The sequence below is a fragment of the Pelobates fuscus genome, chromosome 2 (assembly GCF_036172605.1).
Source record: "Pelobates fuscus isolate aPelFus1 chromosome 2, aPelFus1.pri, whole genome shotgun sequence".
NCBI lineage: Eukaryota > Metazoa > Chordata > Amphibia > Anura > Pelobatidae > Pelobates > Pelobates fuscus.
The window spans coordinates 395,298,373-395,370,461 of NC_086318.1; the positions used below are offsets into that span (position 1 = coordinate 395,298,373).

General features: G+C 39.6%; 1 protein-coding gene across 1 annotated transcript; it reads right to left on the reverse strand.

Annotated features, from left to right (window-relative positions):
• Nucleotides 1-23,077: 23,077 nt before the first annotated feature.
• ATF3 (activating transcription factor 3) lies at nucleotides 23,078-38,661 on the reverse strand. Its single transcript, XM_063441444.1, has 4 exons — nucleotides 38,460-38,661; nucleotides 28,775-29,017; nucleotides 26,357-26,464; nucleotides 23,078-25,210 (listed from the first exon to the last, which is right to left on the reverse strand). Exons 2-4 carry the CDS (start codon nucleotides 29,012-29,014, stop codon nucleotides 25,013-25,015), a joined length of 546 nt encoding a protein of 181 aa, XP_063297514.1. The 5' UTR covers nucleotides 29,015-29,017; nucleotides 38,460-38,661; the 3' UTR covers nucleotides 23,078-25,012.
• Between the last annotated feature and the right edge of the window lie 33,428 nt (nucleotides 38,662-72,089).

The window sequence follows — 72,089 nt, forward strand, 5'->3', positions numbered from 1 at the left end:
GACCATAGCATGCATAAGAAATAGCTTGATCCTTATTCTCATAGAGAGAACCGCAATTATGGAACAATCTCCCAGACACAATTAAATCTTCTTCCTTTCAAAAATCCCCAAATTCTTTAAGAAAACCATGTCAACATATCTCAGCACAAAATGCACCTGTAATCAAGGTTAATTATATTTCTTACTTGTTCTGTGTTCAATGTATATGTGTATTTTAACATTACTTTGTATTAATGATTTTAATACTATTTTCTTAATAAAGAAATAAGTTGCTGAGTGTTAGATCGCGGGGTGTATAATCCAACCATGGGATCCACAAGGGTTTCCGCAAGGTTGGTAGTATTAGTGATTTCGCTGAATTTAATGCATTTACATTTTTTTTGTTGAAGACTTTTTGTAGTTTCTGGTCGGCATCCTATTATGATGCAGGAGCGTTGCAGAAGGTTGGAAGACATGTCAGAGTTTCCTATGTCAGATTGAGGGTTGTGTATAATTCTTCAGAAAGGGACCAGAACAAGGCAGCTCCACCAGATACACCGGTTCTTCTCTGATATACTATGCAACAGTAGCAAATTGTCAGAAGTTTATAGTTCAACTCCTGAATTTTCACGCTAATTGAACTGCGATGTATGAGGTTAATTAGTTTTGTCCACTGCTCCATTTGGAGAGCTATCGATAATTCCCACCATGAAACAAACTGTAGAGGTGTTGCTGCGACTCCTGCTAGTACCGGTTAATATAACGAGGAGATGTGTCTGTCAATGTATTCCCATGTTGCACATTATGAAATCTGTTCAAGCTACCTTTTGTTTTCTTCACGATTTGACAATCCTCACAGGAAGGTTAGACATTTACTGACTGTCACCTAACATCAACAAGAGCTATTACAGTGTTAAAACTGGATCCCACATGATTAGATAGACTCCATAAGAATAAAGAAAGCAGTCGCTACACCACATAATTTGCAAATGGAGATTTATTTCACCATGTAAGTGGACTCAGCAAGGCTTGTCAAAGACACTATATATGTCAAAACTTTGCAGACTGTGTGATGTTGCTGCTTTGGAAGCTTGCACCCACGCTGTACATCAGCAGTGCTGGATCATCAAATATGTGTTTTAGACAGGCTCCATAGACGTTATCGCTAGCATTTGTATAGCGTCAACATATTCCGCAGCACTTTACATTTATAGAATGGGGAACAAATAATCGACATACACAATGTAACAGAGTCAAGAGGTGGAGAAGGCTCTGTTTAAACAAGCTGACAATCTATGAGCGTTAGCATAAGTAGCTGATTGGCTGTTTGGAACCAGTTCCTTTCTATTTCTATTCCCCTTTACCATTTAAAATGAATTAACAAATTAATGAAGTGTACAAACACACATTTTATTATAAAAAAACAATGTGAACAGAAAATGCCTATAAACAATAACAGGGCACCACAATCACTATATAATTACCAGATTCACAGGAATCGTTCTCATAGATAAAAAAAAAGGAAAAAAAACTATTAGGGAATAATAGTAGACAATTTATTGGAGTATTTACATATTATTATATATTTAGTTTTTTCATGATTCATGTGAAGGAACGTATTTCCCAAGATTTGAATATATACTTCGGAATTCCCAACTCTATTGTCTATCTTGCCTGGATCTTTGTCAAGGTTTGCTTTGGAGCGAGATTTGGTGTTGCGCCAATACTTCATTTTTTTTATTGCTTAGTCATCGTGGGCTTAGGAGCTGACACCGTGTTTCTGTAACATCAGAACACCAAGTGAGGATTCAACGTTTTGAGTCAATACTTCATTTTTTTATTGCTTGGTCATCGTGGGCCTTGGAGCTGACACCGTATTGCTGCATTGGCAGCACACCATTGGCATACTCCGGTGTTCTGCTCTTGTGCTTTCTACTGCCTGATCCGTCCTTGACTGAAAACAATTAATCTTTCTTCCTTCTGTATATCTCATTGGCAACCCCAGTTTTTCTTAGCCGCCCTCTTTCCTACTTAGAACCCCAATATGTTAGCACTCCCATAAATTCTTCGCAGATTCCTCTCCAGTGAATCTCAGCTATTAGCCCATCAAAATTAGTTCCTGTAATCAAAATTAGTTCCTGTAATCAACCCTATGTTTTTTTACTCTCCTCCCACAGTCTTTCCAAGCTTCTACAGTCCATAATAAAAATACAATATCAAAAATACAAAATACAAAAATACAAAATACACATAGCGGAGAAGATTGGAAAACTCTTAGTGTTGCAGGCTTTACTTAACCATGACACGATAATAAATACATGTTTATACCATCAGTCTGAACCTATATCAACCAATACGTTTTATATAAATATACACACACATATGTACTCTCAAACACAAATACTGTGTATACTCACAAACACTTGTATATATTTCTAAACATAGAGAACAGTGGTTTCTAAACTAGTCCTCAAGACCCGCCCAACAGTACAGGATTTAGGGATTACCCAGTTGTGTCTAAGGTGTTTTTATAAAGAAAAAAAACCCACCTTAACATAACTGGGTAATCCCTAAATCCTGGACTGGTAGGCGTGCCTTGAGGACTGGTTTGGAACCCACTGATATAGAACATTTTGCGTTTCACAATTGTACAGCTTAACCTAATTTAATGTCCGCAGAATAATCGATAATTGCCTGTGAGCGTAGGTTGTATCCCAATATTTTCATTAAGTGCTTTGTGTGGCCGTCAGACATTACATCATTTACGGATCCCTTGTACGATGATACATTTTCAGAAACTTTTTAGTCTCTTGTCACGGTCTCTTGTCACGGTTCAATAATTTTTCTAATGAAAAAAGTCCCTTAATATTTTTTTCAATGATTTCTTCAATGAAAAATTCCCTTGATGCTGTAAGTCTTATAGATAGAGCTATCGTAAAATTTTTGGTAACACGCTTGACTGGTCTCATTAGCGTTCGCTGGAATTTCACAAACTTGTAAGAAACAGGCCAATCAATGACAGCTCCCCCTAACGTGTAGGATATATCTGCCTAGTCAGTGTTTAAACAGTGGTAAAAACAGCATTGTTTTATAGTATAGAGAACAAAAAAAGGAGAACAGAAAGAATGGCTGCATGATGCAAGTGTTATATACTATACAACATGTTTTACTGGTAGTTTATTTTTACAATTTGGGGTTATTTTAATCGTGCGTTGTTACTTGTCTACAGTACACAGAGCAATACATTTAGTCATTAAAAATGATTCAACAAATTTTGTCATTTAGTCATTAGTATATTATTAATTTGAAACATGAGATGCGTTGCTGGCACATAATTGTAAAAAATAACTTGGTGCAGAAAGCTGTACACCCAATAACGGTGTATGTATCTTATAGCATTGACGCTTAGGAGCTTTGGCCGCGCATGTCCATTTCCAATCCATTCTTTCTCTATGAGAAGCATTGAATTGGAGCAGATCATGGAGGACATCAGAAGACCTGCTGACGTCTTCAAAGGTGGAGTGGGCGGCTGCTACCGAAGAGACACTAAGTGAGCAATTATTCTTTAACTTTTCAGTTTTTAAAAGAAGAGTAGGGTGGTCAGAATATTTTTTATTTTTGGAACTATATGTGCTCTTCGATACGTTGGTTGCCTGAGAGGGTCCGTGAAAGATTTCTTGCCTGGCAGCTTTGAACACATAGCTGTAAATTGTTGATAGTTGGACATTCCCTTGTAAAATGTCATTGTAAATGTTTGAATAAAGGACATTCCCTTATAGTTTCGGGTAAGTAGCACGAGAGTGTCTCTTATAGACTTCTTTAGAAAAGCATGTAATATACGAACGGAACGATCAGACTGTATAACCATCTCCTTTGTTTCTAGAACATTCTGTTACATATTGTAGCAGCAACATACTAATAATTACAGGTACATTATAGAAAGACTCGGTTAATTGAAGCTTAAAACTGATTTTTGTTTCCATTTTTTTCCAGTCGGAATTAGAACAATTTGAAATCAGAATGGCATAATTTAAGCAAAAATATGAAGATAGCATAACGGGAGAGTTTCCCAGATAATCTTAGATTACATTTTGCCCCTCAAACTTTAATTTGCTCCAATTCAGATTTTAGTTAATAGACCCTTCTTTATAGCTTGTATTGTCCATTTTGCTTCAATAAAAAAAAAAATACCAACTTATTTACAGACACAAATTTTATAAAACAAGACCCTGCATTAACTCTAAAAGGTATTTCAAAATGAAGTACAGGCAGGTCGGGAGCTATGCATGAATACCATATATTATGGCATGATAGAGTGAATACAGTGCTGAGGACAGACAGTGCCAGGATTTCCGCACATTCAGCGTTATTTTCACTTTAGGGTTGCCAGATCATGATATTCATTTTGGACAATAATATTTGGGCTATCATATCATCCCATTATGACCATGGCTAGTCGGGCAATCCATTCTCCTTAACCCCTTAAGGACACATGCCATGTGTGACATGTCATGAATGATTCCCTTTTATTCCAGAAGTTTGGTCCTTAAGGGGTTAAAGGGACACTATTGTCACCTGAACAACTTTAGCGTAATGAAGCAGTTTTGGTGTATAGAACATGCCCCTGCAGCCAGTGGCGTACACACAACCCATGGGGCCCCAGTGCGAAAACTGATCCGTGGGCCCCCCCGCGCGCGCGCTTACTCTGCGCAGGCTGGGGCCGCAACACATGGCGGCGGGCACCGGGTCGCAGGGCTGCGACCTGTGTGACCGCGGTATGTACGCCAGTGCATGCATAAACACATACACTTAAAGGACCACTACAGACACCCAGATCACATCAGCTCAATGAAGTGGTCTCGGTGCCAGGTCTCTAGTTTTAACCCTGCAGCTGAAAACATAGCAGTTTCAGAGAAACTGCTATGTTTCACTGAGGGTGATCCAGTCTCTAGTGGCTGTCTCATTGAAAGCCGCTAGAGGATTTTCTGCGATTCTCACTGTGAAAATCACAGTGAGAAGATGCTGAACGTCCATAGGAAAGCATTGAGTAATGCTTTCCTATGGGCGGTTTGAATGCGCGCGTGGCTCTTGCCACGCATGTGCATTCGGAGCTGAGAGGCGGATCGGGGCGGAGAGATTCCCAGCGCCAAGGGAGTCCGGCGCTGGAGAAAGGTAAGTGCTTAAGACACACACACACACTCTCATGAACAGACGCACACATTTACTGACAGACACACACTCAGTGACAGACATACATACACACTCACTAACAGATGCACACAAACATACTCAGTAACAGACACACATACACACTAACACACTCACACATTAACATACACTCACACACACACACTCTAAGACTAACACACACACACACTAACACACACTCTAACACTAACACACTCACTAACACACACTCACACACACTCTAACACACACTAACATACACTCACACACACTAACACACACACTAACACACACTCTAACACACACTCACACTCTAACTCACACTCACACACACTCTAACACACACTAACATACACTCACAAACACACACTAACATACACTCACGCACACTAACACACTCACTAACACACACTCTAACACACACTCACAAACACTAACATACACTCACACTCACAAACACACACTAACATACACTCACACACACTAACACACTCACTAACACACACTCACAAACACTAACATACACTCACACTCACAAACACACACTCACACTCTAACACACACTCACACTCTAACTCACACTCACAAACACACACTAACATACACTCACACACACAAACACATTTTTTTTAATCCCCCCAGCCTCCTTACCTGTGGGAGAGCTGAGGGGATTCCCTGGGGTCCAGTGGTGTTGCTGGCCCTGCTGTCACCCGGATGGCCGGTCCTGCGGGCGCGCGAGGGAGCACTGTCTCCTGGGTGCTTCCTCTTCAGCTCACTCGCGCACCGCACTGATGCCGGAGCCGGAAGATGATGTCATCTTCCGGCTCCGGCATCAGTACGCGGCGCGCGAGGGAGCTGAAGAGGAAGCACCCAGGAGACAGTGCTCCCTCGCGCGCCCGCAGGACCGGCCAGCCGGGTGACAGCAGGGCCAGCCTCGGGGGGCCCTGAGGTGGACGGCTCCTTGGCCCCCCAGGAGCAGAGGCTGGCCCAGTGACATACATACCTGGGTCGCAGGGCGGCCGGGCCCCCTGGTGGGCCGGGCCCGGTCGCAGCCGCGACCCCTGCGACTCCGGTATGTACGCCACTGCCTGCAGCCTCACTGTTCAATCCTCTGCCATTTAGGAGTTAAATCCCTTTGTTTATGAACCCTAGTCACACCTCCCTGCATGTGACTTGCACAGCCTTCCATAAACACTTCCTGTAAAGAGAGCCCTATTTAGGCTTTCTTTATTGCAAGTTCTGTTTAATTAAGATTTTCTTATCCCCTGCTATGTTAATAGCCTCCTGTATGTGATTAAAGTTCAATTTAGAGATTGAGATACAATTATTTAAGGTAAATTACATCTGATTGAAAGTGAAACCAGTTTTTGTTTTTTTCCATGCAGGCTCTGTCAATCATAGCCAGGGGAGGTGTGGCTAGGGCTGCATAAACAGAAACAAAGTGATTTAACTCCTAAATGACAGTGAATTGAGCAGTGAAATTGCAAGGGAATGATCTATACACTAAAACTGCTTTATTTAGCAAAAGTAATTTTGGTGACTATAGTGTCCCTTTAAGCATAATTATCTGATGTTTTAAAACATTGGAACATTGAAAATGGTAAGATTGCTTCTTATGTAGCTTCTATGGGCCTGAGATCAGGGTTATGCGCAGATCAGATATCGTTTGTCGTCTTTCTTCTTTTTCTCTTCTTTACCTAAGAGTTCTTCAGCATTACCTGAACTGTATTTATCACATTGTAAAAGTTTTTCACTTTTACATTTTCAAATTAAAATAAATACATTTATAGAGCCTAGAACATTGTCATGTTAAATTAATAGTTGGGAGGGAGGAAGGAAGGAAGGGATGTAGGGTGGTAGGAAATAATCAGTGACATTGTTTAGGAATTGGGGTTTATTAACTAAACAGTGAGACATGGGGACTTTGCAACCAAATTGTAATCTTGTGCTTAAAGTTGTAGAAAATGTTTCCACGGTTATTGTTTGTTAAAGGACTCTGTCTGTATCTGCATCCAACTTGCAGAGCGGCCCTTTAGGACCTATTTTTAATTTAATTTTTGTTTAATTTAGCTGTACATTTAAATGACGTGATAAGCTTTTTGGATGATCTCTGCTCTCAGCCCCTGTATGCACACCTGTGATGTGAATTTTTAAACTGAATCTTAAAAAAAAAAATGTTTCTTGGAGAGTGCACTTCCGCCACCATTACCACTACAGTGTTCTGTAGTGGTAACGGTGCTAGGAGTGTCCCTTTAAGTATTATATTAAACTAGAAGACCTAGGCTGTTGCCTCGTAACAGTGGGCTTGTCAACAAATGTCTGATGTTCTGAACGTGTTGCCCAGCTAGGCGTTTGAATGCATTGCAGATTTAATATAAAAATGTTTTTAAAGTTACGTGTTTATATCATTTAAATAATTATAAATTTATAGTTAAGCTGATTTGGGCTTGTTTTAAACTAAATATCCTTCGTGATTCAGTATAAATACATTTAAAAAATTTAGTTTGAACACCCTAACGAAAACTATTGTCATAAATGCATAATGTTGACAGTTTTGTTCAGTTTATTATATATATGAAAAAATATATATTTTTTATGAATCTGTCTTTACTTCCCAGAATAACAACAAGATGTACAGCTAGGAAATTTCCAATGTATGTAAACAAGAAAAAAACACCATCAAATTTTGCAGCTACTGTGTTAGTCCTGTATAGTTCATTTAACTGAAACCAACTCCAGCCTACAGACTAGAAAGTATAGTACAGAATACATATATGTTACAGTAAGTTAAAACCACAAAACTTCCTGAGGGTAGACTCAGACCAAGGTGTCTAAGTTTGGTAATACGCTGCGATATAATAGGGTTCTTTACGATAAACATAATACTTTCGTTAAACAGACGTAATCACTGGATAACTAACACAACTCCGCATAGTGCATTTGCACCAAATTGGGGGGCTGTGTGGGTGGGGTATGTACTATACAATAATTTTAAAAAAATGATGAGTTTAAAAAAAAAGTTGCAGTAATGTTCTGTCTTTTTTTTCTGTCCTATTTGGCCCTTAACTGTCAAGAAACAAAAATAATTACGTTGCTGTCGTGATTAATAGCGAACAAAAATGCACGTGAATGTAAATATCACTTGAAAAACAGTGGTGTTAAAAAGATCACTTTAAGAATATGATTTAACCAGCCAGAACCGAAAAAAAGAAATATTGACGTTCCATTAAATTTTTCTTATTTGCGCCTTAAATGTCAAGCTGTGGTACTGTAAAAAAAATAGCAAACAAAAATGGTAAATATCACTTGCACAAAATAATTTTGTGTGTTTGGCCAACTTGCTAAAATATTTCTAGTAGTTTGTGAATTTATTAATAACAAAAATAAAACGCTGTTGTGATTATTTGTCTGCTATATTAATCTGGTTTGCTCAATTCCTAAAGCTATACCATGCTTGTGTTTGAGGCCCCCTATGCGGAACTGAGATATTGCGAGATGGCATAGATAGGTGGAGACATATTTTGTTGCGCCCATGCCGAAAATGCGAAGAGTACGGCCAACGCATTCCTTGATGTAAATATAACACAAAATCAATAGGGAATATGACACCAAGTAGAGACTCAGTCTCATCTGGCACTGACAGACCTCCAAGAAGTAAAAAACAAACAAACATTGCACCTAGTTTAGTGCCCACAAATGTTCTTTTATTTACATATTGTGAGTAGCAGCATACTCACATAGTCATACAACATTTCGGCAGAATGCCTTAAAGGGACATGAATCACTCTGAGACAACTGTCTCATTCAAAAGCTTTCGCTTTGAACGAATGAGTTATCTCATTCTGCTGGTAGAATAAACGGGTAAATACCAGTTATTTTTTATACCCTCCTGCTTCTTCTTGCTTGTGTTTCTTCGTGTGCGTATATGTGTAAAAGTATCTTTGTGCCTGTGCACACACACACATATATATATATATGTGTGTGTTAAAAGTGTGTATACATGTGTGTATATGTGTAAAAATATGTATGTGTGTATATGTTAAAAAGAAAGTGTGTGTATATGTAAAAAGTCTGTGTCTATATGTGTAGACGCAAGTGTATATGTGTAAATATATATATATATATATATATATACCAATTGAGTTGTGGTGGGGAAAAAGGTGTGGCTGAAAACCCCTTCCACCTGACGTAAAATTGTGGTTCTTTGTTGAGCTCATTACATACGCCTACCCAGAATCCCTTGCAGTAGTGTGTATTTGTGTTTAACTATATATATATATATATATATATATATATTTATTCTACACACACACAGACACACACACATATGTATAAATATATATATACACACACACACACACACACAACCAATTGTTTGTTTCTCACGCATGGCTAGTGTTAGTTCATGCATGTGAAACTGAGATGGGTAAGGTGAAAGGTGAGTAAGAGGCATGAATGCTGAAGAAACTCCCCCAGCTGAGAGGCGTGCCAGAAAAAGCAAACTGAACAAGTTTATCGTAAGTATTCAAATGTTTTTATACATGCTTTTCAAACATTTCCCAATTTATTTTAGTTTGTATATTTGTGTAAAAAGTGTTTGCTTGCTGGTTTAAAAATATATATTGAGTGATGCATGTCCCTTTCACCATGTAGGCCTAATATGCTCCTGTTATATAAACAAAGAAATGAAAAAATGATCCATACCCAATTAAAGTAATCTTCCTTTTTACAATGTACTGAGAGAAAGAAGAAAAAGAACGAACTCAGTGTGACAATGTATCAGAAAGTGTAATGGCACTTATTGAAACAGTAGCAAAAATGCAATGTATACATATCTCTAAACATCAAAAAGGAATCGTTTTATTATTTTTCTTAACTATATTTCTAAAAAGGAAAAGTTGTCTTCCAATGCTGATTCTGTAATTGGGTGTGTTAAATAAATTTACTTGTGTGTCTATATTTGGCCAATAGGGGCATAGTCTGCCTTCATGATTGAGGCATTCTGCCGAAACGCCGTAACGATTATTATTATTATTATTTTATTATTTGTATAGCACTAGCAAATTCCGCAGCGCTGTACAATGGGATTTTGAGACTATTCACAATATGTGACTAACTGAGTTTTTATGGGCACTCTACCACGTGTGCAGCCCAGTTCTTTTGGTTGTATAAATATAACCTTAGGAAATAGGAAGACTTCAGTCCAATAGGCCGCACATCTGCAGGAATATTTACTATAATGAGTAATGTCAGGAATTCAAAGTGAACTTCACATTAGTCATATTGGAAAATTCCCCAAGTCAGCTATACTTCCAGTATGTTTATTTTGGTCTAAACATATACAGGGTTATTCACTAAAGTCCAAATGGACCCGAACTGAATGGCGCCACTTGGACTGCAAAATCCAGACGTTGTTGATGGAATTCATCAATATCCAGATTCTGTAATTCAGGCCCCAAACGGACCTGAATTTGGCCTGGATTTTAGCCAGTCCGAACTACACCAGATGCCAGAAATAGGGCCTGTAAAATAATGGGGGAAGGGACATAGTCCCCTCCGTGCTCCCACCTGTGGGCGTTAGTTGGGGCTTCTTTTTAGTTATGGGGTGACCTATTGTCCCCTCCCCTGGCCCCCACAATGCCGGTGGGTGGGTGTCCTATTATTTATAAAATAGAGGGGACCTATTGTCCCCTCTCATGGCCTTCAACCCTGTTGGTGAGAGGCCAATTGGCAAATAGTTAAAAAACAAAACAAACAAAAAAACCTGCCAGTGTTCATTATGTGACAGCTGGCCAACAATTGCTTGCCAACTGGCACATTAAAAAAAGTAAAATTAATAAATAAAAATCCTATGGGGGTTAATAAGACCCCCATATTGCTCTAATGGAGGTAATGTTCCTCCACATGCCACATAAAGAGATCAACATTCTTAGCATTAGCTCTAAGGCCCCCTTTCTAGTGACACCTGTGGGTAAAGGTATTACTTACCTTATTTCCATTGTGACATTACTTCCACGATCCGAGGTCCAACTAATTGAACTAACACTAATGATTGACAGACAAATATTAATCAGATGTTTAAAAAAAAATTGCTATGTGTTTTGCTTAAAGAAAGTTGTTCTTAGAAGTTTTTATTGTAAATTTTTTAAACTAAAAATTTTTTCATTTAATATAACCATATATTAAATATATTACTATTACTATAAATACATTACTCTTTTAGGATGAATTTACATGTTTGTGTGTACTTTTCTTAAAAATTACTTTTTTTGGTTTCATTTTAACTCTATTAATCATTACTGTTAACGTAAGCGTTGTGTTAATTAATCATTACTGTTATTGTAAGAGCTGTGTCAATTCCTCTTTTTTTTTTGATCAAATATTTAGCAATTTTTTTAGGGATGAAAGGTATTTACAGTAACACAGGAAGAAGATAGCAAATAGCGCAGCAACTTACAAGTGATGTACTTTCATTTTTATTTTCAGGCATTTAGCACGTTTTGAAGAGTAAGTCGGTTTTAAAGGTCAAACCTGCAGTTCTTTCAGTAAATGACCATTTCTAGGGAAGTTAGACTATTTCCTATTTCTTCTAAACGGCAATGTTTGAAAGAACGTTATCTTTGCTGGATGTATTATATTGTGTGCCAATAATAAAAAGCTGATAAAAAAAAAATCATGAATAATTTGTTACATTAAATTAAAAATGATAAAACTATGATTTTGCTTAGAGAAACATATATATATTTTAAAATAATTCCCATTTATATAGAAATAGTAATAATTAACAAAAGGGGAATGTTTCTCTATCAGGGTTATTTCAGGGTTAATTGAGAATTCAAAGTGAATTTCAAATTTAAAGTAAAATTTGTTGAACCAGAAAAATTCACCCATGGAAAAATAGAATGTGACGGCAGATAAGAACCATTCGGCCCATCTAGTCTGCCCAATTTTCTAAATACTTTCCTTAGTCCCTGGCCTTATCTTATAGTTAGGATAGCCTTATGCATATCCCACACATGCTTAAACTAATTTACTGTGTTAACCTCTACCACTTCAGCTGGATAGCTATTCCATGCATCCACTACTCTCTCAGTAAAGTAATACTTCCTGATATTATTTTTACACCTTTGCCCTTCTAATTTAAGACTATGTCCTCTTGTTGTGGTAGTTTTCCTTCTTTTAAATATAGTCTCCTCCTTTATTGTGTTGATTCCCTTTATGTATTTAAATGTTTCTATCATATCCCCCCTGTCTCGTCTTTCCTCCAAGCTATACATGTTAAGATCCTTTAACCTTTCCTTGTAAGCTTTATCCTGCAATCCATGAACCAGTTTAGTAGCCCTTCTTTGAACTCTCTCTAAGGTATCAATATCCTTCTGAAGATAGGGTCTCCAGTACTGTGTACAGTACTCCAAGTGAGGTCTCACCAGTGTTCTGTACAATGGCATGAGCACGTCCCTCTTTCTACTGCTAATACCTCTCCCTATACAACCCAGCATTCTGCTAGCATTTCCTGCTGCTCTATTACATTGTCTGCCTACCTTTAAGTCATCAGAAATAATCACCCCTAAATCCCTTTCCTCAGATGTTGAGGTTAGGACTCTATCAAATATTCTGTACTCTGCCCTTGGGTTTTTACATCCAAGATGCATTATCTTGCACTTATCCACATTAAATGTCAGTTGCCACAACTCTGCCCATTTTTCTACCCAGTCAGCTAGGCTTTCAGTTTGGATACTTTGGCCTTCAATTTGAAATTTACTTTTAATTCCCTGTAAGTATTATAACCAATAACCAGGGATTGAATAATGAGATTAGCTGAAGAATTAGAATGTATTCTTGTTATGTGGCAGACAATAGATGCTGTGGTGGGTACTGCCACCTCCTGGCTTATTCAGGGTACTGATATTCAATGTTATATTCTTGTTTCTGCATGGCTATGGGATATAATGAATAAAGAATGCACAAGCAAGTTACACCCTAAATGGTAGAGGATTAGGGATAACAACACATGAGAAGGATGTGGAAATTGTTATAAACAACAAATTGGCAGCAATATGCCATGTCAATCTGCAGTTGCTAAGACCAGTAAGGTTTAGTCATGTATAAATAGGGGCAAAAATTCTCGGGATGAAAATACAATTTTGCCTCTTTATAAATCGCTGGTAAGACCACCCCTTGAATATGCTGTGCAATTTTGGGCATCTGTTCTAAAGAAGAATATTATAGCACTGGAAACGGTGCAAAGAGGACATACAAAATTAATAAAAGGAATGGAACATTTTAGCTATGAAGAAAGGTTGAAAAATGGCGCCTCAGAGAGGATATGATAACATTATACAAATATATTCAGGGCCAGTACAAACCATTGTCTGAACATCCTCTAGGTAGCGGTACCCTCACTGAGCACTTCCTGTCAGAATGCGGTGCTCGGCCATGCTGCATACAGTGCTCCCCACCTGCCGTTCACCCGATAACTGCGGGCCTCCAGCCGGTGCAGACATGCACCGTCCCTGAAATGATGTTTTTTCTCTGTTCAAATTTTTAGCATCTCGGGTCAGAGTACTGTATAATATTTTTCCTTACTGGTACTCCCTGCATTGTCCAGTATTACCATTCATTTGTTATTTGCTCAGCATCTGAACACATGACTCATCCCCCATGTCGAAAATTGAAAAGCAAGTCTCAGTGTATTCTGCCTGGAACTTGGCAAGTCATAGGTTATATCGGTTCTTTCAGAGTTGTACCAATTGAGTGAATATCCATAAATGCCATTTATGATTCATTATATCTCATTTAGAAATGAGATATGCTTTGTCTTTGTCAAGTTGAGAAACATAAAGGTTAGTTGTAAGTTCTTCTAAGAAAACATACATACGTTCTAATAAATCCCAGATTTGCTAAATCTTTCTGTGGCGAAACCAACTTCGCCACTGTGAACTGGAGAAGCCTGGTTGCTAGCCTCCTGCCCTGCGACTATGGCCCCTGGACATATTGTACTATAAAAACTATATTTGGGCATGTAATAATCTATATTACTGCTACTGGGCCTTTAAGGGCCATCCGTGGACCTATTGGGACTTTTGGGATACTGTACCTTTAAGACTGTGGAGCGTAGTACAGTAATCCTGCCTTTAATCCTTTAATGTCATGTATGTATTTATGTGTGCAGTTAACCTGGGTTATATATATGCAGCATTCATCTGATTGTTCGGTAGAATCACTCCATTCATTGTGTTGAGGAAACTACCGAACAACCAGACCACCCAGGACTAAGTGTGCCTCCAATTACCGTTTGCAACAATGTTGCAAATGGGTAATTGGCAATCAGTGCAGTGTGGTCTGTGTCCTCTGGGTGGCCGCCATTCAGGAAACTAACACGTGGCGGCGGCCATCTTTAACTACCGAACAGCGGTGTTTTGCCGTCGAGCGTCTGGAACTAAAATCGGACACTCGACTAGGCAAACACCGCTGAGACCTCCAGACTTCCAGAAATTCGTATAGAAACTACCGAATGACCCGCCGTTCGGTAGAAAGAAACGTACGAACTAGGGGATTCATGCAAATCCCCCTTAGTCTCTATAACACCAGTAATTCGTCTGTTTCATTCACTTGTTTGTGACCGACCGCAGGGCCAAAATGCATGGAACTGTTTTCGGATACTTTACCCATGCAGTCGGTCAATACTTTAAAGTCCCATAACTCCCGAACCGTTTATCCGAATGGGCTGATTTTAACGTATGTTGTTCCCCCAGACTAGGGCTATCTGAAGATATTGGATTTGTGGATGTACCCCAAGTATTTAGGGTACATCCAAAACTTGGGTAAAACTATGTCCCTGTTAATTGTGTTAACAGATATGTTGGAGGGAGGAGATGTGTGGGTTGTACCTTAAACTGGATTGGTGTACTGTAAACCCCTCCCTTGCATGGGAGAATCTCATATAAGCCTGTGTGTGAATAAATCAGTGTTGTTGCTGTTTAACCCTGAAGCTGGAGTGTGTCTCTTTCTTGGGGGGAAAGGGGACTGTATGCCGACTGCCAGGAGTGTAAGCTGGTCGTATTGCTTTTCCTGTTCGGCTGCTTCCAGGGTTCGTGTGTCTGCTGTTCGAGAGTTGGTGAATCCGTGCAGTTTGGGAGTTCGGGAACTTGGTGCTTATAGTAGCTGCTGGTCTATCTAAAGGGGATTATCGCCTAAACGGATTTTTCCCCTTTTATGCTGAAACGGTCCGTTACACTTTCCTTTCCTTTTTTAGCGCCACATGGCACACTTTATAGCAAGAGAGACTGTACAGACCAAATTAGGAATATCCCCTTGAAAAATATATATTTTAGAAATCCATTAGAATCTGCCATATTTGGTATGCCTTAGTACATGACAACTGGTTATTCACTGACAACTCCACGGCTTGTGACAAATTATGTGGAAATATCTCCAATAGTTTGCCTCTATTAAGGACCCCTCTGATCAATAAGGAGAGTAAGGTCGAACAATTGTTTTGCCAAGTGGTCCCCTCTTATCCTACATTAAGGGGCCCGAGATGCTTTATGCAATTTTTTTCAATTTACACTTTGTAATCTGGATGCACAAATTTAGGGTGCGGACCTTATATAAGGGGTGTGCCCTCTTCTACTTTAAGAAATGTTCTGGTCCATATTTCTGACTTGGATGTTGAATCATTTTGATGATGTCCTAATTAGTCTACTCTCTGTTTTGGCCCCACTAATTACATCTATTGTTATCGCAAAACCATATTTCTTTTATAATTAATACTAATATTTTATTCTCATTATTCATTTAAAAATCTAAATACACCCAGAAAGATACATAGCAACAATCAAAGCAATGTACAGTCAAGCCTCTGCCCAAGTCAAAATAGCAGGAACGGGACCCAAACCCTTTAGACTGGGGAACGGAACGTCCCCTCTCCTGTTCGTGCTTTCGCTTGAACCCCTTCTACAAGCGTTATGCCAAAATCCACGTATTAAGGGGATAAAGATAGGTGGCCAAGAGTCTCTGCATATGCAGATGAAGTTCTCTTGACCCTTACGGAACCTCAAGAGTCCATGGCGGCACTACAAGAAACCCTGTTGCTATTCGGGGCTTTCTCTTGTTACAAGGCCAATTTAGATAAATCCAGCGCCCTCCCGATGGGCATGTCAGTGAAGGACACGGCGGCATTGAGGGCTACATATAATATACCCATAGCGCAAGAATACCTGAAGTACCTAGGGATACAGTTAACAGAGGACCCAAACAAGTTATACCTTCTAAATTACACCCCGCACATGCGAACCATAATACAAGATTTTGAAAAATGGCAGGGCAGACCCATATAATGGATCGGACGCATACATACTGTTCAAATGAATATCCTCCCCCGAATATTATTTATTTTTCAAGCACTACCAGTAAAAATTCTCAAAACTGATTTAGCTCACTTACAAAGAGCCATAGGGAACATATGGCAAAATCGTCACCATAGAATCGCCATGAATATCCTTTATAGGCATAAACAGAGGGGAGGTCTGGGCCTGCCAAACCTATATTATTATTACTTGGTGGCTCAGTTAGTGCAGGTGGCTATGTGGCATGCACCGTTAGATGAGAGAAGGTGGGTGGACCTGGAGTCTCTAATGACGGGGATGGACCTCCCACAGTTCCATCTCTGGGTTCCTAGGGAAGATAGACCCATCATGAAAACAACGTGCCCTGCTATACTGAACTCACTACGAATTTGGAATGCCTCAGCACTCAAATACAAACTGGATTCTTCCCCATCCCCACTGACCCCCTATTGAGGAACATAGCATTCCCCCCGGGTATGACGGCCAAAGACTTCACAAACATAGAAAGGGTGGGAATACAAAGGATTTGCCAAATGTTCGACAACGGGCAACTAGTCTCCTTTGACCACCTAAAGCAAATAGCGCATCTAACTCCCGCAGACTTTTTCAGGTACTTGCAAATTAGGGACTATGTACAACAACCTCAGGTAATGCAAGCTGCCAAGAGACCACAGACTTTCTTTGAGAGGATGTGCCTTAAAGAAACAGCACAAAGAGGCTTAATAACTAACCTATATGCACATATTAGTTCAGAAATGAAGGAATGGGGTATGCTGGCCTACACAGAAGCCTTGGAAAAAGATTTAGGGGAAGTACTAGAGGGAATAGAGTGGAGAGAAATTTGGGAAGCAAACACATCACTATCTATATGCATAACCCTCCAAGAACAGGCGTGTAAAACAATGTTTAGGTGGTACATCACACCCGTACAACCTTATGATATGAAACAAACACCTTCGGACACCTGTTGGAGAGGGTGCGGTATCAAAGGTACTTTTATTCATATGTGGTGGGAATGTTCCCAAGCACAATCCTTTTGGGTTCAAATACATAACCTGATAAAAAGAATCTTTCATAGGGCGCCACAACTAAATCCTTGGACATACCTACTTAACAGATCTCTAGACGACTGGACAAGGAGGGAACAGAAATTGATCCAAAAGATTACATTAGCTGCTAGAAGAACAGTAGCACAGACATGGCTCCAAACCACACTACCACCGATTCAGAGGGTCATTTCTAATATAAAAGAGGTATACCTAATGGATAACCTGACCGCCCGACTGAGAGGGACCACGACTAACTTTGATAAATTATGGGGCCCCTGGCAGAACAGCGAACTGGCGGATTGAGGGATGTCTTAGATCCCTTGAGACAAGAGAAGGGATCATACGAGACCAAGGAAAGCAAGTAAGCAAGTTAACCACCTCCTAAAAGGTGTGTTACAGTATCAGAATGTATTTACCAAATCACACTAACACTGAAATAGCAATATAAAATTATCAAAGGATTCGAAAGCTAAATAAATACCGGAATGTCTTTGGTAAGGGCGCCATCTAGAGTCAGCATTTATTTATACAGTCTGTTGTTCTACCCAAAAAAATGTCACACTGGTCCCCTTTTATATTGTAAAAAAAGGCTATGCTGTGTATCCTTTAGTATCCTTGGATACTAAAGTAATGCCTATCATATTAGACATTTATCTACTAAGAGCAAAATACTGAAAAGTACTTTAGGTAATTTTTGTCTTTCAACTGTGTAACTCCCTTATTTGGCAACTGGCACCCTTGTATGTCCTTACACATTGATACGTTCCTAATTTAGAACTCTTAAATGTGGCAATCTCACATAAGGATATAACATATACCAAATGAAAAAGTAGATGTAAAATAGAAACATAATAATAAAAATTAAAAAAAAAAATTCAAACTATCAGAAAAATCTATATGTCTCTGCGGAGATTTCAAACTATAGATGCCAATACATTGTTACATGTTCAGCCAATCTATAGTCTCATTTAAATCTCTACTGCAGTCACGTATGTCACCCTAGATTCAGTATCTACACCATGGAGTATCCGTTCAAGGCGCATCGTATAAAAGCTGCTGAATTAGCATCATGGAATGTCCTAAAATGTAACGACAATGATGTTGTGGCTTTCTTATTCCCAACAGATGAAAGATGTTCCAAGAATCTCTTTTTCAAATATCTTGTTGTATGGCCGACATACTGAAAACACAGGCAACAAATACACTACAAATGGAGTTGTACAGGTAAGTTTGTGTAAGTCAGATGCAGAGAGGTGTGACTAGGGCTGCATTAACAAAGTCATTTAAAGGGACACTATAGGCACCCAGACCACTTCAGCTCATTGGAATGTCCCAGGGCCCTTAACCCTGCAAAGGTAATTATTGTAGTTTTTGATAAACTGCAATAATTGCTATGGAGGATTAACTACACCTCTCGTGGATGTGTACCAGACTTTTGGTCGCCTAACTGACGCTGGACGTCCTCACACTATGCATAAAGACATCCAGCATCACCCCAAATCCCCTAGGAAAACATTGTATAATGCTTCCCTAGGCCGAAATCCTAATGTGCATTAGGACGGCTGACCTCAGTGGGGGTAAAGCAGAGGCACAGCCTGAACCAGCGTCGTGGGACTGGAATCAGGTAAGTGAAAGAAGTTTTTTTTAACCCTTTCTGCACCACAGGGGAGAGGGGAAGCGCGAAGGAGGAGGGCACTATAGGAAGCTATATTGCCAGGAAAACAAGTTTGTTTTTTCTGGCACTATAGTTTTCCTTTAACTCCTAAATGGCAGAGGATTGAGCAGTGAGACTGCAGGGGCATGTTCTACACACCAAAACTGCTTAATTAAGCTAAAGTTGTTTTGGTGCTTATACATTCCCTTTAAGAATAATAAGACTGCATGCACTGGTGCGTAGGACACCCTGGGTGTAAATTTACATGTCACACTGTGCCAGAATAGCCACACATAAAATGTAAACATACGCATAAAATACATTCACTATTTGAAAAGAAATTAGCCATCAGTTGCAAAAAATCCATAGACAAGGCAGTGCCCCTTAGATATTTGACAAAAAAACTTTTTTCTAATTGTATTGTTTAACCACTATTTGCAAAAACAAACAAACAAACCAAAACTTTTAGAATAATATTTGCACTCCTGGGCACGTGATGGGAATTTTTAAAATTGCACAGTCATAGTGACAAATCCTATATACAGTAAGAGATAGGTGGGAATGAACTTAGAATTACCGTAAAGGGACTATTTTCTGTTATACTTCTTTCTTGGAATTTTTCTATAATGATTAGTATATTGAAAATAAAAATAAAATAAATTAGCTCTGATACAGGCAACCACCCCTTCCTCTTTATAATCTGCAAGAGAAACAAAGCATTTAAGGGAGTAAACATGTGCATTCGGTTTGTAACAAATCGTGATTTGTCTGAATTTTGGGCAATTGGTAATTCGTCCAAATTCTGTAATTCTGAATTGCCAAATAAAACAGAGAATGATTGAGCCATGCCGTTTATTTTTATATCGTGTATATATTTTGCAGTATATTAAAAGGGCCCATTTTCGCACCATTTGATTCATCCGAATCATTTTTCCCAAAACCGTCACATAGACAAAATTTGTCCAAAAACCAAAGCGCAACATGGACAAAACACGATTTCCCTGAACAAATTTATTTTCAAGTCTAATAAATACAGCCTTCCTGCAGAGTTTTCAATAAAATATTGTTTGGAATGTGTATCTATATATTTGCCTTGTCGCGCGCCTACATTTTATATGCTTTTGAATTACTTTTTATGTGGTAAAAAAAAGACTAAACTACACAAAAACATTACAAAGTACTTATAGCTAGATAGCAACATTTTACAGAAACAATACAGGCACCATAACCACTACAGCACTCTAAGAACTTATCTGGTTCCACCTGGACGCATATCACTGTCTCCTCTGCTGCGGCTCGGACATTCCGGTTAACTCCACTCAGCATCTGCTGAGTGCTCTCTCCTTAGCTCAGTGGCAGGACCTTTCAACCACAGGGGAGACAGAGGTGGCTTTTGTTGGGACCCCTGTAAGTTGACAAACTATTTTTAAACCAAGGCCAAATTTCCCATTAGATAAAGGTACCTGCCTATAGGCGCCTGTCCTGTAGGGGGTGCCTGCTCTGATGGTTAAACTCCCACTCCCTACCTCCTGTCCTGTGTCGCTGACTCCAGGACTCGTTGATCGCTGTATTCAGAGCAAATAATTAGGAAAACTTTATTGGTATTGATCCCTATAGCAGACACAGTCTATTTCAGTACGTTCGAAGGCTTGTCATAATTAATAGACTAAGCACTCAATATGAATAGGGTCAAGTGGTGATCCCATTCCCTACCTCTTCATTTTCCTTTATTTGTTTCATTTTTGGCTGATTATTAAAGTGATACTATAGGCAATGAGCAGTAAGACTGTAGGGGTGTGATCTATACACCAAACTTGCATTAAGTAAAAGTTGTTGTGGTGCTTTCAATGTCCCTTTAATATATTTGTTGACTATGCCCAGTATTGGGGAAATATTACAGCAAGCCACACTTTTATACACACACTAATAAACACACTGTTACCAACACATAGATACTGCCACACACACTATTCACACACACTATAAACAAACATATAAACACAAACTGAGTTGACACACATACTTGGAAATGCATACAAACAGACATGCACTAAAACATTTACACACTGCTGCACATCCACACACTATACACACATACTCACACTATATGGGAATGTATATACAATTTTTTTTTAAGTACTTTTTTTTATTCGTTTCGAAGGGTGGATAATTCTGAGCCTACATGTGCTATTGATGTACATCTGGTCCTGTCTTAAATGGTTTGACTACTTACTCTGAGAGAGCATCATGGCATTCCTCGCACCATAAACACTACATTTGAAGTAAACTGCAATGTTTCTTACGGCCCAGCTCGGTGAATATGTGACCATAAAACTAACCTATTTTGGACATTCTGTTCCCGTTGTCTCTGAGAACTCCAGGTGTCTTTGTATATATACACACATTCCTTTGTCCACCTCATGTACCTTAGCCCATTTCAGAAACATTAATCTTCTTTGTATCAGCTGCCCATTTCACATTTAACCGTTCATCTCAAATCACTATGCACACTTCAGAACCCCAGATCTTCCTGATCACTGCAGGCCTCATTACCTTTACCTATATTTTTTCACAGTAGTAGTTTGGAAAATAGTGTAATGTAAACCGGACTAAGTGAAGTGATCCCTGTAATAATCTCTCTTTATTCAAATACATAATGGTGATACTTTATGTCCAAAGCAAAGGGATTTAGAGAGGTACTTATATTGGATTAATAACAAACGCTAGCATTTTGCCAGATGATTAGATTGGCAGCATCCTGGTGATGGATGTTCAGTATGTTATGTTGTGGGTTTTTTTGTTATGGCATTCATATTTTTTTTATTGAATTTTTAGAAGAGTAGTACAATGAAGGTGCGTACGAAAGAGAAGAGAAGAAACTTGAGAACAAAAATAAAAACCAACAACATGATTTAAATAAAATGGTATGGTGAATGCTATGTTGTTAAGGAAAATATGTCTCCTAAATTCTTTTTTTTAATATTTTATTTGTTTGAGGCAAATAATATCATTTTTGTAATATATTTTTCTTTTATTTTGCTATTTGTTTTACAATCTTCCTCCAGCAATGACCCCGTGTACCCTGTGTGAACTGCCATTTTCAGCGACCTTTGGTAGTAATCCGTCGTTATTCGACCCAAGATCTCTGCTGCGCACAGCCGAGCAGCTTCGACAACTATCTCGCAAAAGACACTAACACCGATCAGCCATAAGTATAATTGTTATATCGTTATCTCAAATGGAATATCCCACCACGTAATGTACGACAAAAACACATTGTTGTTTTTAACCATGTATTTAATAAAAAGTATCAAAACACAAAAACCTCAATATAGAAAAACAAAAGGCTTTAAAGTACCTTAAATTCGATAATGTGGAAGTTGGCGGTGAACATACACTAAAACATGCAATTTCTCTCACATCTGTTATATCGTGAGCAGTTTAAAACTTTGTACCACAACGATAATTAAACCTGCAGATGTTACTTTTAGTGAAACAAAAATAAAATATATATATATAGTGCTAACATGATTATTACATACATGCCAGTAAACACTCGAGTATAACAAAAAGCCAAACAAAATTACATGACGCCTGCGCCACATGTAATATATTTGGATATATATTATATATAATATAGGCACAAACATACAATAAGTCCAAGGAAGGTAAGGAGTTGAATTTAATCACTTTTAGTGCGTCTGGACAAACATACTTATCCTTGCCAATTTATTCTTTATAACAGAATCAAGAACATTTAAGGAAATTTGTCATTTGAATGGTGCAGTAATCTATGTTTGCAGCTTGCACGTTCAAATTAAAATTAATTGGGTTTTTTTTTACAATTTTCTCTTAAATAAAAAAAACTAAAAAAAAAAAAACGATTTAAAGATCTTATTTCAATTTTCCCTTTCATTAATGAATAGGCAAATATATTTAATGATATATTTAAATCTAACACTTGTAAATGTATTGATAGGTTCTGTTGTAGAATGTTAAAAACCAGAAACAATTACATTTAATGTCTGGTTGTGGGTACTTGAATGGCTGATTAGGCTGAGGTATCAAATCTTAATACGTATTATAAAATAAAAAAAATACATAAAATACGTAAGTCAATCTGCGAAATGTCCCACTGTAGAAATGATTTCAAATTTTAAATTGGATTTTATTTAACATTTTTTTTTCAAAACTGAAAATGTTCGTATAAATCCTACACACCATACTGCGATGTATGAAATGTCATGAGTAAAATCTCTGAAGGCCGTTTTACATCTGAATGTAATAATCTTTTAAGAAAATAGGGTGAAATGTGGCACGTGCTTTCTAATCATTTGAGGGGCTGAATTCTACAAACAGAGATAACAAATCAACTCTGTCAATCGAATTCCCATGTCGAAGACAAAGGGAAAACTTTATTAATTACTACTGATAAACTTTCTGGTCATAGAATATAGTCCTTGAAATAATTTTTGGGAAGTTCATGTTGCCAGGTGACAGCACATAAACCAAAATAACTGTAAAAATATAAAAAGAGCCTGGGGCTTTGCAATCGCCCTGCACGCTACCCTTTTATTCTGCTGATTCACAAACACCTGATAAATTCATTAGAAATGTTTCTTTAAGACTGCTTCATATTGTCAAAACACTGACATAACTGTATAATGTTTAACGAGCACAAATGTAGGTTTTATAGGGCAATCATATTAAATAAGAATAAAATGAGCTTTTTTTATTTTCTACTTCCGCAGTAATTAGTGTCTGCTTGACCTAGGATAAAAACCAGGCCGGTCATTATTGCCCCACAGGGTTGGAAGGGGCCTTCAGGTAAGAAGCACTGGCATGGAAATGAATGAGTATAATAATCAATTAGTTCAAATTAAATTGATTTGGCAATCATACACAGCCTGTCAGCATCGTTAATAATATCATCTTTTTACCATTACTTCGAACATATTCGAAACAACAGTGTGTATACATATACACTACCATCAGCATACAGAGCTATCCATTCGCTGTCTAAAACTGTTGTTGTTGGTGGTTTGTTTTTTGGCATTAATTCTAATACCCACAATGACACAGCAAAATGTCACCGTGGAATCACCACTGGTAACTGTGGTATAAAAAATTCCGATTTAACCAAACTGGTGTACACAATGTGTCTATCAGTTTTTTTCTCTTCCCCTTAAGAGACATTATAACAACAACTCGAGATAGCTCAGGTTACTTCCTGAAAAACTGTTATGAGTTTCAATATCTTTTTAAACACTTTGGATGATAATAATCGAGTTTTTCAAGGTGGCAATAACTTAAAATAAAAGCACATCTGTGCAATTATATCATAAAACACTGAAAATGTATTCATGTGTGCTTCTGCCTTCCAGCAACAAAACGTAAAAAAAAAATTGCACAGATAAAAAATAAAATTAAAATAAACCACAAATCATATAGCGCTGCTATAGAGATGAAACTTGTCAGTGGATTTTTGTTAAAACCCTAAAAATACACAGTATATACTGTTTAGTTATGGCTTCCAATAACAGCAGTTGCAAAAAAAAATAAAAAAAATTGGTGAACACCCAGCATTCAACCAAAAGTCCATCCTTTCACGGTTTCGGATCCAGTCCTATGACGTGGCTTGTGCACTTCATTTTTCACGTAGCTTTCTCAATCCTCGAAGCGTTCGGTAGCAACAAGGTCTCTCCAGAGCACGTCAAGTCCATTTGGCCCCAGAATGTTTTAAGAATTCTACTTGCTATACAATAGTGAGATTGTACATTGTCTCTCTTGATAGCTTAGCTCTGGAGGGTTCCATCTTTAATTTGCTGAATGAAGAGGTTTCGCTCATCTTCCGGTGTTCTGCCATTTTGAGCTCGGACGATGCAGGTAGGCCGATGGAGGTTGAGCATATATATTAAATGTTGCTTCTCGTTCTTTAGCTCTTCGATCTGGGCTTTCAGATCTGCATTGATAGATTCCAACTTCTCAGATTCCTTAAGAAAGAAAAAAAAAATTTATAAAAACTCTTTACAATCCATAAGAACACAACCCATCACTTCAATAGTTTATGTTTTTCTTTTTCAACCATCTCTAAATTGCAGAATATATTACCAGAAAAGCATTTGAAAATTAAGCAACAAAATCAAGGTATTCAAACAGCTTAAATTGTAATTCTAACATCACTAAACATTTTGAATACAGGTTATGGTGCAATTCAATAAATTGTGGTCAGACAAATTTAAATTCTTCTATGCTACCAAGAGATGGCGCTGTATGCACATGTCTACGTTCCAACTATTATTACGAAAGAAATTAAAAGAATGGCTTGGCGTTAGCATACCTCCCAATAGTTCCACAGTTACCCTATAGTCTCACCATTGTGAGCACTTCATAGAAATAGTGGAACACAATTATACTTGATCGATCATGTTTTTCTCCACCCAAAAAATCCCTAAATAATTTGTCTTTTTTTTTTTTTTTTTTTTTAAAGAATCAATTTTCATTAGTAAAATAACAGCAAATCTAATATCATATTTACATTTTTCACAGGACTGGTTGACTAGCAACAATTCCACTAACACATCCCCATCACGACTCTTAACCTCCTTTTCACCACTGAAGATTCTTGCTCCTTATTTGGGGAAGAACGTTTAAATCTTAAAATAAATGTGTTGTAAATAATGTGGTCTGTTTATTGTATAGAATCAAATAGAGTGATACAAGCCTCAGTTATTGGCAACAGAGGAAAACATACTGTATACATTAACTGGTTATTCCTCATTGATACAGCCTGATTACATAATGCCCACCACTGGCTCGTACTGTGTGTGTCTATGCAGCTGTGTGTCAATGTTTAGGAGGCCACGCATCTCAACATCCAAAGCCACCTATTCTAACATTGAAGACATGTAATCCACAAATGCAGACAGTCTGAGTATTAAAACAATGTGAGAACTGGTTTAGTTATTTAACAGGAAACCTGCATCAAACACTAACTTTTTATACATATGGAGAAACCCGAAAGAACACTGTATGGTAACATCATGGTTAGCGCACTCTTACTGGCTGTGGCGCTGTAGATAATGTCCTATTCAATATTCCTGGAATGTAATACAGTGGAGATGTATTATCATTCTTACCTTTTGCAAACTTTCTGTTCTTTCTTTCTTCTTATTTCGACACTTAGCGGCTGCTACTTTATTCCGTTCTCTCCTCCTCTTTTTTCGATCATCTTCTTCGGGGACAAACTGCAATGGACAGAACGCGGTCATTAATGATCAATAATCACTTCCAGAAATCCATGAACTTTTGGGTGCTCAACTTAGATAATATAACCACGACACAGGAGCTATTATCTAAACTAGCAGTGCGATAGCTACAGGCCAGGATCTCACTCCTCGGGTGTTAAACAATTTTTACACCTTTCCATTTAATCTACCTCCTCCGCTAGCTTATTATTCCACAGCTGAAAAACTACCCATATAATATTCATCTACATAGAACACATTTCCTCTTTCGTATGGGGCTATTCATTTTCCTGCATTCAATTTTACGTTCATCTGAATTTAGAGCGTATTTCTTTTTCTTCTGTGTTTACACGGGCACAAAGGAAAATAGTTACTGTAAAGGTGCGTGCAATGTCCCTGAGCTGATATGAATATTATCCTCGTATGACATCATTCACAGGGTGTCAGCTGTCATTGACTTGAACTTTGGCTTCCTGCAATGTAATCATTCTTGGCAGGTGACAGCTCTTCTTATAAACCAGGCCCGTGACATTGCACTCAGCATCTCAGCACACAGAGCACAGTAATTCTGCAAACGCTGATTCTGTGCACTTTTGTTACACGAAAGGGACATGAAAGTTTCAAACAAATAACTAGTTTGTCTGCCTTTTCATTTTTTTTTTTTACATTTTCTTTTGTCTCTCGTGTTTTAAAAAAATATATATAGTATTAAAGGGACCCTATAGTCACCAGAACAACTACAGCTTATTGAATTTGTTCTGGTGAGTAGAATAATTTCCCTCAGGCTTTTTGCTGTAAACACTGTCTTTTCAGAGAAAATGCAGTGTTTACATTACAGCCTAGTGATAACTTCACTGGCCACTCCTCAGATGGCTGTTAGAGATCCTTCCTGGGTCATGGCTGCCTAAAATGCATCCAAACATTCAGTGTCTCCTCCCTCTGAATGCAGACACTGAACTTTCCTCCTAGAGATTCATTGATTCAATTCATCCCTATAAGGAGATGCTGATTGGCCAGGGCTGTGTTTGAGTCATGCTGGCTCTGCCTCTGATCTTCCTCTTTGTCAGTCTCAGCCAATCATACAGGGAAGCACTGTGATTGGATCAGGCTACCACTTCTGATGATGTCAGCAGACTGCTTTTTTTTTCTGAGTCAAACAGCATGCAGAGTTACAGCTTCAGGCTTAAATACAGTAAGATTTTGCTATATTTATGGAGGCACGAGGGGCCCAGGGGGCTAGATGGTGGGTTTAACACTTTAGGGTCAGGAATACATGTTTGTGTTCTTGACCCTATAGTGATCCTTTAACTCAGGCTTCCTCAAACTCCAGCCCTCCAGATGTTGCTGAACTACAACTCCCATGATTCTCAGCCTATCTAGTTCATTCATAGAATCATGGGAGTTGTAGTTCAGCAATATCTGGAGGGCAGGAGTTTGGGGAAGCCTGCTTTAACTATTCGAACAGGTGTATTTAGCAGGACCCGTATCATTTCTACAGTGTGCTGTGCAATACCTCCATTCTTCTTAGCAGTATCAGGAAGTAATATACACCCAGTATGAATTAATCAGTTAAACACGGCTGGTAAGCTAATGGTATCAGCACGATCAGTTAACGGATTCCACATTGGGTGCAAATGATTTCCATTTACCGCCGGACAGCATCTTCATTCTCTTCCTTGGAGACAGTGAAATGTATCTCTGATCCACAGAAACACATTACAGGTTCTTCACAGAAATGAGAATTCAAAGTGAATTTTACATTTAAGGTAAAAGTAGCCAAATTCCACTTTTTTGGCCTTAAAAATAAAATTAACATAGATTTCAAAATGAATTCTTACATTAGTGAATAACTGAGTGATCTGACATCCCCACTCCAACAGGTGCGAAACCCCAAATCCATGGGATGCTGGTGCACAAGTGAAATTACTACAATGTGTACACATTATATATCAGCATGCACAGAGCAATCAGACAGTATTCTAAATTGCTCTTTTCCAAAGCACATTATATAATGCGCTCATTTATGTGCATTTGACCCAAGAAAACACAAAATTTAAAGCAGTGGTGGAGACCTCAGGATACCTGACATCAACGCAATCCTAAACTCTATGGACATTGTTGCAGAAATTCATGCACAAGGGAATATTAAAGAAAATATGAAATCATGAGCGAGAGGGACTGCATGCGTGGGATTGTGTCGTATATGTGTATTTGCATTTATTATTATTATTATTATTATTATTATTGGTTATTATTGATATAGCGCCAGCTTAACCTGCAGCGCTTTACAATAAGATTTATGAAACATACCTCGGATTTATGGATAGGCATTTCTTTGGGTCCTTCTGCTACGATGACCGTGTCCAGGGTACATGGTGCTCTGCTAGAAAAACGTTTATTCTGGATGGCAAACCGTAATTCTTCTTTTACCAGAGGTGTTAAGTTGGTGAAGTCTTCGAAAGCAAAAGACATGGTTGGAGACAAACATGGGACGATAGCGGTTGCGCTGACTTCGGCAGCAGAACCTTGTCCGGGGTGCTGGAGCATCATTTTCTGAAACAAAACAAGAGCAATTTATGTTATCAATAGCAATAGCAATAAAATTGTAGATTTGATTATATATATATATATATAAAAAAACTAAAAATTACAACCACAGCTTTCAATAATCATTTGTGTATAAATGGTCAGTTTTTTTTTTATAAACTGAACGTACGGTGTTACTGTTTCTTTAAGGGAAAACCTTTACTATAAAGTAATTTTAACTCAGGCAGTTTACATAAACACAGAGCTGTGTTTTTCTTGGTAGTTACATTACAAAGTACAAAGTTAACTAGCAATATAAATAGCACTTTCTAGCTTATAATTACACAAGCTGACAACTTTATTTTTAGTGGAGGCTAACCAATTAACAGCTCAGTTTCTTTATAGATTGGCCACTGCTGTATGCTAAGCTTTTCTTCCTTAGAAAAAGAGATTTTGTGAACTTCTCAACCATAGGAAAGAGGGATGGGGGGTTAATTAGACTTTAATATACATTTTGACAGCCGTTTCTTTTTATACAGAACAAATATTAAGAAAGCTAACCGATAGTCAATTAAACATGTTAAAAAAAAAATTGTATTTCCAAATGCTTGATTTAAAAAATGAATGTTTGAAGAAGAACAATGCAATAATAAAAAAAAAAAAAAAAATCTATATTCCTGTTATGAATTAAAACCAAGGCTGGCACAGGATTGTGTGATATGTAGTCTACAAAATTTGGGACGGTAGATTTGCCTAAACGTAATGTAAAAGCTTCTCTCCAGAGAATGAGCTTGGAAAAGTAAGAAGCCTCTCAAATATCTTTAAATTCAGTTCTCCTTTATTTCAATTTCTGACCAAATTCTGCTATTCAAATTCTGACCAAATTCTGCTATTCAAATTCTGACCAAATTCTGTCCCTCTCTGATGTATTATGTAAACTATTCTGTGTAAAAAAACATTAGGATTTTTGCTGGTCTTGATAATAATGCCCTTGCAATGTTTGGTGCATCTCGGTCTGTCCTACTCTGCTTGGAAAGCACTGACCTAGTTTTGCGTTATTCTGTCTAAATATTCAAATGTTCCCTGTTGGTATAAGGAAAATCCTTGAACCCCTTTGACTTCATTTTGCACACGCATTTATTTTCTCTTGAATAATTGTAGAGATGCAGTTACAGGACCAATGATCATACTGCTTATGCTAGCAGGTGGATCAAGAAGTAAGTCATTGAATGCAACTGGATCGAGAAGTAAGTCATTGAAATGAGATTCATAAGCAGGAGTGACCCACCATATACACCATGACATTGTAAATGGAGAGTTTTAAAGTCATTTAAATGTAACAGGAAAAAACAAACAATGTGATAACTACTGTGTGGAATGTTTGCAACATGCAAGGACACCCTGTAAATGGTTCAAGGCTTGCACATACCTAGTATACCATAACTAGGACAAAAGGTAGGTCCCTAGTAAAAGTCCAAGTCACGTTTTCTTTTACCAGCCACATGCTGGGGATCTCCTGCCTGGTCATCCCCACGTTCTTTGTTACTGGCCAGTTTGACAAACATTACATTTTATATCATAAAGATATAAATTACTATTACCCTATTTAATGAGTGCAAGAGCAGATATGCAAAATATTCTAAAAACAGCCTTGGTTCCCTTTTGACACTCTGCCCTCCCAGAGATACGTCAGCAAATCTTGTAGAAAATAACACATTTTTCACATTCTGTTGTCTTGCAACTGAAGTGAGGCTAATGGTCTGAAACTCCGTGTTCGCTTGCTGTTGTCAAGTTTTTTTCCCTCTTATGATTTAAATGTTCCCCTCTCTTGGCATGTTTGTAGATATCATGCACAATTCTTTAGGTGAAACATATATGATAAAGGAATATAGAAGCCGGTAAGACAGCTCAGTGGGCTAACGCATCATCCGTAGAATCTGTTCAACCCTTGGGTCGCAGGTTCAAGGGTTGAAGGAGACACACAAAGGGGGTGGAGGGAGTAAGACACACAATGGGGGGTTGTAAGAGATACACAAGGAAGGTGTTGGCTCAGCCCTTCATCCTTCCGAGGTAGATAAAATTAGTACCATAAAATTGGGTAATAGTAACATCCCCTGAATGTTGGGCTAAGGTAACATCCCCTGGACGTACTTGAAAACCAGAGTAATCTGAATGTACCTTTCCTGGTTAAATACTTTGCTATTCTTATTACAGCATTAGAAAGTCAAACATGTATTCCTAACTCTATAGTGTTCTCATTGCTATTTAGATATTCGGGCAAGGATTTAAAAAAGTGTATTACATAACCTATACTCTGCAGTGTGCTGGGCTGGTCATTGCAGCACCGCCTCCTCTGCTGAGATCATCAATCTTGATGATCTCAGCCAATCAATGCATCCCCATAGGAAAGCATTGCGTGGCTAGTTCGCAAGAGTGACTGGCAGGAGGTGGGTACACAGCAGACACAAAGGGGCTGGGAGAGAAGGAGACACACAAAGGGGATGGGGGGAGTAAGACACACAAAGGGGGATTGTAAGAGATACACAAGGGAGGTGTAAAACACACAATGGGGAAAAAATAGGGGATAAGATGCACTAAAGGGGTAAGACAATTAAAAAAAGGGGTTAAGAAACAAAAGGTGGATTAAAGGGGACACAGGTAAAGATGCTTTTGGATGGGTGGGTGGGGGTGGAGGGGGCGGCAAGATCATCATCGCCCGTGTACCCAAAAATCCTTGCACCGGCCCTGGATTCCAGGTTGACCTAGAGCGGGTCAGTAAGTTCATGCTGACTTACTGACCCGAATCCTCTGATCTAACTTAGCCTATGCCCTGCTATTGCTAAATTCTGAGCACTCTACTGCTCCTTACGCTGATGAAACGAGGAAGTAGGTGTCAATTTTACAGGAAAATAGCATACAATATTGAGGTGACATCACATAACTTTTATTGTGCAACATTTATGCAACAATGTTACAGCTTATTAATGAAACAAATAAAGGATTGATCTAATTATTGCTTTCTTTATTCTTAACAAGCTAATTTAATATATTGTAAAAATGACAATATCACCGCTGTGGTATTATATTTCCCAGTAGGAGAGTAGAACTAAACAGCAGCTCTACAATAAAATTAAATACATAATACATACTGCATACTCAATCAATGGTTGGAGTTTTTACGGAATTCCTTTAAAACTATGCACAAAAAAAACCTGATAAATATGTCTGCCGCTGAGACTTTAAATATTTTCGTGGTTGCTGAAGTAATTTTGGTTAAAAAAGCAATAACATTTAATATTAAAGTGAAGGCTAAATGCACAACAATCCAAAATTTTAATTTTAGGGGGGGGGACGTTCTGTAAGGGGGGTGGTGGGGGTGTATTTTATGATTGATAACAATGTCTTCATAGAAAAACAAAACAAATTTATTTTAAAGAAAAATCTATAACTCCATTATAAAATAAAAGAGAGTTGAATTTTCTAATCCACTTGTTTGCGGTTTGCCATTATTGTGGGGAATAAAGTTGGGTTACCTTTTCCTAAGCAACGGGGGGAACCTCCACTGCAGTGAAAATGTTCACGTATTACTGCTATAAAAGTATATTTGAACTTATCTCAAAGTTCAATAAACGGTCACAATTGAAATCGTTTATGTAGAAATGTGACACCCACTCCCAATCTAAAAGTATTGCAGCTTCTCCATACGTTTAGGCAGAAAACCACAAAAATGGTGATAAAATAGGGAAGTTAAAGATAAAATAAAGTTCTTATATGACAGCAGGGAATGTGTGCCTCTGGTTTTATTGCTACACTTTTGTTTTAGGATTTAAGATCTCTGGACGCTTTAAGGAGCGACCATCTATTTTCTGGGAGTTTCCACAAAAAAAAGAGCATACTACAGCCTATTTTCCGAGGATTTGCTGCATTCTGGGGGAATAAAAAAAATAAATGAGGATTTGACTGCTTCTGTAGCTTCAAATAAAACCAAAATAGGTGCTACTTTCTAAACATCCATCACGACTTTCAGAGGTTTCTAAATAAATACATTTTAAAAAAGGACAACAAATTATTACTGTGTTTTTAAATTAGTGATTTAGAACAATGCCCTCAAGTAACCCTGTAATCTTACAGGTGATTCAATGGACCCAATGAAAAATATCCCTCGTTTGGCAATGTTGGTGTTTTCTATAGCAAACGTACATTCCATCAAGCATTATATAGAACCCATCAGTAGATAGGCAAGTGCAAAGCCTGTTAGCCTGCTACAGGGACACTGTAGGCACCCTCTCAATGTCTTTTCCATTACAGATGCTGCCTTTTCATATTATTTGATACAAAAGAAAAAAAATCACATCATGCAGCAATAATGTAAAACAGTCCGCCCTAGCAAAATATTTATTATTTACAAGGACACACTACTTGATTCAGGGAGATTTCACCTACAGCAGCAAGAAGAGTTCTTTATTATAAGAACCATAAACAAATGAAATTCACTGGCTGCAAAAGTGATCAGCTGTCAGAATCAAGAGATGCCTGCAGCAAGATAGCACATACTGTATGCTGGCCAATACATGTCAGTACTGAACATTATTAAACGCTCATTCAGCTCTGACATGATTGTCATTGTGGGGTCAAGAATGAGTGTTTTCCCTTTATTGAAGGCAAAACTGGAAACTGTCTTTTTTAAAGTGCCACTGTTACCGCCTGGCCAGGGGCCAAATTCGCAAAGACCCTCAACAGGGGGGCAGGCAAGGGTGACAATTGCTTTCCTGAACCTGTCCCTCGCAGGCATGGGTTTCTTGTTCCACTAGGTACTCTTCAGGTCCTGAGAAAAAGTAGGGACTATTTTGTCTCTGTATATTTCCTCCGCCTGACTTTTTTAAACTCTGGGTGGAGCTACAGTGTCAATGAAGGATCCCGTGGTCCCGAATGCGCCAGGAATCAACATTACTCTCGCGCATGCGGGACCCCCGGATCCTCCATAGACAGAACCAATTCCCTGCAGCCGTCACAGGTGATTGACACTGTAGCTCCACCCAGAGTCTAAAAAATGTCAGACGGAGAAAATATACAGAGACATAATAGTCCTTACTCTGTCTCAGTATATTTCTTGACTGGATTGGAATTTACATTGAAATGCCAACACAGTCAGTATGAGTATTTAATAACGATTCTATCTTTATGAAATACAAATTTTTCAAGGGGGTGACAGAGCCACTTTAATTGCATTGCCTTCTTTTGGATCGTCAGCAACTATAGAGATGTGTGAAAAAGTCCACCTCGTTTAAAAAAAAAAAAAAAAAGAATTTTAACTTATACTTAAAGGAACACTATAGTCACCTAAATTACTTTAGCTAAATAAAGCAGTTTTAGTGTATAGATCATTCCCTTGCAATTTCACTGCTCAATTCACTGTCATTTAGGAGTTAAATCACTTTGTTTCTGTTTATGCAGCCCTAGCCACACCTCCCCTGGCTATGATTGACAGAGCCTGCATGAAAAAAACAAACTGGTTTCACTTCCAAACAGATGTAATTTACCTTAAATAATTGTATCTCGATCTCTAAATTGAACTTTAATCACATCCAGGAGGCTCTTGCAGGGTCTAGCAAGCTATTAACATAGCAGGGGATAAGAAAATCTTAATTAAACAGAACTTGCAATAAAGAAAGCCTAAATAGGGCTCTCTTTACAGGAAGTGTTTATGGAAGGCTGGGCAAGTCACATGCAGGGCGGTGTGACTAGGGTTCATAAACAAAGGGATTTAACTCCTAAATGGCAGAGGATTGAGCAGTGAGGCTGCAGGGGCATGTTCTATACACCAAAACTGCTTCATTAAGCTAAAGTTGTTCAGGTGACAATAGTGTCCCTTTAAGAGAACAAACGTGTTACTCAGAAATCCCGATGTAAATGTAGGTAACCATTGATGTCTAATTCAGTAAGTATCTCACCGTTTACAAACACTACATTCTGCGCTACTGAAATATTCACAACGTGGACGTCACACTGTATTCTGCTAACAAAACATATCAAGGACAAAGCAAAACACGGAATTACCCAGTGAAAATAGTATGCTTTGATCTAATTTTTTTTGTAAGTATTATTATTATTATCCAATAGTGCAATTACTTTATTTAACCCCTTAAGGACCAAACTTCTGGAATAAAAGGGAATCATGACGTGTCACACATGTCATGTGTCCTTAAGGGGTTAAACCCAATATCTCTGAACACACATCCGCACACACATATATAAAATATCAATATCTATGTAATCAAAATGTCATGTGACCAGATTATTACTGTATGCAATATTTGTTTTATAACAATTTTGAAGTAGAAGAACAGAGGGAAAGAAAGAGCACAAAATACTAATACAAAGTACTGTTTATATACCATGAGCAGAAGGGTAATTTCCTTAGTCTGTGTTAATTTTTCAGTAGTTTTATTCTTCTAAATAATCCATATTTGCTATGTCCTGTAAAATGCTATCACCATGCTGCCTTTTGAATGAGTGTGTATTTTTGTAGTTGCTAGAATGTAGCGCCACCTGTAGGTGGCATTATTAAATGACAACAGAGATAGAGAACTGAAAGTATTACCCAGCGGTTTCATCACCCAGCCAGCTGAAACATTTCAACAGCGACAGGCAGACAATGAGCTACTGGCAGTGTGTTATCAGATGGCCAGTCATACACAGGACATGCTGCTCACACACTCACAGCACACTCTGTCTGATTCTATCCACTCTGTCAGACAGCCTATAGAGGATCTACCTGTTGGTTATACAGGAGATCCAACAAACCTTCTCTCTGTTTATACACAAACATATGTATCAATAATAGGTTACTATGTATAAAAATAGTACTCAATGATTTATTTATCTAAAATTGTCCCAATCTTTTACGTGCCTCTAACCAGCTGTACGTGTACATGCAAAACATTTATAATAATAATAATAATAATAATTAATTATTATTATTATATAGCGCCAGCATATTCCGCAGCGTTGTATATAAAACAAAAATAGAGATGTTGTTTCGTTCCTATATATAAACACCCCCTCCGTGTAATAAACAAGATTTACTCCAAGATTTCATTTCCTGCTATTCAGACAAAGTTGTAACGAACTATGAAAAACGGGTCATAGAGGGTTAATTCTGCTTATCCATGCCTGTGTTCAGAAACCCATTGAAATCCATATTAAATGGTCTGATTCAATAAGGCAGGATCGGTCTGAGGACCAGGTAAAAGTTGGGGTACAGACAGTTATAGAGTGATGGAGGGAAGAGAGGGGAGATATTTATTTTTGTTCTCCCGGGGTACAAGGTTAGATTAAACAGCATCCACAAATTATAGCAGGTATGTGACCCGCAGAGTATAGCAGGTATGTGACCCACAGAGTATAGCAGGTAGGTTACCCAAAGAGTATAGCAGGTAGGTGACCCGCAGAGTAAAGCAGGTAGGACAGCCGCAGAGTATAGCAGGTAGGACAGCCGCAGAGTATAGCAGGTAGGTCACCCACAGAGTAAAGCAGGTAGATCACCCACAGAGTATAGCAGGTAGATCACCCACAGAGTATAGCAGGTAGGTCAGCCGCAGAGTAAAGCAGGTAGGTCAGCCGCAGAGTATAGCAGGTAGGTCACCCACAGAGTATAGCAGGTAGATCACCCACAGAGTATAGCAGGTAGATCACCCACAGAGTATAGCAGGTAGGTCAGCCGCAGAGTAAAGCAGGTAGGTCAGCCGCAGAGTATAGCAGGTAGGTCACCCACAGAGTATAGCAGGTAGATCACCCACAGAGTATAGCAGGTAGATCACCCACAGAGTATAGCAGGAAGGTCAGCCGCAGAGTAAAGCAGGTAGGTCAGCCGCAGAGTAAAGCAGGTAGGTCAGCCGCAGAGTATAGCAGGTAGGTCACCCGCAGAGTATAGCAGGTAGATCACCCACAGAGTATAGCAGGTAGATCACCCACAGAGTATAGCAGGTAGATCACCCACAGAGTATAGCAGGTAGGTCACCCACAGAGTATAGCAGGTAGGTCACCCACAGAGTATAGCAGGTAGATCACCCACAGAGTATAGCAGGTAGATCACCCACAGAGTATAGCAGGTAGGTCAGCCGCAGAGTAAAGCAGGTAGGTCAGCCGCAGAGTATAGCAGGTAGGTCACCCACAGAGTATAGCAGGTAGATCACCCACAGAGTATAGCAGGTAGATCACCCACAGAGTATAGCAGGTAGGTCAGCCGCAGAGTAAAGCAGGTAGGTCAGCCGCAGAGTAAAGCAGGTAGGTCAGCCGCAGAGTATAGCAGGTAGGTCACCCACAGAGTATAGCAGGTAGATCACCCACAGAGTATAGCAAGTAGATCACCCACAGAGTATAGCAGGTAGATCACCCACAGACTATAGCAGGTAGATCACCCACAGAGTATAGCAGGTAGGTCACCCACAGAGTATATCAGGGATGGTAACCACAAATAGTTCAATTCCCAGGAAGTATCTGTGCGGTAAAAGTATCACATCCCGCTGGATACACAGATATAGAGCAGCGTGGAAGGGACAATGCTTCAACTGAGGTAAGTAGTAATGTGGTGAGTCACTCAACATGACTGCGCTGGACTTCACAGAAAAGAAAGCTAAGAAAGGGGTGTGGGGGGGAGACACTCAATGTAACTCAGACAAACAGTGCAACTAATAATCACAGTATAACTCTCACAAGCAAAGTCACACACACAATGTAACTCAGACAAACACAGTGCAACTAATAATCACAGTATAACTCTCACAAGCAAAGTCACACACACAATGTAACTCAGACAAACACAGTGCAACTAATAATCACAGTATAACTCTCACAAACAAAGTCATACACACAATGTAACTCAGACAAACACAGTGCAACTCTGACCACAACAGTGTAACTCTTACAGTCACAAACCCAATGTAGCTTTAACACACACACACACACACACTGTAACTCTAGTCACAGTATAACTTTAACAAACACAGTATAACTAACAAACACAATGCAACTATAACACACACACACTGTAACAATCGTAGTATAACTCTAACAAACACAATGTAACTCAAACGCACACACACTGTAACTGTAACAATCACAGCATACCTCGTACAAACTCAATGTAACTCTAAAACACACACACACACTGTAACTGTAACAATCACAGTATAACGATAACAAACAAAATGTAACTCTAACACACACACACACACACACACACTGTAACTGTAACAATCACAGTATAACGCTAACAAACAAAATGTAACTCTAACACACACACACACACACACACACACACACACACTGTAACTGTAACAATCACAGTATAACTTTAACAAACACAGTGTAACTCTAAAACAAAGAAAGCCAACTCCACAAAGAGTTTATCAAACATCCCATAGCCCAGGAACCCCCTGAGAAAGTTGGGGAGCAGGAGCCCACCTACCTTGGTGGAGCTGGTGGTCTACTGTTTAGGATATGATGAAGGCAGACAAAGCCAGAGGCAGGAGTCCAGCGTGTGAGTGTGTGATCAGAGCCTCCTGTCTCTCTCTCCCCCCGGCACTCACTATACTACTGGCGGAGTTGCATCACCTCTTTATATAGCGGAGGGGGCAGTTCTGGAATGCTGACATCATTCTATTAATAGCAGGCAAGCTCTCCCTGCTGGTGATGCAAGCTAAGGACCATCACAGGAGGAGGAGGGTCCAGGGACAAGGAGGAAGAGGAGGGAGGAGGGAGGAGGAGGAAGAGGAGGGGGGATAGGGAAACCTCTCTCCATAACTGGACTGGGCGAGGACTCACATTAACTCCTGCATGTCATCCAGATGAGCCAAGCTCCCTTAAGCCAGGCTAATGACTGCACACAGCTGGCATGTGACTGCTGAATGGGAGGAGCAGGGGGTTCTGGGAGGAGGTACCAACACTATCTCCCTCCCCATGTATGTATAGGGAAGCAGATAAAGAGGGCGCTTTTGACTTGTTTTGATGTTTATTTCCACAGTTACCCGGCAGCCGGCTGCTTGGAGAGAGCAATAACACGATACATCAGTTGTATAATTTTTTTTGTGTGTGTGTGTGTGTGTGTTTGTTTTCTATTTTTTTTTTTTTCTAGATAAAAATCAAACTGGACTCTCCATTATTCAGGGCGAGTAATATTATCAGCCCGGGCAGCATTTTACATGTTTTATAATCTCATGCTACAGAGGTTACCCGGTATAGTCACAGGTGTCGTTATTCACCAAACTGCGAATTGTAGCGAGTTAAAGCCCGCCTGACAACATCTGGGCAAAACCGGAATTCTCCAACTGAGCTGCAATCAGAGCTGGGCTGTTTGTGCCTCAATCTTACAATTCGTGAATATGTCCAGAACGCTCCAATACTGGAGATCCATTTCTTACACTTCAGACTGTCCCAAAATGAAATGTACAAACCGGAGTGAATTGAAAACTAAATGTCATTTAGCCTACAAATAACTGATTTGGGAAAATTGTCTGTCTGTCAAACTGTCTGTCTGTCTATATATCACAGATACATTTGTGATATTTTACTTTGGTGAGTAATTTTCAAAAGTTATTTTGAAAAAAACCCAAAACAAAACAAAGCAAGATTCACTGTTAAACTGTTGTAGATGAACAGCTAGAGTAGAGCAGATATTTATTAAACTTATCTAACAGAAACATAGACAGATAGTTTAGACAGATACAAACAGGCAGACAGGCACATTGGACAGACAGATAGTATAGACAGACAAACAGGTAGATGGACAGACAGTTTAGATAGACAGACAGATAGATAGATAGTTTAGACAGACAAACAGACAGACAGGCACCTTGGACAGACAGATAGTTTAGACAGACAGACAAACAGGCAGACAGGCACATTGGACAGACAGATAATTTAGACAGACAGATAGATAGATAGATAGATAGATAGATACATGAGAAAGGTTCATGCTGATATAATCTGAAAATGTAAAATTACTGAAAGTTTCCAGTGAGTCTCTAGAAAAAAACACAACTCAATGTCCTTTTGTTTTGTTTTTTTACATACTAAGCTAATGATTGTTTTCCCAAACAAGCTTATTGAATTATACTTTCTCAAAAAAGAAATGGGATACAAACATTTTAACCCCTTAAGGACACATGACATGTGTGACATGTCATGATTCCCTTTTATTCCAGAAGTTTGGTCCTTAAGGGGTTAAGGAACAAGAATTTTGTTTGGGGTGTGTTGTGCCTGGTTATGTATCCTAAGTGATGAAAGGATTTTGATAGAAAAGTCCTAAATAGTCCCCTGTGCCAGTTGTCTCCAGTTTATCATTCACTGGAAAGCAGGTGATTGTATTGAATGAAGATGGATGGGAACATCTCTAAATGCTGGTTACATAAAACTATACATGAGGCAAAGTCAAGGTCCACCTCTGCACTCACATTATTTGCCATAACACCTATTTAACCTCTGCAGCGCCGATGCCCAGTCATCATAACAAATGATTTGCCTAATCCTGGAACATGATAGGTTAACAGAGCAAAAGCAATCTTACATTTATATTCATATGGTGCAAAAAAAAAAAAAATGAATACAAAAATCACAGGAAAAAAAAGTGATTCCTGCAATCAGTGATGGTTTAAAATGCCACATGTTCTAAATATAAAAAGACAAAAAAAATAGCTCAAATAGTACAAAACACAAAAAAAATATACACTGTAGAAACATTTGTTAAGATAAAGACAGATAATATTGTGCACATATTGTCTTCTTGTCACAGATCGACATTTAAATATATACCCTGCTCTGATACTTTATAGGATAAGTCTTTAAAATCCTTAATTGATTAACCTGATTATTTAAAAAATGTTAAGAATTACGTTTATTTTTTTGTTCTTAGTTATATCTGCTCTCCCGGTTGGTCGCTGTCAAAATGAGCCTGTAATACCCATTTATATATGGCATTAGCATTGTAGAATTTATTGGTGCTATGTAAACAGATGGTAATAATATATGTTCTTGAAAAAGCGCAAAAGGAATACAATTTAGATATAAAGACAGAACAGGAGGAGATATGCCTAAAGCTCGCACTCATGTGTACTGTTTCTTTAAGACGCTAATACAAGTACACTTAATTACCTTTAAAGATTTTTCACTGTTCTTTGAAGTGATATTTTGCACCGTTCACGAACGATAAACTCAAGTGAAATAAAAAACAAACGGTTGCCACTAAAGTCATAGTAATCTCTTTATTTAGTCTGCGGTCCTACACGTCCATTGAGACAGTAACTTTAGTCTGCTCATTGCCTTAATACAATTAAAACGGAAGCTTAGTGCTCCGACTGTAAAAATATCACTAATGTGCATAACGTTCCTTTGCGATTTAATAGCAAAAATATAGCAACCGGCTTAACCTCACAGAGCACAACATTGCACAGTTGAAATCAATACTTTAAACAAAGACTGCTTTTTCTTGAGTTATAAAACATATACTTTTAGAACTGCTTTTTTTTTTATTTTTAAACTATTTTTTCCAATAATTTTTTAAAGCATAATATTTTTTTCCATAGGTTGCTATATGATTGACTTCATAACGAGCAGTAATGACCATTATTGCATACTATATCAACAATTATAATCCCCGGTGTGACAGTACAGATGTCAGTAAGCTCTTTTTCAAACACCACTCTTCATATATATTGTCTGTACTAAGTTGTCTAAAGGAAGTAGACAATAAAATAAATAATGGAAAAATGCAAGACACTTAAAATAGATATGATAACGAGCAAATATATACATATAAAGATTAGACAAATGTATCTTTATATCTTAAAAGGGACACTCTAAGTACCTAAACTACTTTAGTTTAATGAAGCAGTTTTGGTGTATAGATCATGCCCTTGCAGTCTCTCTGCTCCATTCTCTGCCATTTAGAAGTTAATATCTAATGATGTTAGAACATCATTAAAGATAGTGGGCTTTATTGCTTTTAGTAAATCCTGCTGCTTTTGAGTGAGCAGGGTGAAAGGAACACTTTTGTGTTAGGAATACAAAGATGTATTCCTAACAGTAGAGTGTCCCTCTTCTCTGCGTCACCCCCCAGTCCGCCCCACCAGTTGTAAAAGGGTTAAAAACCCTGTTTGCACTTACCCGATTCCGGTATAGATATCCTTGGCGCTGGTTCAGGCTCCTCCTCTGCCATCGTCAGCCAACGAGGGGAGGAACATAGAGATAATGCGTGGTGAGCGCATTCAGGATTTCACATAGGAAAGCATTGCCTATATGCTTTCCTATGGGATTTAAGAAGATGCTGGATGCCCTCATGCAAAGTGTGAGGATGTCCAGCGTTGTTTCCCGGAAATTGCAGGAAGTGCCTCAAGAGGCTGTCTGGTAGTTGCTGTCTTTCTTTAAAACTGCAATATTTTACATTGCAGGGCTAAGGTGGACAAAGACACTGCACTCAGACTACTTCAATGAGATAAGTAGTTTGGGTGCCTATAGTGTCCCTTTAATTCCCTGCTCATACCACAGAAGACCTCTGTCTTCGGGGGCCATATTGAGTGACCTCAGACAGGGAGATAAGCTGTATGCAGAGTTCACTTTGAGCACTGCATGCAGCCCTATAAATCCCTTTAAATCCCCATACCCGATATCAAAGTATTGACGCTGGTATTCTAAGCTTGCCCGCATCTGATAAACTCATCTGCAGAGACCCCGATAAGGTCTCTCTGCATAACCTCCTGCCTGCAGTGATTGGTTCTGGGCTTTCCCAGCTGCCCAGCACCAATCACTGTGTGGTCAGTAGGGACAGTATGCAGGAGCTGCAGCATGAGAGGGAGATCTCTTTCTTATGCTCCAATCGCACTGTAGTTAAGGTCAGGGGTAAATTAGGGTAGGTGCACTGCTAGAGTTGGTGCAAGCAAAGGGATAGGAGTAGGGCTGATTTAGGGATAGGGGTAAGGATGGTACATGGCTAGCATTAACTAGTAAAAAAAATAATTTAGATCCTAGAGATATGAAGCCTTTAGCAATCAAGTCTGACACATTAATCTATTTTGAGTCCTTTTTTCAGTTGCACTTGATGTGTAAAATTTAAACTGTTGTTTTTTCCATTTTATTCCTACTTACTATTGTAATATCGTACTAGGTATACATGTCGGGTATTAAAAGAAAGTAATTTCTGCTTTTTAATCAATATTAAATAATATGTTTGGATGCACTTAAAAAGAAACCCTTAAATTAAAGTTGTACAAACACATGGCACAAATTCTAGGTTTTATATTTGTTCAGAACTTGGACAATTTCCTCCCTTCCAATAAATTGCTTTTGTTTCTGTTTATGCAGCCATAGTCACGCCTCTGTTGTGACTCACACAGCATTCATGATAAAATGGTTACATTTTCTAAAGTTTACTTTTGAAGTTCTATTCTCCTGCTGTGATAATTATACTTTAATCACACATCAGAGGATGCTGCAGTCTCTAGCGAGCTAGTAACTGAGCGGGAGGTAAAAAATTCAAAATTAAACACACTGCAAAATATAGGAAGTAAAAAAGTTTAAACTTTTTTTTCAGGAAGTGTTCAGGATGGCTGTGAGTTTTAGCCAGAGGAGGGCTACATACACAAAGTGACTTACCTCCTAAATAGCAGATAATTAAGTGCTGAGACTGCAGAGACATGATCTATGCACCAAAACCACTTAATTAAGCTAGAGTGTCACTTGAAAACTGTTGCGATAAATATGCAAATATTAGCAAATACATCCTTCTAACCAACAATGAAATGTAGGATCGAGCAATGCATTGTGGATGCACATGACACTCATCAAAGCAGGAGAAACCTTAGATTATCCATGCTGGGTGTTGCCATCAATATTTAAATGCATTACATAGATGCATCATCTATTAATTAAATAGATGATGCAATAATGCAAAATAATAAAACACATTTCTAGGCAATGATCCCATTACAGCAAGCATGTCAAACTCACAGCCTTAGTGTTAAAGCAGAGTAGGCACCTACTCTCCCCAGATTGCAGGTGCCTACTCTGCTAAAATGTACCCAACCAGGATTTTGTCTCCCTCACGCGCGCCGTCTGTAGTGACGCAGGGTGCCAAAATATGACATCATATTCCAGCACCCTGCATCGCTAAACTGCGCACGTGAGGGAGCTCTTCCAGCAACCTCTCCAAGTTAGGTCAATTTTAGCAGAGTAGGCACCTGCAATGTGGGGAGAGAAGGTACAGATGTTCTTTATGGACTGCATGCGGCCCAAGGGCCGTGAGTTTGACATGCTTGCTGCAATGGGATCAGTACCTAGAAATGTGTTCTATTATTTTGTATTATTGCATTATCTATGTAATGCATTTAAATATTGATGGCAACACCCACCATGGATAAGCAAAGGTTTTTCCTGCTTTGATGAGTGTCATGTGAATCCACAATGCATTGCTCGATACTACATTACACTGTTGGTTAGAAGGATGTATTTTCTAATATTTGCATATTTAACAGTTCTCGAGTGACACTCACAGGTTTATGAAGTATATGTGAATGTTCAGTAATTTCAGTAAAATCCAATACGTGGAAGAGGAGGTACATTAATATTATATTTCTACCTTCTGCAAATAGCAGGGATCTGGTATGCAAAATAATGCTTGATTACTGCATGTGTTTGATGCATGTTTAGTGCCAACAGAGCCATTGCAATTTCGCCAGGAGGATATAGATCAAACGAGAGAGTGGGTTGTACAAGAAGCACACTTGGTATGAGAATTCTATATATTCCGTCTCGGAATTCTACACATTCTTTCATAATTAAACCATACGATGCCACTCTTTACCGGACAGGCAATACTAGGATCATTATTTTATTGTACTTTCATGGACGTTTTTGCTAACATCATTAAGGTAGCTGCTGATAAGAATAAAAAAAATAACAAAACCGACAATGGGAAATTTGGGGAAAGTTAGCTCTCTCTTCATGTACTTTCTCTGTCTTCCTATGTGACTGACACTTTCTCTCTCTACGTCATATACCCAATGATCATTTCACTTGCCGTCTTTCGGCTTCCATGTCATGACTCTTTATCTTCCTCAATTGGACTTACTGTCACCCACCCCCCATGTCAGTTGCCATTTCCCTCTTTCTCTCCAATACATGCAGGAAATGAGAGATACAGTGAAATTAGACGACTCTGCCAGAGGCTCGAAATGAACCGATTTATTACTTAGAACAAAGATGATTATTATTATTATTATTATCATCACCATTTATATAGCGCCAACAGATTCCGTAGCGCTTTACAATATTTTGAGAGGGGGGATGTAACAATAAATAGGACAATTACGAGAAGACTTACAGGAACAATGGGTTGAAGAGGACCCTGCTCAAACGAGCGATGAAATGTTTTCACATTAAACAGGTCTATTAATTTTATTATTTCTACTTCTATTATATTATGCAAAATGGTAAGTCATATGAAAGTATCTCAGAGATAATAATTGTATTTTTTTCTATTAATTAAATGGCATTAAATATATGGTAGAACCCAGGGTTTAGTCTTTCAGCAGGAATTTTTCAGTATCCCTGCATATCATTGTATACCCAGCATTAGTGTTTAACTCTGTATTTTAGTGAGGGGAGCACCAAGGATCACAGACCAGCTGCCCAAAGAAAAGTAAGTAGGATGGGGGAGACACAAATAGATATTTTTGTAATTTTATTATTAACCCCTTCACTACCATGCACTTTTTGATAGAGAAAATGTTAGCATAGCATTTATTTGAAGCAAAGGAAGCATAGCTAGCATATAAACATATATAATAGTAACATTATGTTAATGTATTATGTTTATATTTCAGTTATTTGTTCAATCAAATATTTGTCAAATAATAAGATTTGGACAGTATACAGGTTTGAAATGTTAATATAAAAGCATTTTTCTTTTCACACATACAGTATAAGTGACAACAGGGACAATCCTAGAGTCACAGACAGCAATTATTTTTGGTGCCCCTGAATGGGAGTGATCATCTACTAACTCTTACCCTTTGCAAATGTCCGATCAAGCAAGTTTCTATGGCAACAACACCATCTCTCCATCTATCAGACGCACTCTTTTTTGTAATCAGACACACACTCAGTGACAGTCACACACTCTCACTGAGACACACACACTCACTGACAGAGACACACATTCACTGATTTGACACACACTGACAGACATACACTCTTCGTCAGACACACTGACACACACTCTCAATAACAAACACTCTGTCTCACTGATTTGAATGACACACTGACAGAAATACACACTGACAGACAGATACATACACACTGACATACACACACTCTCAATCAGAGACACACACTGTCACAAATTTAAATTTTATTTCTTAAAGTTTTATTTTTTAGTCCAATCCAGACTTCCTACTTTTGGGAGAGCTGGTGTGGGTCCTCTCCTTGGGGTCTAGTGGAGATCTTCTCCCAGGGGTCCAGTGGAAAACGTCTCTCTGGGGTCCAGTGGAAATTGTCTCCCTGGGGTACATTGGGGATCTACTCCCTTTGGTTCAGTGACTCCAGTAATCTCCCAGTTCCTCACTGCAACCTCGAACGCTGTTTAGTTATGCAGGGGCCAGAATGACATCATATTCTGACTCCCAGCATCACAGCAGGGCATGAGAGAGCAGTGAGGAACTGGAAGAACATCAGTGCTCCATTGCTGCCTCCTCTCTCTCCATTTGGTATATTTTGGCAGAGTAAGCACCTGCCATCCAGGTAAGCAGGTGCCTACTCTGCCTTAGTGAATAAGAGCCCATTTCGGGGCACCCTAATTTGGCCACCTATTTGGCCCTCTGTGACAGGCCATTGGCCCGCTCCTCTTGGCCTCCCCTTCTATCACATGGATGCGGTACAGGGTATGCCCTGTATGATAAAAATATTTAAATAAAAATGGTTATGTACATTGCTCATATGTATTTGTTAAGACCATGAAATCATTACTGGCAGCACTTTTTACTAAATATTACTACAGACTGTAAAAAGAATATCTGCATTTGAAAATGATTCCCACATTTAATAAATACAGTTAAGTACTATATCTCTAAAATAAGTGTATTTAAAACTGCTACAGCAATCTTTATAAATCTCTGTAATGCTAATATAATGCTGACAGTGAAATGGTCCATTCACTCCGCCCTCCCCTGACTTTAGGATTAATATGACCCATTGGAATTTTCTTTACTGTTTGTAAGCAGGATGTAAACAGACATTTTCAGCAATGATTATTTTTTTTTAATGGAGGGTGTCAGCAGGCATTTCCACTCCACTATAACATAATCTAAACAATCCTTTCTGTGTGTATTCGTTCTTTTTTCATAGTTACAAGTAATGTAAGAATAGAATATGTATATTAGCTAGTTTGGTTAAAAAAAAAAACATCATGCCTCATTATTTGCCCCTTTGTGCTTTATGCAGTTTTGTGTTATGTTTAATTTATTATTATTATTTTATAATTTATATAGCGCCAGCAAATTCCGTAGCGCTGTACAATTGGTGGACTAACCAGACAAATGGACGCACAGGAACAGAGGTGTTGATGGCCCTACTCAATGAGCTTACATGCTCATTTGATAAGTAATGACAGAAACAAACATAAGACATCTTTTTGGGTTATTAGATGACACTGATTCTAGAATGTGTATATAACGTACACAATTTACAAATTTGAATGTACCAATATAATGTTATTTTATTTTTTTCCGACATTTGAATGTGTTACTTCTGAAAGACATGCTGCTGTTTATTGTGTTTTATGTACAAATATCTGTATTTGGTTCTTATATTACATATTTGCATAATTTATGAGGATGAAAAACCCCACAATGTCCATGAAGTTTAACCTTTCAAATTATCTATGTTTATTGATCCAGAAGATGACTATAAACATATTATATGTATTATCTAACTGTGTATTATCTATCTGCAAAAATATTTCTTCTCCAAAGACAATTTTACGTTGATCGATGTACATACTTGCTAGAAGGATTTTGGATTAAATTTTAATGAATTCAGCTAAAAACCATAAAAATAACTTAATTTACCAAATATTTTCCAATCTCAATTCTTCTTAAAAGTGTAAAAGGAAAAAAATATATATTTTTCATGCTTAATCTACCTACCTATATCTGTGGTCATAGCCAAACCAAATGTTAAAAACGGCTCACCTTAGATAGAAATATTAAGGAATGATTAAGTACACAGTGGGAAGGCTAGGGTGGAATTCATACCAGGAATGTGTTCAGGGCTGATAAATAGGTGAGAACTACTATGTACTATAATCACTACAGTTAGCTGTATTAGTTATGGTAGTAGCATACCCTAGCACCAATCGACTTATTTTGACAAGCCATTTTTGAACAGTTTGCACCAATATGCTGTTTGAGTGGACCCTCCGTTTGCTTCAGTTTAAGTCAAACCTCTCTAAAATGGTTAGCTACAGAACCATGAGATGGAGCAAGGGCCACGCTGTAGGTTATGGTTCTTTCGCTGCCCATTTAATTTGGTGTTATAGACACACACTTTCTTAGATGGCAAAACATTACCCACAACTGATTAATTTACTAAAATATTAATAAAATGGAGCTGAATTTTGAGCCCAGCTTTAACTAAAATAGTTTTATAATGTTATATTAAAGTTAATTTATAGCATGCAATGTCCTAATATATTCTGAAGGTCAAATGTTTTCACATCAGGAATGGACAGCTGCCACCTCTCTATAAAATAGTAACACTAATGATATCTGCTGTAATCCAGGAATGTCCTCATAAATGGATCATAGACAACAACCACACATAGAGTCATCGAGATCCTCCTTAAACTGGGACATATGGAGCACTGATAAGAGAATTTAAGTTTTTAGGCCAAAATAGCATTATTGTACAAAATTTACCAACATGCCAGTTTTTACAGCTAATTTTGGCCTATATTTTGAAATTCATTCTTTACTTCCGGGCCATTCCCTATTTATTAACACTGTGCGTAAATAGTCATGAATATAATATCGACAGTAGGATCCAGTTTCATCATCACGAGATTAGGACTATTTACTAAAGTGAGAATTGTTGGGAATTCAAAATTAATTTCAAATTTAAGGTCAAAGAAGTCAAAGTAGAAGAAAATATATATTTTCCAGTTCGGTTACTTTTACCTGAAATTGGATAATTCACTTTAAATCCTGACTTTGGTGAATAACTGGCATTGTAGTGAGACCCAACCACAGAGTGTATCTTACAAAGGGGATTAGTATAACGTATACTGGTCCTGAGAGTGGCCGGGCGGTATGTAAATCCAGATAAAGAATGGTAAGAGAAGAGCCAGGTCAAGGGGGACCAGAAATCAGGAGAATGAGATACAATAGCGTTTGTAGAAAATATATATATATATATATATGTGTGTATATATATATATATATATATAATGAAATTAAATAACATCGTTAAAGAGAAAGATAAGACAATCAATTGTAGTGGAGGCAGGGAATGGCACCCAGTGAGCCAAAGGTTAAAAGGTCAAACTATTAAAAAATGGTTTGACTCAAAAAAGGGGGAATGGGGTGCTGTAGTGGTTATAGTGCTTATAGTGATCCTTAAAAGTTGAAATGTCACATGAAATTAATATATATTTATCAACAAAATATATGCATTGTAACTGGAGTTGCTATATTATACGCTATGTGTCCATCCATCCCTAGTTACTATCAATTAGACCAATTACACGGTCCCCTAACCCAAATAAGTGTCCCAGTGCATCATATGCTCAATGACCACAGCCTCATTAAAATCTCCCTTGGTCAAACTCCATATTGGTTGTCTTTTTTCCCCTTGGTCCATGGTCCTTTTACATCACAATCCATGGTTTGGTTTAACAAGTTGCGTTTAAAACAATGCTTCATTGCTAAGGATGAATTCAGAATGAAGTCTAGAACATGCTTTTCTGCATATAAAACAGGGCATTCTGGGAAAATCATGGAAACACAGTTTCTCTGAATTACTTTGCCCATGGCAGAGTTTGACCCCAGTCTACCTTGCAATATGTAAGTGATACACAACAGTACAATGAAAGGCTTGCACCAGTCAGTGTAGGGAAGTGTTCAAGCCTTGATGCAAAGGTGGGTCTGGACTTTGATTTGTCACATGGGCTCTGTCTATATTACTTGAAATAATAATATATTGAAAAGCCATTTTCAATTATTTGACCTGTATGTACTTGCTTTACAATGTATTGGGCACAGTACTGGCTTAAAGGACCACTATAGGCACCCAGACCACTCCAGCTTAAAGAAGTGGTCTGGGTGCCAGGTCCAGCTAGAGTTAACCCTTTTTTTTATAAACGTAGCAGTTTCAGAGAAACTGCTATATTTATACTGAGGGTTAATCCATTCTCTAGAGCAGTGATGGCGGACCTTTTTGAGCCCGAGTGCCCAAACCGCAATACATGCCAATTTTTTTTCCTTAAAGTGCCAACACGGCAATTAAACCTGAATATTGAGGTTTAAGTTTAGAAAGAACAACTCGTACTGTTGTCCGAACTAATTAACAACTTTTGTTTTAAAAGAACACAACAACAGAGAGTTCAATGATACAAATTTTAAATAATGATATAAATAGATAAAATTAAGCTTATATTTATTAGTATCTCCAACAAATGCAATACATACACACACAGACTGCTGAATACATACACACAGTCTGCTGAATACACACACACACACACAAGACTTCTGAATATAGAGACTGATGAATACACATACAGACAGTCTGCTGAATACACATACAGACAGTCTGCTGAGTAACCACACAGACAGTCTGCTGAGTACACACACAGAGACTGCTGAATACATACACCCACTGCTGAATACACACACACACAGACTGCTGAATACACGCACACACACAGACTGCTGAATACACGCACACACAGACTGCTGAATACACACACATACTGCATTGAGGGGTGTAGTGTATGTGTTTGTGTGAGGTGCTGTGTGTGAGTGGTTCTGTGTGTGAGGGTTGCTGTGTGTGTGTGTGTGTGTGTGTATGAGGGGTGCTGTGTGTGTGTGTGAGGGGTGCTGTGTGTGTGTGTGTGTGTGTGAGGGGTGCTGTGTGTGTGTGAGGGGTGGTGTGTGTGAGGGGGTAGGGTTACTGCTGGGGGGTAGGGGTGCTGTGTGTGGGGGGAAGGGGTGCTGTGTGGGGGGGTAGGGGTACTGCTGGGGGTAGGGGTGCTGTGTGTGTGGGGATAGGGGTGCTGTGTGTGTGTGAGGGGTGCTGTGTGTGTGTGTGAGGGGTGCTGTGTGTGTGTGTGTGTGTGTGTGAGGGGTGCTGTGTGTGAGTGAGGGGTGGTGTGTGTGAGGGGGTAGGGGTACTGCTGGGGGGTAGGGGTGCTGTGTGTGGGGGGGAAGGGGTGCTGTGTGGGGGGTAGGGGTACTGCTGGGGGGTAGGGGTGCTGTGTGTGTGGGGATAGGGGTGCTGTGTGGGGGGGTAGGGAACTGCTGGGTGTAGGGGTGCTGTGTGTGTGGGGGTAGGGGTGCTGTGTGGGGGGGTAGTGGTACTGCTGGGGGGTAGGGGTGCTGTGTGTGTGGGGGTAGGGGTACTGTGTGTGGGGGGTAGGGGTACTGCTGGGGGTAGGGGTGCTGTGTGTGGGGGGAGGGGTACTGATGGGGGTAGGGGTGCTGTGTGTGTGGGGGTAGGGGTGCTGTGTGTGGGGGGAAGGGGTACTGATGGGGGGTAGGGGTGCTGTGTGTGTGGGGGTAGGGGTGCTGTGTGGGGGGTATCGGTACTGCTGGGGGATAGGGGTGCTGTGTGTGGGGGAGGGGTACTGCTGGGGGGTAGGGGTGCTGTGTGTGTGGGGGGTAGGGGTACTGTGTGTGGGGGGGTAAGGGTACTGCTGGGGGGTAGGGGTGCTGTGTGTGGGAGGGGGTAGGGGTACTGCTGGGGGTAGGGGTGCTGTGTGTGGGGGGGAAGGGGTACCGCTGGAGGGTAGGGGTGCTGTGTGTGGTGGGGTAGGGGTACTGCTGGGGGGTAGGGGTGCTGTGTCTGTGGGGGGTAGGGGTACTGCTGGGGGATAGGGGTGCTGTGTGTGGGGGGGTAGGGGTACTGCTGGGGGGTAGGGGTGCTGTGTGTGTGGGGATGGGGTGTGGGGGGGTAAACGTTTAAAAAAAAAAAAAAAGTATATTAAATTATCTTCCCCCCCCCCTTCTTACCTTTATTGAAGGAGGGGGGGGAGACACAGCCATCCTTGGTGGTCCGGTGGTGGTAAGTACTGCTTCCGGGTCGGGAGGCAGGGGGAGGGATCTACGAAGCAGCTCCCCTGTCCTCCCGCGCGATGCTGTGTGGAGCGTTGCCATGGTAACGCGCGGCAAGGCTCCACACAGCTTGCTCGCGGGAGGACAGGGGAGCTGCTTCAAAGATCCCTCCCCATGCCTCCCGACCCGGAGGCAGAGTAGGCGCCTGCCGTTTCGGGCAGGCAGGTGCCTACTCTGCAGTGATGGCAAACCTATGGCCGCGTGCCCACAGAGAGGGCCCGGCGTGCCACCTGTGGCACGCGTGCCATAGGTTCGCCATCACTGCTCTAGAGCCTCTAGTGGCTGTCTCATTGACAGCCGCTAGAGGCGCTTGCGTGCTTCTCACTGTGAAAATCAAATGCTTTCCTATGAGACCGGCTGAATGCGCGCGCGGCTCCTGACATGCATGCGCATTCAGCCGATGACGTCGCTAGGAAGAAGGAGAGGAGGAGGAAAGCTCCCCACCCGGCGCTGGAGAAAGGTAAGATTTTAACTCCTTCCTCTCTCCAGAGCCCGGCGGGAGGGGGACCCTGAGGGTGGGGGCACCCTCAGGGCACTGTAGTGTCAGGAAAACGAGTATGTTTTGATGGCACTATAGTGGTCCTTTAAATGTATCCCTCCTGAGACAAGTTCTGGATCTTACCTGGGAATAACTATCTTATTGTTTCTGTTTTCATATCACCACTAGTTATCATCACAATATGTACGCATCCCATCCCTCTTGGGTATAGGTTTCCACCTGAATATACCTGTAGTACTTGTAGTCCTGCCTTACCTGGACCAACTTAAAGCGGCACTGCAAGGAATCCAGAATTACATCATTGACATCAATGCTGGTGTTCCGGTGGCTGGGGTGGAGCAGGCAAAGATGAGTTCTACTTACCTGAATCTGTTCCTCACCGGCGCTGCCATCTTCCCCCGGCAGGTCCTCTTGAGCGCCAGGATCCGATGTCACTGCTGAACTCTTTAGCATGTGTGAGAGAACAGCATTGAGGTCTGTGGAGGATCCGGCAAGATCCTCCAGAAATTAAGCCAATTCCCTGCAGCCCTCACTAGTGACGGCTGGGGGGATTAATGACTCTAGAGGGCAAAGCCCCACCCAGCGTCTAGACGTGTATGGTGGAGGAAATATAGAGAGTCAATTAGCCCCTACTTTGTCTCAGTATATCTCTTGACTGGGTTGGAATTTCACTGAAATACCAACACAGTCAGTATGAGTATACCATAAAGATTCCATATTTATGAAATAGTCAGTTTTCAAGTAGGTGGGTGGGGGTGACAGTGCCACTCTAAAATCTTCTACTTTCTAAAAAAAAAAGCTCCCCCTATAGAACAAAGAGCTTTAGTAGCACCAGGTGAGTCCCTTCCTCTGTCACAATCACAAAAAGACACGAAGCAATTTGTACGGGGTTAATAAGCCCGTCAGCTGTTCTCTGTATTGTCACGGCTCTTTGCAATGTTTAACTTGCAGCAAGAGATTGGCAGCTAATAAATTGGGTGAAAAGTAACATAAAATCACGCTCCAGCTCTCCAGTTATACATACTCAAATGCTCAAGGTTTCTCTCTGCCCATCTTTGTGGTTTGTGAGAGGGGGGCAGTTATATTTGTAAAGCACAGAGTTTAAAAAATAACTTTAACAATGTGGGGGGGGGGGGGGGGGGGCGAGGGGCACTTCTTCAGGACTCCTGCTTCTTTATAAGTAAATTTAGAAATGTTGTCAACTTTTTGCTTTATTATGGAAAACTACTCAATTTGAAGTGTTACAGCAGAAAGCATAATGATGAAAAGTACCATTCAATATATTCTATCCTCTGGCCTCTTTACATGCAGAATATGTGTTAATACAGTAAACACGGTATTATGCATTCCATATTAATATTGATTGCAAAGTTTTCCAGGAAGATGAAGATATCTCAAAATAAGATGATCTTCAACTGTCTGTCGTAACAATATCTGCCAAATTATTATGGGCATCATATGGTGATTGAAGTGTTAAATATAAATATCTATGGGATAGTAATAAATATACGGTATGTAAGAATATTCATAACATTTAAAAGGATCCATTCAGAAATGAACACTCAAGTTTCATACATAGTTATATATCAAAAAACATTGATAATTTACTTGTTTATTTGTGGCATTCATAAACATGAATTTCTAGAGGTGAGCGTAACTTGGATAAAACACCTTCCACACCTATAGTAACTTATTTGTAGTGACGGTCACTCTTGGAAAAAAATCAGAGTATACTCTCAAAGTGGTGCGAGGCAGGCCACCAGCCTCTCTGGAAATGGTGCAAGGCAGGCCGCCAGCCTTCAGGACCATCAGCGCTAAAGTGCTCCTTGCATGGTCATAGTCCCTGCATCATTAGATATACTCACACTGTGCTTCCCCCGGACCGTTCCCTCAATCTAAAGTGGGGTGGTGGAACCTTAAAATCAGGACTGTCCCTCCAAAATCGGAACCTTAAAATTGGGACTGTTGGGAGGCCTACTGTATTTTTACATTATAGCCTTGCTACTACATTCCGATCTACAATATAGAACTAGCCACTGAGTTTAGGACAGAACAGAATTTAGTGATGGAGGTACAATAGAGAAGTGATCATGAATCACTTTTACTCTTGTGCTTTTTCTAAATGTGAAATGAAGATGACGCTAGAGGTTACTGTGTACAAAACAATCAAAATATGAATTATCCTTTGGTTCTGAGAAGAGAAAAGGACAGATATAATGTAGTTCATGAAACAGGCTATGGGATCTGTGGCAGTAATTGCTAAATGTAACAAGTTATTTCACAGGAAATAAGTAGAACTAAATATTGAGGTATCGAGTATTACACCGGGAGTGAGTTATATGATGGACAGTAACAGTACTCTAATGCTAAAACTGACGGCAATGTCTTGGATTAATGGGATATGAACCAGACACCATTCTGATCTTAACATGGATTAAGTGTTCCTTGCCCCTTCCAATGAGTATAATACCCAAGGACAGTAGTTTTACAACTATTAGGATAAACAGAAATGGTTAGTCTAACCAAAAGTCTACATATAAACACCTTTTTCATAGGAAAAATACCGCACAATTCTCAGACAGGCTCTCCATGTTATCTCACTAAGAGGCAAATTTGTATAAAACCAGGTTTATTATCACCTGTTGCAACCAATTCATACTGACTTGGTAGGTTACAATCAGGGACGAGTTTAAAAATAGCCAATTTTTCAATTACAATTAAATCAAGAGGGGTGGTTGTTCTATATTAGGCCTCTTGCTCTTACCATGTCATAAATATAAAGATATGTATACCAATGTTCACCTAATATAAATGATTTAACACTCACTAATCCCAGTGTAGAAACTGGTGCCCATATACTGCTATCATCTGCAATAAAAATACATAAATAAAATGTAGATAAAAAAAATAAAACAAATATGTATATATATATATATATATATATATATAAATACATACATTTGTAAAAAAAAAGAATAACATAACAATTAAATACATAAAATAAGTAAATTATATATCAATCACAAAAAAAGACAAAAGATGGACTGGTGTCTTTGCTTGAACTGAGCTCCTCATATTTAAAAGTCAATAGCAATAGAGTGATTGGCCGGAACAACTGGAATACCCACTTGGTTTTGTTGAAAGGAGCACTATAGGGTAATGAACACAAACACTTATTCCTGACCCAATAGTGTTAAAACCACAATTTAGGTGGCTCCCCCCACATCCAAATAACCCCCTTCCAGCACCACGCGGGTCTGCCGGCACTGGCTCCGGCCCAATCCCCCTTCTTGCTGACATCATCAGAATTTAAGATTTCAGCCAATCCAATGCTTTCCCATAGGGAAATTAAAGGATTGCCTGAAATCGGCAAGGAGAAAGGACGAGGACGTGGCCAAACGCCGGCTTGGCCAATCAGTACCTCCTTATAGTGATGCTCATTACAGCGCAAGCTCAGTGCAGCCAGATAACTTTTCTTGTCCTCTGATTAGTCTCTTGGTACTGATTGGCTGCATCATGTCTGCAAATGTTTTAACTCATCTATTCATCTCATCTATTGGTTCTAAATGGCCTAAATTGGCTTTTTTCAAGTCAGCATTAGATATTATTTTTTCCCCAAAATCTTTTCTATTCTAATTAAGGGCAAACTTCAAGCAACTTATAACTGACCTGGAACATTTTTATTTTTAATTTTTTTTAATTCTTTATTTTTTGAGTGCAGGGTGAGTTACAGGCATAAACAAAGACTCGTTCAACATATTAGGTCATCATAGACATTTGGTATGGGTACTCAAGAGATGCTGCACTATTTCTTTTTGTGTGATATCAAGATAGGAACACATTTAAAACAGGGCATGGTATAGTAATGGTTTACAGTACATTCAGGCTAAGCATAGCTATATGAGTCAGCATAGACAGGTTTTTTATATGGTCACAGATTATACAATTTCATGACATTTGCTAAGGTACTACACAGTATATTTGTTAACGTATAGGTAACCAAGTGTGTCAGGTTTAAGCTATGCTAATGCAGGTACCAGGTCTTCATTAACTATACCCTAAGAACAAGATATTGCGGTATGCTGTGTCACATTCTGCATTTTTATGGTAGTTGAACCAACAAATAATAATCACACGTGTAGGAGTATAACATGTTGCAGTTAACTAGAGATATGCTGGTCTAACTAACAGAGTGCGCGCTCAGGTTTGTAAAACAATATTTATGCATGCTTAGGGATATTGTATACCACCAGGGAGCAAATCTTCTGATGGCACAGGCAATGGCACAGGGTTCCGGGGCATGGAGGCAGGACAGTCTCAATGGTGAAAAGTCCTTCTGCAGGTTAGTTTAAGATAGTCCCCTCTGCCGCCATTACAGGTTGCTGGTACGTGGGAGTTCTGCTTGTTGTCAGTCGCTAGGCAGGGTGTCTGCTGTGTATTTACCGTCTATGAGAGTCCCTCCCGTAGTAGGGGTCCAGGCGGATGCCCTTCTGCTTCTCCTCCCATCGGTAAGTCCCATGGTGCATGAGCGGTTGCAGGCGGCCGATGCATTGTCGTTTTTACCTTGCCTGGGGGAGGGTGTATCCAACCCCCGCAGGAGGCCTCCTTGGGTCCGATCATGGCTTGGTAAGGTCCGGTAGTGCCTGCAAACAGCTGGCTGAGGGTGGTATCTGTTGGTTGTTGGCTGTCCCCTATAGTTTCTGCTGATGTAGAGTAGTTGCCCAGCAATGCTCCGGTCTTGGCGCCGTCGCACTCGGCCTCCGCCATCTTAGTTGTGGTGTCCGGATGGACTGGCGGCCTTGCTGCCGTGCCGACACAGCCAGCGGCGGTCAGGTCCCGAGGGTCCATAGGGGGGGGAACGGGGCCGGATCCCGCCGGATTCGTATCTCACGTTGGGTGCTGTGTTGCGGGATAGTGGGGCAGCGGCCGTCTGCCCCACTCACCGCCGGAGAAGGCCTCAGGTAGTTTGGCGAGAATGTCTCCTCCAGGGGACTGTAGCTCGTGGAGCCAGCCTCTCCCTGGATCCAGCCGTCCCTCTGTGTTGGGCTTTGTTGCTGTAGTTCTGTCGTTCAGATTAAAGCATTGTTTTTTATCGTTTTTACTGCGGTCTTGCAGGAACTCTGCGTGCCTGCGACCATCCAGCTCGGCGGTCCGGCCCCGCCCCGACCTGGAACATTTTTTTCAGACTCTAATGCCTTTTTTTTGTCAATGAAGAAAAATGTCAGTGTGGGATTTGTATTGTCTATTATACAGTAATATACTCTTACCCATTCCATGTGTGGCTTATCCAGAGATGTGGCTTATCAGGAAGCAGTCACACTGTGTTACAACATTATGTTATGTTACTAAGGAGGCTGCAGAAACCTATTATTAAGTATTTGTTGTTTACGTTTGGTAACGCTTTCCTTTTTGTAAGTGGATGAAATCACTTTTAAAAAAAAAGTCTTAATCTACAGACTTTAACAACAACAAAAAACACAGACGCGGGACATTTCATTTTTTAGAGTGTCTTTATTTTTCTGGTATACCTATTGTAGAAATCATTTATTTATCCAGTCTTCTTGACCACATTTGACGATCTTTGAAATAATTATATTTTTTATAATTTCACATGAATAAATATCTACAGCATTTATTACTTTTCAGTTATGTATATAATGTTTTCTTGTTGGTACTACATACATGTCTATTTGTTGGCTGGGAATTCTTGTACCGTCAAACATTTTTTTACAAACCCAAACTGTACTCAATGAAGCAAACTGCAAATAATGACTTTTAACCCTGCCAGCTGCCAAACGCGTACCCGTATGATTTGAGCAGATTCACCCTTTGGTGTATATGCCAAATACAGTATCTCCTTAGAACTTTTAGTACATATTCCTTGTGAGTTAAAAAATGCCACTTCTATGTGACAGATGCATAAGAAAAATGCATTTGAGGTTCCATTTGAGGCCAGAATGGAATCTGTCTGTGAAGATGAGCTTATAAAACCTGTCTGTTGAGAATTTTGCAAAAAAGCATTTAAACACATGGATAAGGGCCGGCCAGGTAAGCTGACACTTTGTTCTTCCTTTTTGTTATGTACATTTTTGACAGCTGAATGACAGGCACTTATGCTGAAAATGTAGCAATGAAATATTCCTTCGTTTCTTCACAAGTATCCTCATGTTTCCTCTAAGTTACGCAATAAGTGACTTAACTGACAAACATTGAATCCTTTCATGTTTTCATTTATATAAATTAATATAAATACATTCGTTAATATTGCACGAGGAATTGTGCATTCCTCACTTACCCTCCATTTAAAATTGCGTCATTATTTGAAAAAAGGGAGAGATTGGAAAGAATGGTACAGTATAACAGAGGGTTAAGGGGTTCAAAAGTATTTAAGGTGACAATGTATTACATCTCTCCTGATGCTTTGCCAGCATTATGTCTGTAGGAGCATTATAGGACATATAGTCCACAATACCTGGAGTGCAGAATGTTGCCTACCCCTATATTAGGAGATCCAATGACTGAGGATTAAAGTGCATGTATGTATATGGAGTAAGGAGCATAGCATTCCCACGTTGAAGGGGATGAATATCACTCTGTAAGGCCATAGATTTTAGGGGTACTAGGGTTCTATACACAAACTATTTTTAGAGAAGTTCTGCAAAGCTCTTTGGTCCTTCCTGATTGCTAGTGGATCATGAGGCTCCACACTAGATTTTTTTTTAAAAAGGGACCCAACTATATGTGTCATCTGTTAATGCAGGGAAGGGTCCTTTTGGAAACCCCACATTGTTATTTTGAAGTTATTAATGTATATCTCACTGCTATTGAGTAGTGCTGAGCTGTTCTGCTCACCACTGTTCCACTGAAAGGTCTAGTTTAGCAATTTATGTAGGGATGCTGTGATTGCAGAGCAATCTAGAGTCTTTGGATCATCAGCAGCAATACAGATATGAGAAAGGCGGAACTTGATGGACTTGATTCTTTTTTTTTCAGCCTGTATTGCTGAGTAACTAGAACGGATTAAGGCAAACGATTAATCAAAATAAACGTCATTAGAGCTCACTGAATGGGTTTTGAATACTTGACCCCATTTGTTTTGACAGGTGAAGCTGTTAGCAATCAGGGGGAAGTTTTAAACAGCAGTCAGGGGTCCTAACACGGAATATTAAATAACAAAAATGTCTGTTCATTTTATTGGTATTTTTATTTCTGCTCCTATTATAGACAAAACCGCAGCCAATGACCAGGTATTCCATCACACTAGTTTCACATTTACCCTTTCATAAGAATAACTAGTATTTATATAGCACCTTTCTCCCAGTGGGACTCAAAGCACTTTTCAGCACACCCTCTCTGAATTAACCAAGTCAGCAGCTGAATAGTAATAGATGTTATTATTACCCAATTGATGGTACTCGTTTTATCGACCTAGGAAGGATGAAGAACTGAGTTGACCCTGCTGGGATTTGAACTGTGACCTTGCATTTTTGAACAGGCTTTGTAGTCAGAGAATTTACCAACTGAGCTACCTCACCAGCATTTCTCTTACTTAAATCATCCCTGCCTTCAAGAAAGAGATTACCCCCCAAAAATTAAAGAAACAAAAAATATAATGCCTATTCAAAACCAGGTGTTAGGCCCCTCGCAGAGTAAAACCTTAATTAAAGCATAGATTGTAGGGCCTGCCTTACCTTTTGACTGTAATTAGTTTGACAACTATCAAATGTCAATTATCCCAATTCTATAACCGTAAAGCTCAATGGAATAACTTGTAGCTCTATAAATAATAATAATAATAACAGAAAACAAATTCTATTTGACATAATTTCACTAATCGCACTAAAGTGCACAATCCCCTCCTCCTCATTTTCACTTACACAAACTCCATGGATTGCGCTAGTTTACCCCTTTTAAAGGAACAGTAGACGGCAGAAAAAAACCCTCCTTGTTACTGCAGCAACGAAACAAACATGCATAAATTAATGACTACACATCAATAGAAACTCTGGGAGTTAATCTGAAGAATAGAATTCAAAAATCTAAATTGTATCCACAGCTTCAGTTTTGAAAATGTAAACTTCACTGTCAAAGATATGTGCGCCCGCCACCCCCAGCCTACCTGGCTGGTGCTAATAATGCCCCTATTCCTATATTGTTAATAATCTCTCAGCTATTGTACTGTCCACACACACCCTTAAATGTTGGTGGTCATGAAGTAGATCTGGATTCCCTGTAATACATGGTAATAAAACTTTATATCACTTTTACTCTTTCAAATTAAGTCTTACATGTATTTTATGTTTTTGAATAAATAATACTGTTTGCTGAACCTTATATATTTGCTCTCATTCCAGTGTCATGTTGCATGATTGGCAATGCCTATTATTTTAGAAATGTATTGGTGTGCAAATAGCCCAATTATTTTACCGATGCCTTCATATGCCCTTCTCGCACCCCCACTCAAAAGATCTTTAAAATGTCCTTTCTTTAAAGAGATACTAAACTCACTGTTTAGTAGATATACCCCCCCCCCCCCCCCAAAAAAAAAAAACATGCATGCATTTAATTATGTATATTTTTCCCATTGGTGGCATATCTAAAAACAACTTGCAAAAGCCCACTTCTGGGACCCAACCAACTTGGTCTCCTTGGTCCCAAGAGGAGGTGTGGAAGTACAATCAGAAATATCAGGAACCTGGCTGGGACCCTATGGAAATGGTGATCGTCTGCTCGACCAATGATATATCTTACCGTCTGGGGCAAGTTTAACCCCTTAAGGACCAAACGTCTGGAATAAAAGGGAATCATGACGTGTCAGACATGTCGTGTGTCCTTAAGGGGTTAAAGTTATCGCACCACGGTGCTTGGCTAGTTCTGATTCAGATCAAAATGTTTAGTGAATCTCCCCCACCCCCTCCCCGCAGTCCCCATGGTTAGGGGTATCAAACACAGACAGCTTATAACACAAGCACTCTATTTCAATAATACCCAGTCTCCAGGCCTTAATAGGCATTCAACTCTTGAGGAACAATTATACAAATTGGGGAAATACGAATTGAAGATGTTATATCTTTAATGTGTTGTGACTCACTCTATATGCATATTTTGCATTGTCTATTAGTGTATCACCATGTATAAAAATAATAATGATTAAAAAAAAATATGTAAAAAACTGCAGTTCTCTTGTCTGCTACCCTTTCAAGCCCTCCCCTTCTAACCCCGCCTAGACTTTCTGTGGCTGTCCAATCATATACTTTCCAATGCACTTCAATGAGAAGTTTTTGCAAGGCAGGTGCTCTGCGCGATTGCTGCCTCTTGAGTTTAGCTCCACAGAGCTAACCAAACCAGGAAGTAACAGGGTCTGTTTGTTGTCTGACTGACAATCAGGGGGGTGAAGGAGGGGGGTGTAAAAATATGTTAAATTATAAATGTGCCAACTTCTATTGAAATCTGCACTCTTTGTAAAATTAAACAAAAGAGGACGCACTCTTCACACATAGAGCATTTCAGCAATCTGAAGTGCTATAGGGGTATGGAGTGTCCTTTTAAAAGGGATTTGATATGTAAGTCTGTAGTAACAGTGCCTAAAGCGTAGTTTAATTGATTGCCAACACAGTTGCTCTGCATGGCTGGGCAAAGTCTTCTGTGTCACACAGACAACAATAATTAATCATTATTTGCTGCTTTTTGTAAGCTCTGAACATGAAGTATGGACATAAAAGGACATATATCTTGAATGCAAAATGTTCTGTATTTTTTTTTTTTTTTTAGCATAAATTCCTGTCATCAATTTCCCCAATCTGTTCTACTGTACGTAATAGTGTATGCTTGGCATTCACTGCAGCTTCCTCACAGAATGAATAGAAATCGCTGACACTATTAAGGAAGGGTGGCTCCAATGTAACCAAAGTGATGTAACGCAACTGTACAACTTTCTGTTTCCTTATGAAACACTACTGTTTAAAGTGATGAAATGTCAACCTTGCAGGTTAATGCACAAGTGAGCACTGAGTGTTCAGTTTTTTTTTTTAACTCTTTGTAAAAAAAGCCTTTTTTTTATTTTTGAAAATTTATTTTCATTATTATTATTATTATGTCATTATTTATATAGCACTAACAAATTCCGTAGCGCTATACAGTGGATGGATGAACAAACATGTAGTTGTAACCAGACAAGTTGGACACACAGGAACAGAGGGGTTGAGGGCCCTGCTCAATGAGCTTACATGCTAGAGGGAGTGGGGTAAAGTGACACAAAAAGTAAGGATAGTATTAGACTAATGACAGTTGCAAGAGAGGAATCAGTCAGGCGCTATTAACAGTTTAATTGATACGCTTTTATGAAGAAGTGGGTTTTTAATGATTTTTTGAAGGAGTGGAGACTGGGTGAGCATCTAACGGAAGAGGGAAATGAGTTCCACAGGAACGGTGCAGCCCTCGAGAAGTCTTGAAGGCGAGCATCAGAGGTGGGAGTACGGACAGAAGATAGACGTAAGTCTTCAGCAGAGCGTAAGGGCCTAAACGGGACATACTTGTGTATTAGGGAGGATAGATAGGTGGGAGTAGCATTATGTAGAGATTTGAAAGCAAGAACCAGCATTTTAAATTAAGCCCTATATCTTACAGGAAGCCAATGTAGGGACTGACAGAAGGGTGAGGCGTGGGAGGTGCGGGCAGACAGGAAGATGAGCTTCGCCCTCGCATTCATTATGGACTGTAACGGTGCAAGTTGGGAGCACGTAAGACCACTGAGAAGCGGATTACAGCAGTCAACGCGAGAAAGGACAGTGGAATGGACCAGCACCTTAGTCGCATCTGGCGTTAAGTAGGGTCGGATGCGCGCAATGTTTTTGAGATGGAAGGATTTGGCGATAGACCGAACATAAGGCGTGAAATAGAGGTCGGAGTTAAAATGGCAGCGAGCCTGCTTGGTGGAGCTGATGGTAGCACCGTTTACTTGGAGGGAGACAGACACAAGAGAAGCAACATTTGAGGAAGGAAAGACCAGATTTCAGTTCTGGTCAAGTTGAGTTTAAGGAAGTGGGCAGCCATCCAGTTAGAAATAGCAGAGAGGCAGTCAGAGACACTAGTCCAGAGGGACGGGGAGAGATCAGGAGAGGACAGATAGATTTGCGTGTCATCCACATAGAAATGATATTGGAAGCCAAAGGAGCTAATGAATTACCAAGGGAGGCAGTATAGATGGAGAACAGTAGGTGTAACGCTCAATTGTTGATAAGATGGAAACAACTGCAGATTTCTGAGTTTGATAATGTTTATTACTTTAAAATAAAAAAGATAATCAAATTGAACTGTCTCTTTAATTCCTGGCAGGTTATAACCAGCAGCGGTGTTTGAAGTTGTTTTTAGGATAAGGTAACTTTAACACAACCAGCGAGAAGTTCCAAATTAGGATGCAGATAATTAATAAGTGGAGCAGATAGCGAACCACTTAGATTAAAGATGGTTATATATTAAATTTGAGCCAATCTGGTTTACTTAACTTATGAAGGAGTGATAATCCAAATTGGTGATGGAGGTTCCACAGGGAATCGAGGTTGCAACAGGCAAGAGAATATCCAAAAACAGTCCGAGGTCGTAGGAGAGGAGAAGGAGGGTAAATGATTAAACAGTCCGGGTCCGATACACAGTAGAAGTAAATATCCAGTTTGAAGTTCGCGGGAGCTTTCGAGTTGATCAAGCACTGTGGTGTTGACGCGGACTCTCTATGAACCCTGGGAACGACCACGTCATAGGAGGGGGAGTGGCCGCGCTCCGAGAACCCGGAAGTCCACGGTTAGCGAATGCCGGAAGGTCTGACAGAACCCCCCTCATAAGAAGCAGCCACCGGATGCTGTCAACGAGGTCTGGATGGGTAGCGAGCATGGTACGCGTTGATAAGTCGACGAGCATGCACCGCGGAGGACGACACCCATGAGTCTTCGTCAACTCCGTAGCCCTTCCACCGGACAAGATATTGTAAGGAACCACGATGGATTCGTGAGTCGAGAATCCTCTGAACCTCGTATTCCTCTTCACCTTGTACCAGAATGGGATCAGGAGTGGTATGAACATCCCTCATGAAAGGGTCGGAGTGGTGTGGTTTAAGCAACGACACATGGAAGACTGGATGCAGTTTCATGGTAGGTGGAAGTTTCAATCTAACCACGTTTTCGTTGATGAGTGACAATATACGAAAAGGGCCAAGGAAGAGTGAACTTAGTTTCTTTGAGGGACGGTTGGTAACAATGTTTTTTGAAGAGAGCCATACGAGATCACCAACCTTGTAAGTAGGGGAAGGTCGTCTACCAGTATCGAAAAACTTTTTCTGAGCAGATGATGCATTTTTAAGGTTATCACGTAACTTGAGGAAGAGGGCAGACATGAACGAGTTATGGTTGGAGACGTATGGATTAGAAGAAGGAAGTCCTTGATCGGGGAATGAAGAAGGATGGAATCCAAAATTTGAGAAAAATGGAGTCATTTTGCTACTAGTGTGTACCGAGTTGTTGTATGAGAACTCTGCCATTGGTAACCACGTGATCCAATCATCTTGTAAATGAGAGCAATAACACCGCAAGTATTGTTCAAGACATTGGTTAACTCTCTCTGTTTGTCCGTTGGTTTGAGGATGATAGGCTGAAGATAGTTTACGTTGAATGTTGAGGGAGGAACACATCTCATTCCAGAATTTGGAGGTGAACTGAGTTCCTCTGTCTGATATGATTTCTTCAGGAAGACCATGGAGTTTCACGATGTTGTTGATGAATACTTTTGCAAGTTCAGATGAAGAGGGTAATTTCTTTAAAGGAATAAAATGGGACATCTTGGTGAAACGGTCCACCACCACCAGAATGGTAGTATGATGTTGCGAAGGAGGGAGTTCTACCAAGAAATCCATTGAGATGGACTGCCAAGGTCTTTCTGGAACAGGTAGGCTCAGTAATTGACCGAATGGTGGATGATGGTCAGATTTTGATCTCAGACAGGTTGGGCAGTTTTTGACATAAGATTCTATGGTTCTGTCCTGGCGAGGCCACCAGTAATATCTTTTAGACAGCTCCAGTGTTTTTCTTGTACCAGGATGACCAGCCAGAGGGGAATCATGAATCAAGGAGAGTATTTTATTCCTAAACAAGGGAGGAATGTATAACCTGTCTTTGAAGTAGTACAACCCGTCCTTTTTTGATAGATTGTCTTGTTTGGGAAGTTCAAGATCTTCTTCTTTAAGATGTTTAATATCATCAGTTAATGACGAAATAATACCTATGATTTTAGGAGGTTGAGTTTCGTTTACAGGAAGATCTTGGTGAATTCTGGACAGGGCATCTGCCTTTTTATTTCTGGATCCAGGTCTGTAGATGATTTGAAAATTGAAACGGGAAAAGAAAAGATTCCAGCGTACTTGTCTGGCAGAGAGTGTTTTGTTGGAATGAAGATATTCAAGGTTCCTGTGGTCGGTATAAACAATTACAGGAGTGCGTGTGTCTTCAAGTATGTGACGCCAGTTTTCGAATGCAGCTTTAATGCTTAATAATTCTTTTTCTCCTACAGGATAATTTCGTTCAGCAGGAGACAAAGATCGTGAAAAAAAAGCTACTGGATGAAGAGGATCTTGAGGCGTTTGGTGTTGAGAGAGGACAGCCCCGATAGCTGTATCAGAAGCATCCGTTTCCATGACGTAGAGAAAAGCAGGATTAGGTAGTTGAAGAATGGGAGCACTTGTGAATCTCCGTTTTAATTCATCAAAGGCTGCTTGAGCCTCTTCGTTCCAAGCAAAGGACCGTTTACTGCTATTGAGCAGGTTGAGGGGATGAGCAACCTTAGAGTAATTTTTAATGAACTTCCTATAGAAGTTGGCAAATCCCAAAAAACGTTGTAAGTCTTTAGTATTAGTAGGGGTAGACCAGTTGACAATGCAATCTATTTTGGAGGTATCCATACTTATTGAATGAGGGGAGATAACATATCCCAAAAAAGTGATTTCATTGACTTCAAATATACATTTTTCTGGTTTTGCGTATAATTTGTGTGTTCTTAATCTGGATAATACCCATCTCACGTGTTTTCTGTGTTCTTCAAGGTTGTTGGAGTAGATGAGAATATCATCTAAGTAAATGATGACACAAACGTCTAGGAGATCACGGAAGATATCGTTGATGAAATGCTGAAAGGTTGCAGGGGCGTTACATAGTCCGAAGGGCATGACAAGATATTCGTAAAGACCATATCGGGTTCTGAATGCCGTTTTCCATTCATCATTGGCCTTGATTCTAACAAGGTTATATGCCCCACGAAGGTCAAGTTTAGTGTAGATGGTAGCTGTTCTTAATCTTTCAATCAACTCATTGATCAGGGGAAGAGGGTAACGATTCTTAATAGTTATTTTATTTAAAGACCTGTAATCGATGATGGGGCGTATAGTCTGGTCCTTGTTTCTCACAAAAAACATGCTGGAAGCGGCTGGTGAACAGGAAGGTCTAATGAACCCCTTCCGGAGGTTTTCATCTAGGTATTCCTTGAGGGTTTTTAGCTCTGATTCAGAGAGGGGATAAATATGTCCAAAAGGGATAGGAGCACCAGGAACAAGGTCAATCGGACAATCATAAGGTCGATGAGGAGGAAGTGTCTCTGCTTCCTTTTTACTGAACACATCAGCGAACTCCGAATAGCTGGAAGGTATAGTGGATTCCCTAGTAACATGCAAAATGGGGATGTGTTGTAGACATGTTTTCTGGCAATATGCAGAGTTAAACGTGAGAGAGAAAGGAGCCCAGGTAATAAGTGGGTTGTGAGTCCTTAACCAGTCTATCCCTAATATTATAGGATAGAGAGGAGAATTTATGACATCAAAAACAAGAAATTCAGAATGGACATAATTAGTAGTAGTCCTTAAAGGGACAGTTTCAAGGCGAATGGGCCCCGAGGAGATTAAGGAGCCATCAATAACTCTGACAGAGACGGAATTACGTTTTTGAACACAAGGAATTTTATTTTTTGTAACAAAGGATGAGTCCAGGAACACCCCATTAGCACCGGAATCAATAATGGCCTTAGTCGTAATTCTTTCTTTGTCCCACTGTAATATGAGAGAGACAGAGGAGAAATGAGAGGTTGGTTTAGAAGGAAGTACACTCATTATAGTCGTGGTAGAACCATGCTTACCGCCTCTTGGACGTTTCAATAGGGGACAGTCTGGGACCACATGTTCTTGCGAAGCACAGTACATGCAGAGGTTCAGTTGTCTTCTTCTAGTTCTCTCTTCTGGAGTAAGAGGACTTCTCACAACCCCTATTTCCATAGGTTCAGCGGGAGTTATAGGTTTCTCCGGTACCTTTGAAGAGGTGAAGGGTTTTTTCCATAGAGAGCTAGTGAGTGATTTCTCAGCTTTTCTTTCCCTAAGTCTTCTGTCGATACTGATTGACAGTTGAATAAGTGTATTCAGTGTAGTAGGTAGTTCAGTTCTGGAGAGCTCATCTTTGACAGCTTCAGATAATCCAATACGGAACTGGTTACGTAGAGTTATGTCATTCCACTGAGTTTCAGGTGCCCATCGTTTGAATTCAGCAATGTAATCTTCAACAGGCCGGTTTCTTTGCTGCAGTGTTCTAATGGTTAAATCTGCAGTCGCTTGTTTGTTTGGGTCTTCGTAAAGGAGAGACATGGCTTCGAAGAATTCATCCAGAGAATCCAATATGGGATCATCATTCTCAAGAAAGGAATGAGCCCAGGCCATGGGTTCACCTCTCAAAAATGAAATAACGGAACAAACTTTAGATCTTTCTGTGGGATATGATCGGGGTTTTAACGCAATCAACAACTTGCAGGAATTGATGAACTCTCGGTATTGGGACCTGTCTCCAGAGAATTTTTCGGGGTTGGAGACAGCAGGGTCACTAGCCGAGTGTGTAACTGTGTGAGGAGTATGGGTTTGCAAGTCCCTTACATAAGTAAGGATTCTTTCATTGGTGATCTGTAGATCTTGCATGCCTTGAGTGAGAGTATCCACCCTTTGGTTTAATCTGGTGATTTCAGAAGTGAGATCTGCTGTATCCATTAATTAGGCTTGATCAATCTGTAACGCTCAATTGTTGATAAGATGGAAACAACTGCAGATTTCTGAGTTTGATAATGTTTATTACTTTAAAATAAAAAAGATAATCAAATTGAACTGTCTCTTTAATTCCTGGCAGGTTATAACCAGCAGCGGTGTTTGAAGTTGTTTTTAGGATAAGGTAACTTTAACACAACCAGCGAGAAGTTCCAAATTAGGATGCAGATAATTAATAAGTGGAGCAGATAGCGAACCACTTAGATTAAAGATGGTTATATATTAAATTTGAGCCAATCTGGTTTACTTAACTTATGAAGGAGTGATAATCCAAATTGGTGATGGAGGTTCCACAGGGAATCGAGGTTGCAACAGGCAAGAGAATATCCAAAAACAGTCCGAGGTCGTAGGAGAGGAGAAGGAGGGTAAATGATTAAACAGTCCGGGTCCGATACACAGTAGAAGTAAATATCCAGTTTGAAGTTCGCGGGAGCTTTCGAGTTGATCAAGCACTGTGGTGTTGACGCGGACTCTCTATGAACCCTGGGAACGACCACGTCATAGGAGGGGGAGTGGCCGCGCTCCGAGAACCCGGAAGTCCACGGTTAGCGAATGCCGGAAGGTCTGACAGTAGGGGACCAAGGCCTGAACTTTGGGGAACACCAACAGAGAGGAGTTAGGGAGAAGAAGCAGAGCCAGAGAAAGAAACACTGAAAGAGCGTTGGGAGAGGTAGGAGGAGCACCAGGAGAGAGCAATATCTTGTAGACCGATATTGCGGAGGATGAGAAGAAGCTGTTGATCATTAGTGAAAAAGTTCAAAGGCGATTACAGTGATATGACATTGATGAAAGAATACAGAGTAGAAATGTGTGCAACCCATAACATAGATAGCTGTACATAATACAGTTTGGAAGGCTTTGTTGAACGAGGTGCGAGGCGGTCAAAACCGGGGATATGATTATAGTACCACAGAGTAGGAAGAAATGAGATGCCCACAGTACCTACATATCGCACTACAAAGTTATATGTGCTGTTCGATATAACGAGGACACAAGAACATCAAAGGAATCTTTAATGTCGGTGTCACAGTATAGCCTATTAACCCTCTATAAGATTAAACAGCAATAGTAGTTGTTCCCCAACTGTAATACACCCCACACTTCCCAATAGTAGCTATCATCTGCTTGCACTATAAAACAAGTGACGCTTGTAAAACAGGGATATAGCACAGAGGTCAACCATACCAAACGATAGAAAGGAATACATATAGAAGATAGTATAAAAAGAACAATTGCAAACCACCAAAATTAAGGTAAATGCAAACACAAATATATTAAAATAACTTAACTTATAGGTACAAACAGCATCCCACGGTTGCCTCCCAGTTGGTAACCATATAATATAGATATATCAGAAGATAGGGTTTTGGGATGTCGCTGAAATGCCTATAATGAAAGATAGAAAACGTAGTGCAATATTGTTTGAAACCAAATCAAGTTGTAAGGTGTGACAATACACTCACAAATTCCAAGCGTTTTTAGAGCATATCAAAGGTGCCTCTCCACAGTGAAGATGGGGGTTGGAATAGAAAGCCTCCTTAGATAATGGCCGCAGGGTGCCCGGTTGCTAGGACAGAGCAAGTATCCAGCCTCACCAAACAGCTCCCAAAAACGGTTTTAATTGATGAATAAAATACAATACAAAATAGCAAATTGATTCAATATGAGAATAAAAAATAGAATAAAATGGAAAGTCCACAGGTCCTACGCGTTTCGTTCTTATGCAAGAACTTCCTCAGGGACCAAATAGTAAAACAATGATTAAGATTCATGCATCAAAAAATCAATCTAACAAACAGTTTCAAACATACTGCTTTAAATAGGGCTAACCCTTAAAGTTCATTGGAGTAATCGATGGGCGTCTTCACCTTCTAGCTTCTTTCATTTGCTCGAGGAATTCCTTCCATCTGTGGCAAATTACCGGTAATTTCTTTATTAATTTATATGAATTATGAGATGTAATTTGTTAGTGCATTATACTGTTTAGTAACAAGTTTTTTATTTAGATGTATTGGCGTTTTTCTTCTGGCGACCAGAGGGGGAGATGATGAGTTTTCTCACATCCTCACCCCTTGGAACGCACGGCCATTTTCACTGGAACGCAAGCGCATCACGTGTATGAACGCGGAAGTCATCCTAAACAGCCGTCAGAAGTTTCATTACACCGGTAATTTGCCACAGATGGAAGGAATTCCTCCTCCACACTTAAGGACAGTCACTAACGCTACAGACTGGATGTGTGGGAAAGCATTGTTCTTTTCAGGATAAAGGGTGGTCAAATGCCCACTGACTTTTTCTTTTAATTTTTGGATAAATCTGCTTTTTTTTTTCAACCTTTAAAAGACCCCTACTTTACATTTTCAGTAATACATGAAATGAAAAATAAAAATGATTACAATTAACCATGATAAAAGTTCTCTCACTTCCCCTTTTTTTTTTTTTTTAAATCCAGATATATAATCTAATTTTGTCAGATCGGAACTGGCATTGCAACATGCCTGATATTGCATAGGCTATTAGGTCAGACGATACTGTAACCATACATGCATGTCAGCAAGTCACAGTCACCATTTTTACTGCTGTTTTGGCTGAGATTCAGCAGAGCCGAACAGCTACATGAACTAAATTCTGTGCCAAAGTCGTTCGGAAGAACCAAAATATTTCGCCTTGCACAAGTCTAGCAGCAAAAGAGATCAAGCAATAGATGAGATCACAGCCAATCTTGGCCCTCATATTGTTTTGCATAGGAGCACTGAACATGTCCTCTAAAGGTTTCCGCAGTGGAGGTTTATAAAACATACACTGCATTCTAGCATGCATCAGACCTGTCCATTAAAGGACCACTCTAGGCACCCAGACCACTTCAGCTTAATGAAGTGGTCTGGGTGCCAGGTCCAGCTAGGGTTAACCCAATTTTTTTATAAACATAGCAGTTTCAGAGAAACTGCTATGTTTATAAATTGGTTAAGCCTTCCCCCTAATCCTCTAGTGGCTGTCTCATTGACAGCCGCTAGAGGCGCTTGCGTGATTCTCACTGTGAAAATCACAGTGAGAGCACGCAAGCGTCCATAGGAAAGCATTGTAAATGCTTTCCTATGCGACCGGCTGAATGCG

Bases quoted from the DNA above. Each gene is read 5' to 3' on its own strand.
- ATF3 (XM_063441444.1), bottom strand. From the start codon at position 29,014: ATGATGCTCCAGCACCCCGGACAAGGTTCTGCTGCCGAAGTCAGCGCA. The intron at 26,465-28,774 runs GTATGTTTCATA...TGTCCATTGCAG, and splicing joins TGCCTATCCATAAATCCGAG to TTTGTCCCCGAAGAAGATGA. The intron at 25,211-26,356 runs GTAAGAATGATA...TTCTTTCTTAAG, and splicing joins GAACAGAAAGTTTGCAAAAG to GAATCTGAGAAGTTGGAATC.